The sequence below is a fragment of the Phyllobates terribilis genome, unplaced genomic scaffold (assembly GCF_046119375.1).
Source record: "Phyllobates terribilis strain yellow unplaced genomic scaffold, ASM4611937v1 Scaffold_12__6_contigs__length_324123572, whole genome shotgun sequence".
In the NCBI taxonomy this organism is placed as follows: Eukaryota; Metazoa; Chordata; class Amphibia; order Anura; family Dendrobatidae; genus Phyllobates; species Phyllobates terribilis.
In genome coordinates this window covers 298139359-298211447 of record NW_027362772.1, presented here as the reverse complement: position 1 = coordinate 298211447, position 72089 = coordinate 298139359, and the positions used below count along the sequence as shown (strand labels likewise).

The 72089-nt window shown below is 46.1% G+C and overlaps 1 protein-coding gene across 1 annotated transcript; it reads right to left on the bottom strand.

Annotated features, from left to right (window-relative positions):
* Positions 1-22095: 22095 nt before the first annotated feature.
* On the bottom strand, positions 22096-57020 carry LOC141171702 (indolethylamine N-methyltransferase-like). Its single transcript, XM_073655356.1, has 3 exons — positions 56791-57020; positions 23721-23928; positions 22096-22822 (listed from the first exon to the last, which is right to left on the bottom strand). The coding sequence occupies exons 1-3, from the start codon at positions 56939-56941 to the stop codon at positions 22384-22386; spliced, it is 798 nt and encodes a 265-aa protein (XP_073511457.1). The 5' UTR covers positions 56942-57020; the 3' UTR covers positions 22096-22383.
* Between the last annotated feature and the right edge of the window lie 15069 nt (positions 57021-72089).

The following is a 72089-nucleotide window of genomic DNA, read 5'->3' as shown; positions in this document are numbered from 1 at the left end:
GAGGAGTTGTATGCGGAAGGGCTAACATCTGCAAGGTCCAGACGGTCGGCAGCACCAAGGCGGCAGGCATGTGAGGGTGGGGGAGATGGTTTTACCAGGGCGCATGGTAGCAGCCAAACTAGTGAGGAAGGTGCAGGAGCCCAGGAAGAAGTGGAGGACGAACTGATGGAAGACTCATCAGATGAGGGAGACCTTGATCACATTTCTGTTGTGCGAGGTTGGGGGGAGAGGACAGAGGAAGGAAGCATGATTGTTACCTCGCCACCAACACAACAGGGACTTGGTGCTCCTGGATGCGCAACACACATGAGTGCCTTCTTGCTGCACTACCTGCAACATGACCCTCGAATTGTGAGAATTAGAAATAATCCTGACTACTGGGTTGCCACACTGTTAGATCCCCGGTACAAAAGTAAATTTGCAGAAATTATTCCTGCCATAGAAAGGGATGCACGCATGCAGGAGTATCAGCAGAGACTGTTGCAGAATCTTACATGTGCTTTTCCACAAAATACCAGTGGTGCACGTAGTGAATCTCACAGTTCCAACTTGCCAACCGTGGGACCGTCAAGTGTTCAGCACTCAAACCGTAACAGAACCACAGTATCTGCTGGTAACATCAATTTTGCGGAATCATTTCACCACTTTTTTAGCCCATCCTTTGCAAGGCCACAGGAGACAAGAAGTCTGACACATAGTCAACGCCTAGAGACGATGGTACAGGAGTATCTCCAAGTAAACATTGAAGCCACGACTGTGTCACTGGACCCTTGCTCTTTTTGGGCTTCCAATCTGGATAAATGGCCGGAGCTAGCCACTTACGCCTTGGAGATCTTGTCATGCCCCGCAGCCAGCGTTCTGTCTGAACGTGTGTTCAGCGCTGCTGGTGGTGTGCTGACAGATAAGCGCACGCGGCTCTCCACTGATAATGTAGACAGACTCACGTTCATAAAGATGAACAAATCATGGATCCGAAACGACTTTTCTACCCCTGTGTTATCCTGGGGAGAGTAAAAGCTTGATGATTGGTTAAAATCACCCTACCAACCGTTTTAAGCTTTCAAATTACTAATCATGTTTATCTGTATCTTGGCTGGAAAATAATTTGGGCTTTGTAGCAGTGTGCAGCACTGATTCTATTAGGCCATCTATAATAAGCTCCACCAGATTTAAAATTACTAATCATGTTTATCTGTATCTTGACAGGAAAATAATTTGGGCTTTGTAGCAGTGTGCAGCACTGATCCTATTAGGCCATCTATACTAAAGCTTCACCAGATTTAAAATTAATAATAATTTTTAGCTGCATCTAGCCCGGAAAATAATTTTGGGGCTCCGAGATGCGCAAGACACATAAGTGCCTTCTTGCTGCACTACCTGCAGCATGACCCTCATATTGTCAGAATTCGAAGTAATCATGACTACTGGGTTGCCACACTCTTAGATCCCCCAAACTTTTCGATCAACCTTTTCATTTTAATAAAGACCAAAAAAATGGTCATTTTTGAAATTATAAGCATTAGCAGGTTGTTAGAAACTGAAATCAAACAGTTTTCAACTCAAAACTTTATTCTAGGTGATGTTACATTTTCACATAGGACCCCTTGTTCGAAAGGAGCTTCTGAACTCTCTCGTCCATTGAATTTGTCAGGTTTTGGATGGTTTCTGCTTCAATTGTTTTGCATGAGGACAGAATACCCTCCCAGAGCTGTTGCTTAGATGTGAACTGCCTCCCGCCATCATAGACACTCCTTTTAATGATGCTCCAAAGGTTCTGAATGGGGTAGAGTTCAGGGGAGCATGGGGGTCACACCATAAGTTTGTCCCCTTTTATGCCCATATCAGCCAGAGATGCAGATGTTTTATGTGCAGCATGAGATGGTGCATTATCATGCAGAAAAATGATCTTGCTGTGAAATCCACGGTTCTTCTTCTTGAACCATGGCAGGAAGTGCTGTTTGCGAAATTCCACATACATTATGGAGTTCATCTTTAGCGCCTTCAGGGATCCTAAAGGGGCCGACAATCTCTCTCCCCATGATTCCAGCCCAAAACATTACTCCACCTCCTCCTTGTTGGCGCTGTAGCCGTGTTTGCGTGGGGTGTCCATCAACCAGCCATCCTCCACTCCATCCATCTGGACCATCGAGTGCTGCACGGCACTCATCCGTGAACAAAACAGTTTTGAAATCAGTCTTCATGTAATGTTTGGCCCACTGGAGCCGTTTCTGCTTGTGTGAAGTGGATAGAGGAGGTCGACAGGATGGCGTATGCACAGCTGAAAACCTCTGAAGGACCCTGCATCTTGTTGTTCGGGGGACGTTGGAGGCACAAGCAGCTTCAAAAACTTGTCTGTTGCTATGACAAGGCTTTTTTGCCGCTGCTCTTTCAACCTGACGTAATTGCCTGTAGGAAAGAGTCCTCAATTTGCCCTTATCAGCACGCACACGTGTGTACTGTGAATCAGCTACATACTTCTTGATTGCCAAGACACTTCATCCTGATCATCGCACAATGTTGATTGTAGTCATGCCTTGACCTAAACACTCCACAATTTGTTGCTTCTCAGCAGCCGACACATCCTTTTTCTTTCCCATTTTGGCAGAAAATGTAGGCTGCTTAATAATGTGAGACAGCCTTCTTAAGTAGTCTTGCCTTTCATTGGACACACCTGCCAAACTAATTAGCACAGGTGTCTGCAATTGCTTACAGTGATATAAAGAGCCCTGACACACATCACCATCAATGAGTTTAACTGACAAACAAACAAATTCTTCCCTTATCACTCCTAAACACTTTTTGCATAATAATTTGGAACACAGTGTACATGTGCTTTTCCACAAAACACCAGTGGTTCACGTAGTGAATCTTACAGTTCTAACTTGCCAACCGTGGTCTGTATGGAGTTGTTCAATAAAGGGCCCAAAATTAAGATAACATAGATGGGAGAGGTCTCTATGAATAGGAATTCCTAAGTATTTGATACCCTGTGAGGGCCAGGCAAAGGGAAAGTTGGACTGGATGGAATCCTATATGGATTTGGGGAGGGAGACATCGAGGGCCTCAGACTTCGCTGCATTGATTTTAAAATTTGACCATGTAACAAAGTGATCTATTTCAGCCATAACAGCATGGATGGATATATGTGATTGAGTGATATATACTAGGACATCATCAGCAAATAGAGAGCACGTGTACTCGGTGCCTCCCACCTCAATCCACCTAATATTGGGGTTATGGCGAATTGATGAGAGCACGTGCTCCGTCACTAGGATGTATAAGAGAGGGGACAGAGAACATCCCTGTCTTGTCCCATTGGTGATTGTGAAAGGTGATGAAAATGTTCTGACGCGCCCCCTGGGCCTTGGGACACCCGGAGCCGGACCCTTTTTGGTGGATGCTGGTGGTTGTAGACTCCGTGGCGGCGACCCGGTTCCGTGGCTCAGGGCCGTCAAACCAGTGGCGGAACTATTTATGTGGTTTTGATGTTTAAATGTCCGACTACGCCACCCGTGGATTGCGGTCAGAGTGAACCGCCGCTCCAGGGCAGACCGCTGAGGCTGGTGTTGTGGGTGCAGCAGAGCGTAGCATAACTCCCCAAGGGAGGAGTATAGCCTCAGGGCAGTGTATGCGGAGGATGGGGGTGATGGTGCAGGGCAGCAGCAGTAACGACACGGAGTCAGTGATGCAGTCCAGGGCCTTTACTCACAGTTCTTATTATCCAGACCACGTCTGCAGGTAACGGCTGCCCACGTCGTACTGTGCTCACCAGGTGAGGGGCTCAGACAACTCCCAGATAACTTTGGAGTGCTTCACAGGACCCCCTTTGTGTGTCCTTTGTCTGGCCTTTCTTACCAACCCTTCTGTCCGGCTGCCTCGGGCCTCCTCTTGGTAAACTTGGCGCCAGTTTCCCTGACCCTATGTGGTGCCTTCCTAGCAGGTACAGCGAGGGGCTGCGCCACATAAAATGTCACAGCCTCCTGTTTCTAGCTGAGGGTCGTTTCCTGCCTCCACTAGTTTCGGGGACCGGTCTCCCCCTTTGGCCTGACCCCTCCACGCAGGTGGATTCGGGCGTGCGGTGGCGACTCGCCCGTCCGCACCCCTGGGATCCCTTCATTCCTCGTTCCTGGAGCCTTCTCCGCTCCTCCTCCTTCCTTCTCCCTCTTCCAGGCCTGGGCCTCTGTTACTAGGCCCGCCTCCGGAGCAGAGCTCATGCAGAGCCCCTGCTCCCTGCCACTTCTGCTCAGACTTCTCTGCACTGAACTAAGATGGTGCCCACCTTTTATACTCCCTTCTCAATGCACCCAGGAACTGCTTCCTCCCTGCTCCTGCACTACAGGGTTCCCCTTCCTCAGTGTTCCCTCCCCCCACTCCAGCCAGGGACAGGGACTGTCGTGCCCATCTCAGGGGCATATTGGTCGCCCTGCCCCACGGCAATGTGGTGTAATGCATGCAGGTGTCGGGTCCTGATCCACACTCCATCCTTACCTGAGAGTGAGATATCACACCTCTGGTTGAGGTGCAATACCTCTGTAGCAACCGAGCCCTCAGGGTGCTACAGTTCCATTTATCTTCAGCCTAGGTGACGTATTGCGATACAGGGCCGTGATTTTGGCTATAAAAGGGTCCCCTAGACCCCTACCCCAAGCTTTTTAAGAGAATCATATATGGCGTGCCAGGAGACTCTATGGAATGCTTTCTCAGCATCCAACGAGAGTATCTAATTACAAATTTTTAACTGCATCTAGCCCAGGAAATACTTTGTGCCTAGTAGCAGTGTCTGCTAGTCAGCGGATTATCCCGGCTGTTAAGCAAGCTACACCACCTGTAGTTTGGACACTTAATTTTTTCAAAGGAAATGCTTCGGGACCACGGGATACTCAGTGAAGAGCATCAGGAGGCAACCCAAGGCATAGGGGCTGGGACTGGCAGTAGGATGCCTTGCGGTGGACAGCCGAGCTCGATCCTTATAAAAGCTTTTTAACTGCAGCAGCTTTAGTGGACGCTACTGGAGCTGGAATTACGCGGCTGCTGGCATGAGACTTGCCCTCCAATAGATCCTTGTAAATGGATTTAAAGTGTATTCATTCAAATTAGAGAGACAATTTAAATTAAAAAGCTTAGAGCTGCCTCCACCAAAGGGGGGCTCGCTTGACCCACCAGCGGACAGGCACCAGTATTGGGAGAGGGGGGCTGGCCGTTATGGTTCACCGCGGCTCTGGCACAAACCCGGCGACACGGAGGTGGCACGGGCAGGTGCGGACTGAACGTGTCGGCTTCTCACTTTTTGGATTTTAGAAGGGCATGACATGCCTATATCTGTGTCTCCCCCTCCTTTTACTCCTCCACCTCTTTTCTTTTCTCATGACTATATGTACTTGTCACTTTTCCATGTGTTAGTTGTGTCTTCTGAGCAGTTTGTCAGCTTTTGGACACCTTTGAAGGTGTTTTCTATGTGTTTCTATGTGTTTTTGTTTGCCTGCCATTGGTTTTAACGGTGTTCGAAGGTGTACGACGAACAGTTCGACGAACAGTTCGGCGAACACACGGGTGTTCGACGAACCGAACCGAACTCTAACACTACGGGGGTGGCTCAACACTAACCATCGGTTCAGCTTGGGTGGCCTGAGGACCAGGGAAGGAGGAGGAGGAGGACAAGGAGAGCATGGTCAGTCATCATCTTGGTGAGGACACGGAATTCTTGCCCGTTACCAGTCTGGCACGCATGGCTGACTTTATGTTACGCTGCCTTAACCATGACCCTCGCGTTGTCAAAATGTTGGGTGACAGTCATTACTGGTTGGTGACACTTTTAGAACCCCGCTGCAAGGAGAACTTTCACTCTCTTATTCCTGAGGTGGAGAGATCTACTAAAATGGGGCAGTACCAGAAGGCCCTTGCTGCAGAACTCTTAAAAAAATTCCCATCTGAACACGCTAGCGGCAGAGGTCACAGTTCGTTGCCCAACCAAGGCGTACAGGCAAGAGAGATGCAATTCCAATCCAGCAGAGGCAGGGGAACACTGTCAATGTTCTGGGACAGTTTTCTTAGACCCGCCCAGCTTACAGGCCCTGAGGCGCAGGGTATTCCACAATGAGTGGAAAGTTTCAAAAGATGGTGAGGGAGTACCTTGCCGACCGTACCAGCATCCTCCGTGCCTTTTAATTATTGAGTATCCAAGCTGGACACTTGGAATGAACTCGCTCTGTACGCCTTGGAGGTCCTGGCCTGCCCTGCCGCTAGCGTGTTATCGGAGCGTGTTTCTAGTGCCTCTGGGGGAATTATAACTGATAAGCGCACTCGCCTGTTAACTGACAATGCTGACAAGCTGACCCTTATCAAAATGAACAAGGGCTGGATTGGGCCAGATTTCTCAACACCACCAAATGACAGTAGAGTAACATAAAGTCAAATCCACTGTGTTATTTCGGGAGGTGTATTCCCATGCACCACTTCACACCCACACATGGATATACGCTTCCTCATTTCGGCTGTTTTTTGCTCTTCTCCTTATCCTCAGCCTCCACCACCACTATACCACCAGGGTGACCGTGGTCCCTGTTGCCAGCATTGCAAGTTGCTCCATCCTAATTTATGGCAGCTTTTGCTTGGAAGGTTTAGGCAAAGACTATGGGAGACTCACTCCCCAATAATGTTTATAATGTTTTAAATATGCTGTACTGCATGGCTCTTGTAAGGGGAATTGCAATTTCCTCCGTCCTAATTTTTGGCAGCCTTTGCTTGGAAGGCAAAGGCAAAGACTATGGGAGACCCACTCCCCAATAATGGGAATAATGTTTTTAATATGCTGTACTGCATGGCTCTTGTAAGGGGCATTGCAAGTTCCTCCATCCTAATTTTTGGCACCTTTTGCTTGGAAGGCATAGGCAAAGACTATTGTAGACCCTCTCCCCAATAATGGGAATAATGTTTTTAATATGCTGTACTGCATGGCTCTTGTAAGGGACATTGCAAGTTCCTCCATCCTAATTTTTGGCAGATTTTGCTTGGAAGGCATAGGCAAAGACTATGGGAGACCCACTCCCCAATACTGGGAATAATGGTTTTAGTATGCTGTACTGCATGGCTCTTGTAAGGGGCATTAAAATTGTCTTGTTAAGCTACTGTGACCTCCACGTCTCTTCCATGGGGCATTGATATTGTCTTTTTATTCCACTGTAACCTCCACCACTCTTCCAAGGGGCATTAAAACCGTCTTGTTGGGCTACTGTGACCTCCATGTCTCTTCCATGGGGCATTAAAACCGTCTTGTTAAACCACTCTGAACCCCACAGCTCTTCCAAGGGGCATTGAAATGTTGTTTTTAATTACCTCTAACCTCCACGACTCTTCCAACGGGCATTGCATTTCCTCCTAATTTTTGTCAGCTTTTCCTTTTCAATGCATAGGCGAACACTAAGGGAGACCCACTCCCCAATAATGGGTAGAAGGTTTTTAGTACATTGTAATCCACGTCTGTTTCAAGGGGCATTTCAGTTCCTCATAATTTTTGGAAAGCCTTCAATTCACTGCTTAGGCCAACAGTGTACAGGAGAGCCAGTTGCTACAAATGGAAAAAATGGTTTAGTTAAGGCCCTCTGACCTCCATGTCACTTCCAAGTGGCATTGGAGTGCCTCGAAATTTTTGGTAGGCATTGCACTCACTGTATGCCCTATAACTGTGTAGCCAAACTGCTCCTTTTGGCAGAGAAAAATATCCTACAAGACATGTGTGTTTGACTGGCCTGATATTGATGTGAATGGTCCCTGTTCCTCCTGCTCTTTCTCCTTTGCCATCACCTCATCCATCATTCATCACCTGAAGCTTTGTTTTAATGGGAGTCATAGAACTGGGATAGTAGCAGGAAAACATCCAGCAATCCTCGGCGGAGGTAGGGTATGCGCCAAAACGCTGACCACCTCAGGCCTAGCCGTTACTAAAGACATGCGCTTGCATTCCAAGGAACAGAAAGCTAAGGAGATGGATGGCCTCATGGTCATGAATAATTTACTTGTTGTGTAGGAGGCCGACCACTGCTGCTGTCTACCTTCTGAACTTTGTGTTGAAGCCTGATTGACCCAGGACCCGCAATCCTATTTGTCTGGAGGACGTGTTGCATCCCAGTGTCCAACTGAGTCTCGGCTTCCACAATATTAACCCAGTGTGAAGGCGTCAGTGAGATGGACTATCCCTGGCCACATACACTTGTCCACGTGTTTGTGGTAAGGCTGTCCTTCCCACTAAATGCACTGGGGAGGGCACAGGTAATGTTTTGGTATGCGTGCTTGTGTATAAGGTGCACCAGGACAAATAGGGGTGGCTGGGGACCGTTTATGGACACCCGGCCATCCTCAGGCGGCTGGGGACCGTGTGTGAGCACCCGGCCGTGGGGTGGCTGGGGACCGAGTATCGACACCCGGCCACCCCCAGGCGGCTGGGGACCAAGCGTGGACACCCGGCCGCCGGGCGGCTGGGGACTGAGTATGGATACCAGACCGCCGATGCAGTCATAACGTGGTGGCCAGATTCCACCTCCACATGCCTTACAGGCCCGATTTCAAGTGCAAGCAAGCAAGCAGTATGGTATTGCAGCCTGGGGGTGGGTGGGTGGCAGGCTGCATACTTGCGCTTGCATTGCAAGGAATGGGAGAGGTACAATTGAACACTGCCCTGGGACAACGACTTGAACGGGGATATTTGCAATTCTGCAACGACAGGTGCAGGGCGGGAGGCATCTTCGCATGTGCCATTAACAGGGGGTTGGCATGCATACATTACAGCGGAATAGGCTGTCCTTCCCACTAAATGCACTGGGGAGGGCACAGGTGATGTTTTGGTATGCGCGCTTGTGTATAAGGCGCACCGGGACAAATAGGTGCAGCTGGGGACCGAGTATGGACACCTGGCTGCCCCCTGGCGGCTGAAGACCGAGTGTGGAAACCCGGCCGCCGGGCGGCTGGGAACTGAGTATGGATATCAGGCCGCCGACGCAGCCATGACATGGTGGCCGGCGTCTGCCTCCACAAGCCTAAAAGGCCTAATTTTAAGTGCAAGCAAGCTAGCAGTATGGTATTGCAGCCTGGGGGTGGGTGGGTGGCAGGCTGCACACTTACGCTTGTATTCCAAGAAAACAAAGCAGATGCTAACTTCTATCATCATCATCATGCTCCTCACCTTGGCACTCTCAACTCCCCTGATGGAGAAGCCAGGGCCCACCGGAAAAGTCTGGTTGTCTGGTGGGCTCGTCCAATGCTGCCCTAAAGCAGGCCAGGCTAAGAAAAGTGTGGGGAAGGTTACCGGGACAAATAGTGGCGGCTGGGGACTGAGTATGGAGACCTCGCTGCTGAAGCAGCCATGAGGTAGTGGCCAGCTTCGGCCTCCTCCAAATTAAAAGGCCCAATTTCAAGTGCAAGCTAGCAGTATAGTATTGCAGCCTGCGGGTGAGTGTGTGGTTGGCTGCATATTTGCGCTTGCATTGCAAGGAATGGGGGAGGTACAATTGAACACTGCCCTGGGACAAGGACTTGCAAGGGGATAGTTGCATGTCTGCATCTTCTGATGCGGCAAGGATCACTTCTGATGGGCACACTATTGGGCAGTGACCTGGGTGTCAGAGATGCTTCCAGGGGTCTTCCCCATGTTGTTCCCATGTCTTTTCAGCACTGTATGCATGTGTCACACAGCACATGGCCAGATAAGGTTTGTAAAATGTTAAAATGACATTTCCCAGTGAATGCATTTGTCACGGTTGAAAGCAATACAAAAGTGCAAAAACGCATAAAAAATGCTACTTATAAACATAGTCCAAGGTGTGGAGGAGTATTTTTGTTTTTGGGTATTTATTTTACCTTATACACAAGTGTTTACCCTGGAAAGGATGTTCCTTAACATATTTCACAAGAAAACAGTTTCAGTTTAGTTTTTGAACGTTTTATTGTGAGCCCGTAAAAGTGGCTTATTACCTCTGACCACGTTGTTGACAGCAGTGACCTGGGAGTCAGAAATGCTTCCTGGGGCGATCCCCATGCTGTCCCCATGTCATTTGAGCACTGTCACTATAGTTTTGGGCACTTTTTAGGCTTTCTACAGACTGCCGGTGGTGCCGCAGCAAAAATGCTTGGGTCTCCCATAGACTAACATTGGGCTCGTTGCTCGGGTCTAGCATCCGAGTATCACGGTGAGCTCGGCCCGAGCTTCGAGCACCCGAGCATTTTAGTGCTCGCTCAACACTATTTCTCATACATCGATTAATGCAATTGGCTAGATGGCTTTATATATACTCAAGCCCCTCAGTGGAAGACACACCCCCTGAAGAAGCTTAACAGCGAAACGGCGTAGGGGTTCTGAGAGGTAAATGCTGTTAATATGGTCAGTTTGTAGCAATTTTCAATAGGCATATTAACTATCCCATGGCACTTGGCATATTTGTAAACAGTTGTTTTCGGTTTAATTAATGGAATGGGGCACTGTAGGTATTTCCTCTCTAAATTTAAGCACTTAGCACTAGTGTTGAGCCACCCCCGTAGTGTTCGAGTTCGGTTCGGTTCGTCGAACACCCGTGTGTTCGCCGAACTGTTCGTCGAACTGTTCGTCGAACACCTTCGAACACCATTAAAACCAATGGCAGGCAAACAAAAACACATAGAAACACATAGAAAACACCTTCAAAGGTGTCCAAAAGCTGACAAACTGCTCAGAAGACACAACTAACACATGGAAAAGTGACAAGTACATATAGTCATGCGAAAAGAAAAGAGGTGGAGGAGTAAAAGGAGGGGGAGACACAGATATAGGCATGTCATGCCCTTCTAAAATCCAAAAAGTGAGAAGCCGAGACGGCCAGTCCGCTCCTGCCCGTGCCACCTCCGTGTCGCCGGGTTTGTGCCAGAGCCGCGGTGAACCCTGACGGCCAGCCCCCCTCTCCCAATACTGGTGCCTGTCCGCTGGTGGGTCGAGAGAGCCCCCCTGTGGTGGAGGCAGCTCTAAGCTTTTTAATTTAAATTGTCCCTCTAATTTGAATGAATACACTTTAAATCCATTTACAAGGATCTATTGGAGGGCAAGTCTCATGCCAGCAGCCGCGTAATTCCAGCTCCAGTAGCGTCCACTAAAGCTGCTGCAGTTAAAAAGCTTTTATAAGGATCGAGCTCGGCTGTCCACCGCAAGGCATCCTAGTGCCAGTCCCAGCCCCTATGCCTTGGGGTGCCTCCTGATGCTCTTCACTAAGTATCCCGTGGTCCCGAAGCATTTCCTTTGAAAAAATTAAGTGTCCAAACTACAGGTGGTGTAGCTTGCTTAACAGCCGGGATAATCCGCTGACTAGCAGACACTGCTGCTAGGCACAAAGTATTTCCTGGGCTAGATGCAGTTAAAAATTTGTAAGTAGATACTCTCGTTGGATGCTGAGAAAGAATTCCATAGAGTCTCCTGGCACGCCATATATGATTCTCTTAAAAAGCTTGGGGTAGGGGTCTAGGGGACCCTTTTATAGCCAAAATCACGGCCCTGTATCACAATACGTCACCTAGGCTGAAGATAAATGGAACTGTAGCACCGAGGGCTCGGTTGCTACAGACGTATTGCACCTCACCCAGAGGTGTGATATCTCACTCTCAGATAAGGATGGAGTGTGGATCAGGACCCGACACCTGCATGCATTACACCACATTGCCGTGGGGCAGGGCGACCAATATGCCCCTGAGATGGGCACGACAGTCCCTGTCCCTGGCTGGAGTGGGGGGAGGGAACACTGAGGAAGGGGAACCCTGCAGTGCAGGAGCAGGGAGGAAGCAGTTCCTGGGTGCATTGAGAAGGGAGTATAAAAGGTGGGCACCATCTTAGTTCAGTGCAGAGAAGTCTGAGCAGAAGTGGCAGGGAGCAGGGGCTCTGCATGAGCTCTGCTCCGGAGGCGGGCCTAGTAACAGAGGCCCAGGCCTGCAAGAGGGAGAAGGAAGGAAGAGGAGCGGAGAAGGCTCCAGGAACGAGGAATGAAGGGATCCCAGGGGTGCGGACGGGCGAGTCGCCACCGCACGCCCGAATCCACCTGCGTGGAGGGGTCAGGCCAAAGGGGGAGACCGGTCCCCGAACTAGTGGAGGCAGGAAACGACCCTCAGCTAGAAACCGGAGGCTCTGACATTTTATGTGGCGCAGCCCCTTGCTCCACCCGCTAGGAAGGCACCACATAGGGTCAGGGAAACTGGCGCCAAGTTTACCAAGAGGAGGCCCGAGGCAGCCGGACAGAAGTGTTGGTAAGAAAGGCCAGACAAAGGACACACAAAGGGGGTCCTGTGAAGCGCTCCAAAGTTATCTGGGAGTTGTCTGAGCCCCTCACCTGGTGAGCACAGTACGACGTGGGCAGCCGTTACCTGCAGACGTGGTCTGGATAATAAGAACTGTGAGTAAAGGCCCTGAACTGCATCACTGACTCCGTGTCGTTACTGCTGCTGCCCTGCACCATCACCCCCATCCTCCGCATACACTGCCCTGAGGCTATACTCCTCCCGTGGGGAGTTATGCTACGCTCTGCTGCACCCACAACACCAGCCTTAGCGGTCTGCCCTGTAGCGGCGGTTCACTCTGACCGCAATCCACGGGTGGCGTAGTCGGACATTTAAACATCAAAACCACATAAATAGTTCCGCCACTGGTTTGACCGCCCTGAGCCACGGAACCGGATCGCCGCCACGAAGACTACAACCACCAGCATCCACCAAAAAGGGTCCGGCTCCGGGTGTCCCAAGGCCCAGGGGGTGCGTCAGAACATTTTCATCACCTTTCACAATCACCAATGGGACAAGGCAGGGATGTCCTCTGTCCCCTCTCTTATACATCCTAGTGACGGAGCACCTGCTCTCATCAATTCGCCATAACCCCAATATTAGGTGGATTGAGGTGGGAGGCACCGAGTACAAGTGCTCTCTATTTGCTGATGATGTCCTAGTATATATCACTCAATCACATATATCCATCCCTGCTGTTATGGCTGAAATAGATCACTTTGTTACATGGTAAAATTTTAAAATCAATGCAGCGAAGTCTGAGGCCCTCGATGTCTCCCTCCCTAAATCCATATAGGATTCCATCCAGTCCAACTTTCCCTTTGCCTGGCCCTCACAGGGTATCAAATACTTAGGAATTCCTATTCATAGAGACCTCTCCCATCTATGTTATCTTAATTTTGGGCCCTTTATTGAACAATTCCATACAGACCACGGTTGGCAAGTTAGAACTGTAAGATTCACTACGTGAACCACTGGTGTTTTGTGGAAAAGCACATGTACACCGCGTTCCAAATTATTATGCAAAAAGTGTTTAGGAGTGATAAGGGAAGAATTTGTTTGTTTGTCAGTTAAACTCATTGATGGTGATGTGTGTCAGGGCTCTTTATATCACTGTAAGCAATTGCAGACACCTGTGCTAATTAGTTTGGCAGGTGTGTCCAATGAAAGGCAAGACTACTTAAGAAGGCTCTCTCACATTATTAAGCAGCCTACATTTTCTGCCAAAATGGGAAAGAAAAAGGATGTGTCGGCTGCTGAGAAGCAACAAATTGTGGAGTGTTTAGGTCAAGGCATGACTACAATCAACATTGTGCGATGATCAGGATGAAGTGTCTTGGCAATCAAGAAGTATGTAGCTGATTCACAGTACACACGTGTGCGTGCTGATAAGGGCAAATTGAGGACTCTTTCCTACAGGCAATTACGTCAGGTTGAAAGAGCAGCGGCAAAAAAGCCTTGTCATAGCAGCAGACAAGTTTTTGAAGCTGCTTGTGCCTCCAACGTCCCCCGAACAACAAGATGCAGGGTCCTTCAGAGGTTTTCAGCTGTGCATACGCCATCCTGTCGACCTCCTCTATCCACTTCACACAAGCAGAAACGGCTCCAGTGGGCCAAACATTACATGAAGACTGATTTCAAAACTGTTTTGTTCACGGATGAGTGCCGTGCAGCGCTCGATGGTCCAGATGAATGGAGTGGAGGATGGCTGGTTGATGGACACCCCACGCAAACACGGCTACAGCGCCAACAAGGAGGAGGTGGAGTAATGTTTTGGGCTGGAATCATGGGGAGAGAGATTGTCGGCCCCTTTAGGATCCCTGAAGGCGCTAAAGATGAACTCCATAATGTATGTGGATTTTCTCAAACAGCACTTCCTGCCATGGTTCAAGAAGAAGAACCGTGTATTTCACAGCAAGATCATTTTTCTGCATGATAATGCACCATCTCATGCTGCACATAAAACATCTGCATCTCTGGCTGATATGGGCATAAAAGGGGACAAACTTATGGTGTGACCCCCATGCTCCCCTGACCTCTACCCCATTCAGAACCTTTGGAGCATCATTAAAAGGAGTGTCTATGATGGCGGGAGGCAGTTCACATCTAAGCAACAGCTCTGGGAGGGTATTCTGTCCTCATGCAAAACAATTGAAGCAGAAACCATGCAAAACCTGACAAATTCAATGGACGAGAGAGTTCAGAAGCTCCTTTCGAACAAGGGGTCCTATGTGAAAATGTAACATCACCTAGAATAAAGTTTTGAGCTGAAAACTGTTTGATTTCAGTTTCTAACAACCTGCTAATGCTTATAATTTCAAAAATGACCATTTTTTTGGTCTTTATTAAAATGAAAAGGTTGATCGAAAAGTTTGGGGGATCTAAGAGTGTGGCAACCCAGTAGTCATGATTACTTCGAATTCTGACAATATGAGGGTCATGCTGCAGGTAGTGCAGCAAGAAGGCACTTATGTGTCTTGCGCATCTCGGAGCCCCAAAATTATTTTCCGGGCTAGATGCAGCTAAAAATTATTTTTAATTTTAAATCTGGTGAAGCTTATTATAGATGGCCTAATAGGATCAGTGCTGCACACTGCTACAAAGCCCAAATTATTTTCCAGTCAAGATACAGATAAACATGATTAGTAATTTGAAAGCTTAAAACGGTTGGTAGGGTGATTTTAACCAATCATCAAGCTTTTACTCTCCCCAGGATGACACAGGGGTAGAAAAGTCGTCTCGGATCCATAATTTGTTCATCTTTATGAACGTGAGTCTGTCTACATTATCAGTGGAGAGCCGCGTGCGCTTATCTGTCAGCACACCACCAGCAGCGCTGAACACACGTTCAGACAGAACGCTGGCTGCGGGGCATGACAAGATCTCCAAGGCGTAAGTGGCTAGCTCCGGCCATTTATCCAGATTGGAAGCCCAAAAAGAGCAAGGGTCCAGTGACACAGTCGTGGCTTCAATGTTTACTTGGAGATACTCCTGTACCATCGTCTCTAGGCGTTGACTATGTGTCAGACTTCTTGTCTCCTGTGGCCTTGCAAAGGATGGGCTAAAAAAGTGGTGAAATGATTCCGCAAAATTGATGTTACCAGCAGATACTGTGGTTCTGTTACGGTTTGAGTGCTGAACACTTGACGGTCCCACGGTTGGCAAGTTGGAACTGTGAGATTCACTACGTGCACCACTGGTATTTTGTGGAAAAGCACATGTAAGATTCTGCAACAGTCTCTGCTGATACTCCTGCATGCGTGCATCCCTTTCTATGGCAGGAATAATTTCTGCAAATTTACTTTTGTACCGGGGATCTAACAGTGTGGCAACCCAGTAGTCAGGATTATTTCTAATTCTCACAATTCGAGGGTCATGTTGCAGGTAGTGCAGCAAGAAGGCACTCATGTGTGTTGCGCATCCAGGAGCACCAAGTCCCTGTTGTGTTGGTGGCGAGGTAACAATCATGCTTCCTTCCTCTGTCCTCTCCCCCCAACCTCGCACAACAGAAATGTGATCAAGGTCTCCCTCATCTGATGAGTCTTCCATCAGTTCGTCCTCCACTTCTTCCTGGGCTCCTGCACCTTCCTCACTAGTTTGGCTGCTACCATGCGCCCTGGTAAAACCATCTCCCCCACCCTCACATGCCTGCCGCCTTGGTGCTGCCGACCTTCTGGACCTTGCAGATGTTAGCCCTTCCGCATACAACTCCTCCTCCTCAACTTCCTCCACCTCCTCTTGTGCCACCACCTGACTCCGAATTCTGTTTAACATGTGCTCCAGCATGTAAATCACCGGAATAGTCATGCTGATAATGGCATCGTCAGCACTAAACATCTTCGTCGCCATTTCAAAACTGTGCAGAAGGGTGCATAGGTCCCTGATCTGAGACCACTCCTCCAGCGTGATTTGCCCCACCTCTGAATCTCGTTGGCCCAGGCTATACGTCAGAACGTATTGCACCAGGGCTTGTCGGTGCTGCCACAGTCGCTGCAACATGTGCAGAGTTGAATTCCACCGGGTAGGCACATCGCATTTTAGCCGGTGAAGTGGCAGGCCCAACGACTTCTGTAGAGATGTAAGTCGCTGAGCTGTGGGATGCGAACGGCGGAAGTGAGCACACAGCGACCGTGCCCTCTGCAGAAGGCCATCTAGTCTGGGATAGTGGGCTAAAAATTGCTGGACAACCAGGTTCAACACGTGAGCCATACAAGGCACGTGTGTGACATTGCCCCGGCGAAGGGCCGCACCCAGGTTTGCAGCATTGTCGCACACGGCCTTCCCTGGTTTCAGGTCCAGTGGAGACAACCATTCATGAAATTGGTTCTCCAGAGCTGACCACAACTCCTCAGCTGTGTGACTCACATTTCCCAGACATTTCAATGTAAAAACCGCCTGATGACGTTGAGCCCTACTGCCAGCATAGTAAGGAGGTGTGCAGGATCCCTTCTGCGCAGTTAGAAAGCTTGTGGCATGACCAGACAGGCTTTGGGTGCAGGTGGAAGACCGAGAGGAGGTTGAGGAGGCAGAAGCAGTGGAGGAAAAATGACATAAAGAGGATTGACGCACAACTCGTGGGGACGGCAAGACTTGGACAGCAGCCCCTTGTCCTGCTGTCACCATAGTTACCCAGTGCCCAGTCAGCGACATGTAACGCCCCTGTCCATGCCTACTCGTCCAAGTGTCTGTGGTGAAATGCACCCTGTCACACACAGAGTTTCTCAAAGAAGCGGTGATGTTCTGTGCGACATGCTGGTGGAGCGCAGGCACACCTTTCTTTGAGAAGTAGTGCCGACTGGGCATCTGGTACTGGGGCACTGCGACGGACATAAGGTCTCGAAAATCCTCTGTGTCCACCAGGCGGAAAGGCAGCATTTCTGTAGCCAAGAGCTTGCAGATGGTGAAATTCAACCTCTTAGCTTTCTCATGGCTAGGAGGAAATGGTCTTTTACTTGTCCACATCTGAGGGACCGAGGGCTGGCTATTGTGCTTAGACGGGGTTGATAAGGGTGTCCCCGGCAAACTGCCGGTCTGTGAGGAAGATGCAGGCGGACATGTTAGGTTGCCTTGATCCAAAGGTGGTGCTATCGATGTCGGACAGCGCTCAAGACCAGCTGGTGTTACCACCTCCAAAGAAAATGATGACCTGCCAATCACGCTGGCTGTTGCGGGTAAAGAGGTGGCAGGTCTGCGCCCCAAAACAGGTGTGACTGCTGTCCCCCCAGTCACAGAGGATGAAGAGGCCGCGGATGCACAAGATATGGCAGACGGTGGTTGGCCCGGCCGGCTAGACCGCATTGTAGCACACTGAGCTTCCCACTGCAACTTATGTTTCATGTCCATGTGCCGGTTCATGCATGAAGTACTCAAACTATGTATTTTTTGGCCTCTACTTAGCTTTTGCTGACAAATGTTACAGATAACACGAGTTGGGTCATCTTTATCGATCTGAAAAAATGCCCAGGCTATGCAAGGCTTAGCACCCATGCGACCTGAAGAGCCACCACGACTTGTGGTGAGAGGCAGAGTTGTGTTTGAGGATGCAGTTGTTGACGTGCTTCCAGTACTACGTCTCTGTCCAGGAAGGCGCAACCTGACCTCGTCGTCACTAGCATCTTCCTCCACCTCCTCTGCTGACCTCATCTCTTGGCTGACTGTGGGTTGACAGTAAGTGGGATCTCCGACCTCATCATCATCACCCTGTGCGTTATCACACCCGTCGTCCTCAGAGCCAACCTGTTCCTGCCCTGACAAAAAACTAAAGTTGTCGCTCCAATCAGGTATTTGAGTCTTATCATCGTCTTCCTCATTGTCTCCACCAACAGGAGTTACAGTTTGGGAATGAGGGTCTACATTATGGTCAGAACCTTCTGCGTCTGGTCCTGGATCCGACTCATAAAGATTCTGGGCATCAGTGCAGATCATTTCCTCGTCTGGATTCACAGAAGCGCTGGAGTCGACCTCTGATTCCCAGGCTATAGTATGAGTAAACAGCTCTGCAGACTCAACCATCTGTTCTACCTCATACTCAGACGGGCAGCTGGAGATTTGGGAGCTGTGAGGAAGCAAGTGCGATTTGGGTGACACCTTTGAGGACTGGAGTATTTGTGATGTTGAAGTTGATGTGGAGGAGAGCCCACTTAAAGGAGCACTTGATATCCGTTGAAGCACCTGCTGTTTTTGTGCCTCATCTGGAATTTGTAGCGATTGGCGTGGCCGTAAGAAAGGGATCTTATCACATTGTCCGCTAAAAGAAGTAGACATTTTAGTTTGGCTGGAAGATGGTCTTTCTTCTGCACCTACCCCACGGACACAACCTTTTTTCCCCTTCCCAACACGCCTATTCCCCTTTCCACCAGCAGCAGGCCTTTTTCCACTCATTTTGGTGGTTAACTAATTCACAACTCTGGAGTTGTTTGCACAAAAAACAATGGATGGTAACCGAGCAGAGCTGAGTGGCCAAACTGTGGTATTAGGCCAAAACTATTGGCTGGGTTAGATGCAGAAAAAAAATATTTTTAATTTGCAACCTGATGGAGGTCAGTATAGATGGACTAATAGACCAAGTCCCACACACCGCTAGAAGCCCAAATATTTTTTCAGAGCTAGATGCAGAAATTTTTTTTATTCAATTTGCAACCTGATGGAGGTCAGTATAGATGGACTAATAGACCAAGTCCCACACACTGCTAGAAGCCCAAATATTTTTTCAGAGCTAGATGCAGAAAAAAATTATTTTTAATTTGCAACCTGATGGAGGTCAGTATAGATGGACTAATAGACCAAGTCCCACACACTGCTAGAAGCCCAAATATTTTTTCAGAGCTAGATGCAGAAAAAAATTATATTCAGTTTGCAACCTGATGGAGGTCAGTATAGATGGACTAATAGAATGATGCTATGCCCAAAAGATTTTACTTCACTAGGTGCAGTAAAAAAATTGGTATTCTATACACAGGTGGTATATCTTGCAACACAGATAGGCTACTCCACTGACTAACACACTCTGCAATAGGCCAAAAAGGATTAGCTTTGCTAGATTCAGCCAAATGCTGTGAAAAAAACTTGCACAGCACTGGCACAGACCTGCCTGGCAAAAACTGATAGGAACTGATGTAACCTAGTCCTGAAAAGGACTCCAATTACAATTAGTCTTTACTCCCACAATCTATCTATTTAAGAGCACAGACCTGCCTGATAAAAGTCGTAGGAAATGCTGTAACCTAGTCCTTAAAAGGACTGCAATCACAACTATTCCCTACTCCCAAGCTATCTGTATATTTGTGCGAAAATTGGCTTGAAATTAACAAGGTATAGCGCACACAGCAACAGCGGTGCCGTCTAACACGCAGCTGCAGCAGTGAGAAAATGGTGGCGACGGGGAAAATGGCTTGGTCTTATAGGGCAAGGACATGTGACATACACTGCTAATCACACATGCCCTTGCTTGTGTGAAAAAAAGCACTTCGCTCCGTGTGTGCGCTGCTGATAGGCTGACAGATTGCACCTCCCCACTGCAAATGCGGGAAAGAGAAAAAAAAATGGAGATCTTCATTGTTCCTGCAGAGATCCATCCCCTGCCCCTCCCCCCGCCCCGCTGTACACTCAAACTGCGTATTAACATTAATTTTCATCATTACTGAGAAAAAATCCAGTTATGATTTTGGTGCACGAACAGTTATCGAACATAACCTCGAACAGCCGAATTTTTCTCAAATTGTTCGTGTTCGCCGACCGGCTCGAACACCGCCCAAAACAGCTCGAATTTGAGATTGGCGAACAGTTCGAGTAGAACAACGCTCATCTCTACTTAGCACTTTATGATCATTGATTCAAATGTCGGATTCCCCATACTCTATTTTATTTCATTATTACATTGATCGACTGAGTATTGTACAATTTGCACTTTGCATTTGCACTTTGTCAAATCTGTTTACATATGTCTATAGTACTGGTCTAAATATACATCATGTGAACAAGGTGGTTTAGTTTTTTGCTATATAATCATGCTGAATGTGATATGACCTAGCTATATATTGCATTTCTCTTTCATTGATGTCTCCTGTCATTTCTCTATTTTCCTGTTTTTTGTTTTTTAATATGAATAACGAAAAAAAATATTAATTTTTAATTTAAACTAGAGTCTCTGTTATCCGATGGGTTTGAAATGAATAACCACATGGGGTAAAGTGTATGGCAGTCAGACTTGAGCCTAGAGAAGCAGAAAGAACATGTGCTTATGTAGCAGAGAGACTTAGGACAGAGAATTAAGGAACATCAGAAAGACTTTAGAAGGAGAACAAGAGACATCCTTCAGGACAGTAGATGGATTGCATGGCTTTACCCAAAGGGACACAGATTTGAATTCTATTTGATTCTAGTCTAAGGGTATCGGCCCTGACTGGAAAGATTCGTATCTTCTCCATTAACCATCAGAGAGACATGGATGCATTTTGGGGAGACCAGGAGAGCATGAAGAAGTCACGGATGGATATGTTGTTTTGGGGTTGCTAGGAGGGACCCACTGGTCACCTAGAACACATGGAGACATTTGGAGTTGCCAGGAGGGACCCACCGGTCACCTGACCCCATGGAAACTCTCAGAGATGCCAGAGTGTGGCCCTTGGGTCTCCTGGCATTGTACCTCGATGGACTCCTATTTTTCTAAGCTTGCCGCTACCTTCTCTCTGTGGGCCCGACAGAAGCGGGGGCCACTGGGTGAGGTAGTCGGCCCTGGAAGTCTCCAAAGGCGCAGCTGTTCTATCCCAGGCAGTAGGAGAAGGAAGGGTGAGGTTGTGTAATTCTGTACCATCTAGGGTATTTGCTGGGACTGTCCTGTGTGTTTATTGTCCGCTTTGTGGTTCAATAAAGTATTGCCACGCTGTTTTACCCTCACCCTGTGTTGTCTGAGTACCGTTATGCCCATAGAAGACCCCGGGTCTTCACACTCATCATGAGATGTTTCTTGTGTGGCACCCTGGTAATGAGACACCTTTTTATAGGCCATTAGTTGAACCAGCTAATATTATTTTTCACTTAGTGTAAGGAATGCTTTCTCAATTACTGATAGATTTCAGCTGGTGTCATGACTTTCCATTGCTTTTTGCGCCTCTCTTTCTTTATGCGTTCAATATTTTTTCCTGTTTCATTTTTCATTATCCTTGTGAATTGTGACATACCAAACCTGGCATGCCAATGTGAGTAGACTTTTAAGCCTTGCAATAGTCCTGAGGGAAATTAAGGTATCCCAGTAAAAAGAATATTTACCCCCCAAAGAAACAAAACCAAACAGTCTAGTCTTGACCTTGATTGCACATGCTTGACCGTTCCCATTGATCATTAAGATCAACCAACACCATTATTTTTTTTAAATGTTTACAAACAACAAACGATAGCAAAAATTCAGGATTTCAAAGAGAAAAGAAAAAGAACAACAAATGTGCTGTGAGAAAAGAGATCAGCATTGCTAAAAGCTGTAGAAGGAAGAAAAAAAGTGCTGGGAGGGGGCCAAATATATAAAAGCCCAGGAGCCGTCTATAGGTTAATATGGCCTTGCTTATATGCAGTTACTTTCACATGGTACATCCAACTAAATACAATTATTACTCATAAATCAAATTCTTTAAAACTTTAGAAGCTGAATCATTAAGTGACAAATATTTTTACCTAAGTAAAGGACACAAACATTTAATTATGTTATAATTCGATTTATTTCATTATTCATATAAAGCTGATGGAAAACAGAACATCAATTAAAATTAGTGAACAAGCTGTTAGCCAGAATATTGCATTACACATAATCTTTTGACTATTACCTTATACACACGTTGTATGCACTTAGAATATTAGGCTTCCACGCCCCTCATGGATTGTCATCTGTATTTTGCACCTCTGTGACATCTTTGGAACATCGGTGCCTGTCTGAATCCCGCAGTGAATTGGTGTTTTAATCATATTAATTATATGTCTCCTGGTATACATCCTAAACAGCACCTCTTATACTAAAGGCTAAGCAGTTATATTTTTATACATTTATAGGCTTGTGTAGGTATTTTATGATTATTTAACCTTAAAGCTTTACATAGAAACTCTTGGCATTAAGACCTAATTTATAAGTTTCTCCTTCTCTTTGTGAGCTGCAATGAATAGCATGCCCTTGTAGTCCATGAGGTCACTCACATTCGTTCTCTTCTTAACCGTACAGTTATCAATAACAAAACCTTCTTCAAGTAGAAATTTTCTGGCAAAATCCTCATCATATTTGAGAATATGGAACTTGTCTTTCCCAATTGTAATATATGTTGCATCTAAAATCCCCACAATTATGAGGTGTCCTCCAGGTTTCAGCAACTTTGTGACCTTCCTAAGATAATTTTTGAATGCATCTTGATTTTTGCTTAGAAATTCTAGGAGCGAACCAATGATGATGCAATCTGCTGGTGGGAGATCTATAGGCTCTACGATATTTTCTTTCTCGAAGTCACATTTCACAACATGTCGAAGGGCTGTTCTCACTTTTTCACCTTTGTCCTCAAATTGGTCACTGAAATAAATGGAAACATGAAGAATGTGATTGTATCACAGCCAATTTTGAAGAGAAAAGCATTAGGGCCCATGGTTAGCACTAGACTATTGGTTTTCAGTCTTTTGGAAAGGCTTAAATGTAACCAAGATTGATGCATTGTGTTTTAGTTTTGAAAGCTATATTCATACTATGTTTGTGTGATTATGTGCGATGCATGTCCTGTGGGCTCCAGTAGTATACATATACTAAAAGTAACCATAAAACTTCATTCACCCAATAGGAGTCAAAACAATGTAATAATCTTTTTCATCAAAACTTTGCTATTTGCATACAAAATAGTGGAAACTGCACAGATGGTGCCCAGTCCTCGACTTTGGGCAGAGGGGGAGGGTATGTAGGAAAGCCAGATGGGACAGAGTCTGAGTGAAACTCTTTGCTTTCATTGGAAAACGACTGTGATTTTTGTTATTACGTATGTGCCAGGAAAAGGCTGTTTACATTTAAAGAGCTGTGCAATTCAATAAACCTCACTTTGTCTGGACACAAGAATCCATTGCCTCTGTGAAGTCTAATGCCTAACTGAGAGCACGAATCCCTACAATTGATATACTGTTTTTTTTAATTGTGGTCAATGAGTGATTTACAGTATGTCACTATAAGGAAAATCAGAGGCATAGAGGTAAATGCAGAGCTGTACTTATGGGATTCTCCCGATAATACCTCTGACCCAAATGTGATGTGATCATGGCCTTTCTGTGTCCTTTCAGAAGAACCCAATGATTAAGAATTTTAATCTGAGTGGATAATAGTAGACCTTTTTACTGACAGCTGAAATTTCATTTGCAATAGAATAACATTTTAAATTATGGTTAGTTTAAGATATCTAATATTTAACATGTTTCCATATATATTTCACCTTTTTCCTTCTATGTCTGCATGATGTTTTGCAGCATGGTCCCACTCAAATGCTCCTGTACGTTCGTCCACCCATCTTTTCAGCTCCATGATACATCTGTCATTGGCCTTCAGGACGATGATGTGTTTGAAAAATTCACAGGCTGCATAGAGGTGATGAATTGTGGAACCAACACTGAGATCAATCAAAATGTTTCCTTGAATGTGACCTACAGAAAAAATGTCTGAATATTGTTATATGCATACAAGAGAAAAAAGTGATGATTCATTATTATCTACATTATATTCAATACATCCACTATATATCTCCTAAACAGACTATCCATTATCTGAACACCCCATTTTATAAATGAGGTTTACCTCTTGTAAAATAAAACACCCGCAGCCCATCAGTGGCCAGTATTGGGTTGCCGTGCTGACACTTCCTTTAGACAAATGTTGGATAAATGCAACAAGAGAGAACACAGCAGCCCAATAATGATTGAATGCAGACCTCATGTGACATAACAAATGTCATGGGAGACCAAGTTCTGACATTGCTGGAAGGCGCCAGTCTGGGAGTAGAGTATATGGTGTTTTTATTTTAAAAGGGGACTACTTCATTTAATAGCAGTTGTGGATGGCCCCTTTAAGACTAAAGGGGAAGATTTAAACATAATTTTCAAAATACATACATCTCTAACCCCTTCCCTCCCATGCATATACACTACATATCCATTTACTGCACAGGTGGAAGATCAGTAAAGTAATGAGACCTGCCATACATTTACTGCACTTACATGGCACGGGCTCAGGATCTATAACATACAGCATAGTTCTTCTGCTGAATGGGCAATGGGCAAGCAAAATGGGTGGATCAAATACTTAAGAGCTAGATTAAGCAGTTAGATTTTCTTACTTTGGCGCAAATTAACTACAAAAATCACATTGGAGAATTTACTTTTAAAATTTACATTTTTTTCATCAAGATTGGGTCTAGTTGTACTCTAAATACATCCATGTTACAAGCTTTTTTCTTGTCCCATATACTGTTTTTAAACAAATTATTTTCCGTATCTAATAAGCTGCACATTCCAGCATTTTTTTCAATTCCCAATTCTTCTCATGTATCAATCCTTAAACCTCTGGTTCTCAGTAGCTGCTCCAAGAAGTCTTCTGGGACCCCAATCTCATCAACTGGTCCAGATGCAGAGTTTACAGCCAATGAAATCATAGAGTCCAAAGATCCAGAAGCAATTGTACAAATGTTAGTGTCATCAAGAATTTTGTATCCGAAGAAAGATGCATGTCTCCACAGTTGCTGTCATCGCCTAGACTTCCACTTGCTGCTAGTCCTCCCTTTCTTTGCCATTTGCAGCCTGTCCTGACCTCCTGTTTGTATAGTTCAGTGAAAGTATCCACCTGCCTGTATCTATTTTACAATGTTCTGGCTTGGTTCCATTAATGTCTATAGCCTACGCAGACTTAAGTGTTGGTAATGTAGACCACTCTGGGATAGACATCTGCAGATTCGTTTTTGGAAAGTCCATACATCTTCCCAGAAGTAACAGTGAATAACTTATAAACTTTTAGACCTCCCTCAATAGTTTAGCTTAATATCATATTTGTAACACCCTATGAGCACACATTACTTATAGCAGGATGTGTTTTTTAATTTTCCTTGGTCCCCTAAAATGTCATGAATATCAGGAGGGTTCCAGGAACCTATTCTTCTTGGGGAGCTGCACCATCTGCCTACTTTGGCTTAACTTCAAAGCTTCAATAATTGCAGTTCTTCATCCTCATCTTCCTTCTGTGATTCCCGCCGGTACAATCTTTGCAGTTTTGATGTCATTACAGATGGATATCTAAATCTTTCATGCAGTAGAGGCTCATGAGATTGTCCAGCTGATGTTTCACTTCATCCGATGAGTCTTTAGTAGTGTTGAGCGAGCACTAAAATGCTCGGGTGCTCGAAGCTCGGGCCGAGCACGCCGTGATACTCGGGTGCTCGACCCGAGCAACGAACCCAATGTTAGTCTATGGGAGACTCGAGCATTTTTGCGGTGGCACCCCCGGCAGTCTTTTAAAAGCCTAACAAGTGCCCAAAACGATAGTGACAGTGCTCAAATGACATGGGGACAGCATGGGGATCGGCCCAGGAAGCATTTCTGACCCCCAGGTCACTGCTATCAACAACGTGGTCAGAGGTATTAAGCCACTTTTACAGGCTCACAATAAAACATTCAAAAACGAAAGTGAAACTTTTTTCCTGTGAAATATGTTAAGGAACATCCTTTCCAGGGTAAAGACTTGTGTATAAGTTAAAATAAATGACCAAAAACAAAAATACTCCTCCACACCTTCGGCTATGTTCACAAGTAGCATTTTTTATGCGTTTTTGCACTTTTGTATTGCTTTCAACTATGACAAATGCATTCACTGTGAAATGTCATTTTAACATTTTACAACCTTATCTGGCCATGTGCTGCGTGACACATGCATAAAGTGCTGAAAAGACAAGGAAACAGCATGGGGAAGACCCCTGGAAGCATCTCTGACTCCCAGGTCACTGTCTAAAAGTGTGCCCATCAGAAGTGATCCTTACCGCATCAGAAGATGCAGACTTGCAACTATCCCCATGCAAGTTCTAGTCCCAGGGCAGTGTTCAATTGTACCTCCCCATTCCTTGCAATACAAGCTCAAGTATGCAGCCTGCCACCCACCCACCCCCAGGCTGCAATACCATACTGCTTGCTTGCTTGAACTTGAAATTGGGCCTTTTAGGCATGTGGAGGCGGAATCTGGCCACCATGTCATGGCTGTGTTGGCGGCCTGGAATCCATACTCGGTCCCCAGCCGCCCGGCGGCCGGGTGTCCATACTCGGTCCCCAGCCGCCCCGTGGCCGGGTGTCCACACACGGTCCCCAGCCGCCTGGGGGCAGCCGGGTGTCCATAAACGGTCCCCAGCCGCCCCTATTTCTCCTTGGAACATCCCCCCACACACTTTTCTTAGCCCGGCCTGCTTTAGGCAGAATTGGACGAGCCCACCAGAGAACCAGACTCTTCCGGTGGGCCCTGACTTCTCCATCGGTGGAGTTGAGAGTGCCAAGGTGAGGAGCATGATGATGATGACAGAAGTTAGCATCTGCTATGTTTTCTTTTAATGCAAGTGTAAGTGTGCAGCCTGCCACCCACCCACGCCCAGACTGTAATTCCATACTGCTAGCTTGCACTTGAAATGGGGCCTTTTAGTTTGGAGGAGGCCGAAGCTGGCCACTACCTCATGGCTGCTTCGGCAGCGAGGTATCCATACTCAGTCTCCAGCCACCCATATTTGTCCTGGTGTGCCTTATAGATAAGATTAAGCGCGTATACCAAAACATTACCTGTGCCCTCCCCAGTGCATTTAGTGGGAAGGAGAGCCTATTCCGCTGTAGTGTGTGCATGCCAAACCCCTGTTTACGGTACATGCGAAGATGCCTCCCACCTTGCACCTGTCGTTGCAGACTTGCAACTATCCACATTCAAGTCCTTGTCCCAGGGCAGTGTTCAATTGTACCTCTCCCATTCCTTGCAATGCAAGCGCAAGTATGCAACCTGCCACCCACCCACCCCCAGGCTGCAATACCATACTGCTTGCTTGCTTGCACTTTAAATTGGGCCTTTTAGGCATGTGGAGGTGGAATCTGGCCACCACGCCATGGCTGTGTCGACGGCCTGGTATCCATACTCAGTCCCCAGCCGCCTGGTGGCTGGGTGTCCCCGCTTGCTCCCCAGCCTCCAGGGGGTGGCCGGGTGTCCATACTCGGTCCCCAGCCACCCCTATTTGTCCCGGTAACCTTTCCCACACTTTTCTTAGCCTGGCCTGCTTTAGGGCAGCATTGGCCGAGCCCACCGGACTATCAGACTCCTCCGGTGGGCCCTGGCTTCTCCATCAGGGGAGTTGAGAGTGCCAAGGTGAGGAGCATGATGAGGATGATAGAAGTTAGCATCTGCTTTGTTTTGTTGTAATGCAAGCGCATGTATGCAGTAGCGGCTAGGCCTGAGGTGGTCAGCGTTTTGGCGCATACCCTACCTCCTCTGATGATTGCTGGATGTTTTCCTGCTAGTATCCAAGTTCTATGACTCCCGTTAAAACAAAGCTTCAGGTGATAAATGATGGATGAGGTAGTGGCAAAGGAGAAAGAGCAGGAGGAACAGGGACCATTCACATCAATATCAGGCCAGTCAACCAGATATGTCTTGTAGGATATGTTTCTGTAACAAAAGGAGCGGTTCGGCTACACAGTTATAGGGCATACAGTGAGTGCAATGCCTACCAAAAATTTCGAGCCACTCCAATGCCCCTTGGAAATGACATGGAGGTCAGAGGGCGTTAACTAAACCTTTTTTTCCATTTATAGCAACTGGGTCTCCCGTGCACTGTTGGCCTAAGCAGTGAATGGAAGGCTTTCCAAAAATTATGAGGAACTGCAATGCCCCTTACAAGAGCCATGTGTGGCACCCCAGGGGTCTGGTCACCACAGTAATAGAGATATTATGTCAGAGAGCAAGTGGGAGGTTTACTGGTCAGGATCCCTTAAACATGCAACATCCTCCTGCCCCAATCCTGGGAGGGGAGAATTCTGCCCTTATAAACTGTATCTGGGGCGGGGTTAAGTGAGTCAGAGAACAGTCAGAGTCAGAGTGAGAGCAAGGGAAAGTAACAGCAAGGAGCTCTGTAGGAGCTAGGAGCTAAAGACCAGGGGCTGGAAGCTGAGCAGAGCTCACCCTGGCAGAAGACAATAGGAACCGGACACAGGAGTCCGAAGCTGTGAGGACTTACATATCCAGCAGCAGAAACCAGCCGGCAGGGGATTTCAGGTCCTCTGGCCATAGAAGCCCGGAGGCTCAGTCACAAGCAAGGGACCAGCACCGCAGTCGTGGAGCGGAGGCTAACAGAAGGTCCCACGTCACCAGCCATACGGGTGAGCACTACACGGTACACTCAGGGACGTAGGCTACTTCTACCCGCTTACAACAAGGTAGCCAGGAAGAGTGCAGACAGACGGGAGGCCTACAACTCCACCTGGCCAGGGGAACTCCTGCTTGCTCACAGACTGACCAGGCCTCTTATGCTAGCCAGTACACCCGGGAGGGTCTACCTTATAATCATCAGTAAAGACCCTGAACTGCACTGCAAAGACTCTGAGTCATTCCTGCTGCGCTCGTGCACCATCACCCCCATCATCCACACTCACTGCCCTGAGGCTATACTCCTCCCGAGGGGAGTTATCCCATTCTATGCTGCGCACACAACACCAGCCTCAGCGGTCTGCCTCGCAGCGGTGGTACTCCCTGACCGCAATCCTCGGGTGGCGCAGTCGGACAATTAACCTCAAAACCTAAGAAAGACTGCCACTGGTTTGACCAGCCTGAGCCACGGGACCGGGTCACCGCCACGGAGACTACAGACCCCAGAGACCCAGCACCGGGTATCCCACACACGTGTACACACGGCCCAGGGGGCGAGTCACATGCAGTACAGCATATTACAAACATAAGTCCCATTATTGGGGAGAGGGTGTCCCATGGTATTTGCTTACGCTTTCCAAGCAAAAGTTGCCAAAAATTAGGACGGAGCAACTTGCAATGCCCCTTACAAGAGCCATGTAGTACAGCATATTACAAACATAAGTCCCATTATTGGGGAGTGGGTGTCCCATAGTATTTGCTTATGCTTTCCAAGAAAAAGCTGCCAAAAATTAGGACGGAGCAACTTGCAATGCCCCTTACAAGAGCCATGCAGTACAGCATATTACAAACATAAGTCCCATTATGGGGGAGTGGGTGTCCCATAGTATTTGCTTATGCTTTCCAAGCAAAAGCTGCCAAAAATTTGGACGGAGCAACTTGCAATGCCCCTTACAAGAGCCATGCAGTACAGCATATTACAAACATAAGTCCCATTATTGTGGAGTGGGTGTCCCATGGTATTTGCTTATGCTTTCCAAGCAAAAGCTTCCAAAATTTAGGACGGAGCAACTTGCAATGCCCCTTACAAGAGCCATGCAGTACAGCATATTACAAACATAAGTCGCATTATTGGGGAGTGGGTGTCCCATAGTATTTGCTTATGCTTTCCAAGCAAAAGCTGCCAAAAATTAGGACGGAGCAACTTGCAATGCCCCTTACAAGAGCCATGCAGTACAGCATATTACAAACATAAGTCCCATTATTGGGGAGTGGGTGTCCCATAGTATTTGCTTATGGTTTCCAAGCAAAAGCTGCCAAAAATTAGGACGGATCAACTTGCAATGCCCCTTACAAGAGCCATGCAGTACAGCATATTACAAGCATAAGTCCCATTATTGGGGAGTGGGTGTCCCATGGTATTTGCTTATGCTTTCCAAGCAAAGGCTGCCAAAAATTAGGACGGAGCAACTTGCAATGCCCCTTAAAAGAGCCATGCAGTACAGCATATTACAAACATAAGTCCCATTATTGGGGAGTGGGTGTCCCATAGTATTTGCTTATGCTTTCCAAGCAAAAGCTGCCAAAAATTAGGACGGAGCAACTTGCAATGCCCCTTACAAGAGCCATGCAGTACAGCATATTACAAACATAAGTCCCATTATTGGGGAGTGGGTGTCCCATAGTATTTGCTTATGCCTTGCAAGCAAAAGCTGCCAAAAATAAGGACGGAGGAACTTGCAATGCTGGTACCCTGGTGGTATAGTGGTGGTGGAGGCTGAGGATAAGGAGAAGAAGATTAAACAGCCGAAACGAGGAAGCATATACCCATGTGTGGGTGTGAAGCGGTGCATATGAATACACCTCCCGAAATAACACAGTGGATTTGACTTTATGTTACTCTGCTGTCTTTTGGTGGTGATGAGAAGTCTGGCCCATCACATCCCCCTTGTTCATTTTGATAAGGGTCAGCTTGTCAGCATTGTCAGTTGACAGGCGAGTGCGCTTATCAGTTATAATTCCCCTAGTGGCACTAAAAACACGCTCCGATAACACGCTAGCGGCAGGGCAGGCCAGGACCTCCAAGGCGTACAGAGCGAGTTCATTCCAAGTGTCCAGCTTGGATACCCAATAATTAAAAGGCACAGAGGAATCACGGAGGACGCTGGTACGATCGGCAAGGTACTCCCTCACCATCTTTTGAAACTTTCCACTCCTTGTGAGAGTACCCCGCGCCTCAGGGCCTGTAAGCTGGGCGGGTGTCAGAAAACTGTCCCAGAACGTTGACAGTGTTCCCCTGCCTCTGCTGGATTGGAGTTGCATCATTCTCGTCTGTACGCCTTGGTTGGGCAACGAACTGTGACCTCTGCCGCTAGCGTGTTCAGATGGGAATTTTTTTAAGAGTTCTGCAGCAAGGGCCTTCTGGTATTGCCCCATTTTTGTAGACCTCTCCACCTCACGAATAAGACAGTGAAAGTTCTCCTTGTAGGGGGGGTCTACAAGTGTCACCAACCAGTAATGACTGTCACCCAACATTTTGACAACGCGAGGGTCACGGTTAAGGCAGCGTAACATAAAGTCAGCCATGCGTGCCAGACTGGTAACGGGCAAGATTTCCGTGTCCTCACCAAGATGACGACTGACCATGCTCTCCTCCTCCTCCTCTTCCTCCTCCCCCCTGTCCTCAGGCCACCCACGCTGAACCGACGGCATGACACTTGTACAGGTACTACCGTCTACAACGCATGATAGCAGCTCCTGTTCTTCCTCCTCCTCCTCCTCCTCCTCCTCTCCCTCATTGTCCCCCAATGCACGTTGGGATGAGATGAGGCTGGGCTTTGTGTAATCGCCCGCTCCGGCTTCTTGATCCATCTCATCATACTCTGGCTGCAATGCCTCCTCTTTAATTCTCTGCAGAGAGCGTTGCAAAAGACAGACAAGTGGGATGCTGACACTAATGATGGCGTCATCGCCACTCACCATCTTGGTGGCCTCCTCAAAGTTTGTCAGGATGGTACATATGTCAGACATCCAGGTCCACTCCTGAGGTCTTATGTGTGGAGTCTGACCTGAATATGGACGGCCTTGTTGCAGCTGGTACTCCACAACTGCTCTCTTCTGCTCACAAATCCTTTGCAACATGTGGAGGGTAGAGTTCCAACGTGTGGGGACATCACACACCAGTCGGTGTGCCGGAAGCTGCAAACGCTGCTGCAACACAGCAAGGGCGGCGGAAGCTGTAGCCGATTTGCGAAAATGAGCTGACAGGCAGCGTACTTTCACGAGCAGATCTGGCAACTCGGGGTACGATTTAAGAAACCGCTGAACCACGAGGTTAAGCACATATGCCAGGCATGGTACGTGTGTGATCTCACCTCGCCTCAGAGCCGCCACCAGGTTACGGCCATTGTCACACACGACCATGCCGGGATATAGGTTCAGCGGTCTCAGCCACAGATCTGCCTGCTCTTTCACAGCTGTCCTCAACTCACAAGCAGTGTGAGGTTTATCACCTAAGCTTATGAGTTTCAGCACAGCCTGTTGCCGCTTGGCGGAGGCAGTACTGCAATGCTTCCAGCTTGTAACTGATGTGGTGATATCTGAGATGGAGGCTGAACATGAGGAGAAGGAGGAGGAGGAGGATGCGCAGGAACTGTACACTGTGGGGGCAAATCTGACTGACATAGGGCCCGCAATCCTCAGTGTGGGGAGGATGTGTTCCGTCCCAAGGTCCGACTGGGTCCCAGCTTCCACTATGTTTACCCAGTGTGCCGTCAGAGAGATGTTCCATCCCTGGCCACAAGCACTTGTCCACGTGTCCGTTGTCAGATGGACTCTTCCAGTAACTGCGTTGTTGAGGGCACGGCAAATGCTTTGGGACACGTGCTTGTGTAGTGCGGGGATGGCACACCGGGCAAAATAGTGTCGGCTGGGGACCGAGTACCGAGGGACGGCCACCGCCATAAGCTTGCGGAAGGATTCCGTCTCCACCAGTCTAAAAGGCAGCATTTCCAATGCAAGCAGTCGTGAAATGTGCAAATTTAGGACTGTGGACTGTGGGGCGTTAGCTGCGAATTTCTGCTTTCGTTCAAAGGTCTGGGATATGGACAATTGAGCGCTGCGGTGGGACGTGGATGTGGACGGTCATGCTGTTTCTTGAGAAACTGCCATAACAAGTGAAGACTGAGAGGAGGGGGCATCTTTACATGCAGTATGGACAGGGGATTGCCTTGCACACACAACAGGGGGTTCTATTGCACGCACAACAGTGGAAGAAGCAGTGGTGACACCCGCTGACACTGGTCGTGGACCCTGGGTTTCACCCCACAAAGTCGGGTGCTTTGCTGCCATGTGCCTGATCATGCTGTTGGTGGTCAGGCTGGTAGTTTTGTCACCCCTGCTGATGCTGGCATGGCAGGTGGAACATATGGCCTTTTTGGGGTTATCAGCAGAGTCTTTAAAAAAATTCCAGACTCTGGAAGACCTACCGCTTGTACTGGCAACGTCCCTCGTGTTGGTTTTATGGGGAACGGTTGCCTGCCTTCTGTCTGCGGCCACCACACTGCTTCTTCCTGCCTGTTGGGGTACTCTGCCTCCCTCCCCATGTGTGCTGCTGGCCTCACTCTGCATGTCCTCCTTCCACGTTGGGTCAGTTACTAGATCATCCATCACCTCCTCCTCTTCCACTTGTGCACCACGATCCTCCTCCTCTCTTCCTGGCAATTGTGTCTCGTCATCATCCACCTCTTGTGACAGATTGCCAACGTCGACTTCCTGTGGCCGTGGCTGTTCAAATATTTGGGCATCTCAACATGGGATCTCCTCTTCCACCACTTCAAGCGTATCAGGCGAGGGGCCCAAATATGGAAATGGACCAATTAACAGCCCTTCAGAGTGTCCAAGTGTGGGATCACTTGCTGTCTGACGACACTCGGCATGGTGGGAGGAAGGAGCATCAGGGTGAGGAGGACTATGCGGTCGAGACTCACGGCTACTAAGAGTTGACCGTGTGGAAGACAGACCGGAGGTGGTGGTGCCCAGGTAACTGGAAGTATTGTCTGCTATCCAATTAATAACCTGTTAAGATAAGATAAGATAAGATAAGATATACTTTATTTATCCCGGAGGAAATTGCGGTATCACAGCAGCAGAACACAGATCTCGAACATGACACATATGATAACATAACATTTGGAATGCTTTAGACATTGCTTTTCAGACATTTGTTAAACACCCCCATAGCTGTTGGAACAAACGATCTCCTGTATTTTTCCTTTTTACACCTTAGTTGTATTAGGCGATTGCTGAATGTGCTCTTCTGTTTCGCAAACAGTTCATAAAGCGGGTGTGTGTTGTTGCCCATTATAGCTCTGCTCTTCTTCTTAATCCTATCCTCTACCACCTCTTCAAAAGTCCCAAGCTGTAGGCCCACCGTCGCGCTAGCCTTCTTTATAAGTTTGTTGAGCTTGTTGGCGTCAGCAACACGCACACTGTTACCCCAGCAAATTATTGCCGCAAAGGTGGCACTAGCCACAATGGATTGGTAGAACACCTCAAGCATTTTGCCACACACATTAAAAGACCTTAACTTCCTTAGGAAGTACAATCTACTCATCCCCTTCTTGTAGACCTTCTCCATGTGGCACTTCCAGTCTAGCTTGCTATCCAGGTAAACCCCCAAATATTTGAAACTGTCCACCATCTCCACATCCTGACCGTCAATGGTAACAGGTAGGCATACCTTCTTGCACCTTCCATAGCTCATCACCAACTCCCTGGTTTTCTTAACATTTAGTTCTAGATGGTTAGCCTGGCACCATACTACAAAGTCCACAACCACCCTTCTATATTGCTATTCATCCTGGTCCTTCCCAATACCGCCAACTATCACAGAGTCATCCGAGTACTTCTGGAGGTGACAACGGTCTGATTTATACTGAAAGTCAGCTGTGTACAATGTAAAGAGGAATGGCGACAGCACTGTTCCCTGCGGGGCTCCGACACTGCTCTGTACACTATCTGATGTAGCCGTCCCCCACCTAACAAACTGTGGTCTATCCGACAGGTAGTCAATTATCCAATTCACAAGTCCCTCATCCACTGCCATTTTAATCAACTTTCCACGCAGTAAGAGTGGCTGTAATGTGTTGAACGCACTAGAGAAATCAAAGAACAAAGCACGCACTGTGGTTCCATCATTGTCCAAAAAGGAATGTACTGTTTGTAGCAGAGACGCTACAGCATCGTCCACCCCCAGTCCCTGCCGGTACGCAAACTGAAGAGCATCAGTATGCGCCATCACCCTCGGACACAAATGAGCAAGTGCTATTCTCTCCAAGGACTTCATCGCATGCGATGTTAAGGCCACCGGTCTATAGTCCCCCGGGGAAGTCGGGAAGGTAGTCTTGGGAACCAGCACCAGGCAGGAAGTCTTCCATAGCACTGGTACTCTCTTTGATTGTAAGCTCTGGTTAAAGAGATGCTGGAAGACAGTACACAACTCATTTGCACACACTCTGAGGACACGTGGACTGAGACCGTCAGGCCCTGCTGCTTTGCCAATGGCCAGCTTACTAAACTGGTCCCTCACGTCATTTTTGGAGACCGAGAAATTATCTATTTCACCCCTTGTTAATTTAGCTAGTTGTTCCCCGGCCTCCTCCCCCTTCCCTGCTGCTACCGCACCTTTATTGCTGAATCTATTGAAGAATTCATTCATTTCATTAGCCATTCTAAGTCCACCACCCCCCTGCTCCAACCTTGCCTTAAACCCAGTCACTAGCTTCATTCCAGCCCACACCTCTCTGGAGCTTTTTTGTGCAAATTGATTTTCTAATTTAACTCTGAATGCCTCACGGGCAATCTTAATTTTCCCCTTTAGGTCTCGCTGTATAGTTTTCAATGCCTCCTTGTCCTTCCTTTTAAAAGCCAGTTTTTTCATGTTTAGCAAATGTTTCAACTCTTTTGTAATCCATGGCTTATTGTTTGCATAACACCGAATCTCTTGAACAGGTACTGCTATGTCCATACAGAAGTTGATGTAATCAGTAACTCTGCCAGTAATCTCATTAACATCACAATTCTCTTTCATGGTACACAACACCTCCCAGTCTGTACAATCAAAGCAGTCTTGTAACGCCTCCTCTGCTGCTGGACACCACTTCCTTATCTTTTTAATTGTCACTGGTTGTTTCCGGACATCTGGTTGGTAAGCAGGAGACAATAGTATGAGGTTGTGGTCAGATTTCCCCAGGGGGGGTAATGCAGCCGATGAATAAGCATTCTTAACATTAGCAAAGAGGAGATCCAGTGTGTTGTTGTCCCGTGTAGGACATTTGACATATTGATAGAACTTTGGTATTGCAGATGAGATCTTTACTCGATTGAAATCCCCAGAAATTACAGTTAGAGAGTTTGGGTGTTTAGTCTGAAGCCGGGCCATCACCCCTGACAACACATCCCCAGCAGCCTCTGGGTTCGCAGATGGTGGTATATACATCACAACTACAATAACAAGAGTGAATTCTCTAGGCAGATAGTAAGGCCTGAGGCCCACTGCTAACAGTTGAATATTTGGACAGCAATGTTTCTCCTTAACAGTTACATGCCCCTGATTGCACCATCTGTTGTTAATGTAGAGTATCACTCCTCCACCTTTTTTCTTGCCGCATCTAATTCTCTCTCTATCAGCCCGAACCATTTTAAACCCTGGTACCGAGACACATGAATCTGGGACCTCCACATGCAGCCAGGTTTCTGTAAAGCACATGAGACTGCATTCCCTAAACTCCTTCTGGGTCTTACTCAGAGCCAGCAGTTCATCAGACTTATTTCCCAGCGATCGTACGTTACCCATGATAATGGATGGGACCACTGGTTTAAACCTTCTCCTCCAGGACTTGATCTTCTTGCCTGCTCTGCAGCCTCTGAAAGGTCTCCTAATTTCCCGTGGAACATTCAGTATTGCCACTGCTGGAGAAGACTTTATCCTGCGCAGTTCCAGAAGACGAATCCTAGAATACACTGCTCGTTTAGCAACAGACCTAGGGTCCACCATCCCGTCATTGCTTCCACCCGTCACACCAGTCCTCTCCATGGCAAATCGTATGCAGTGACCTCCACCGCTCACATATGGCTGTATCCCTGTCACAGGCTGTGGGTAGCAGCAAGAATCCTTCAGTAGCATTAGCTGAGATGGTCCGTATTGCGTGCCCCAGAGTGTCTGTACCTGCAGGAGACTTGTAAGTGGTGGAAGAAGAGCCAGGTGCAGATCTCGTGCTGTGTGCCCAGCAGCAGTTGATAGTGTGGGAAGTGTTGTATCTTCCATCCCCAATAGACGAGTATACAGGAACGTTGCAATCCAGAGAAGGTAATAAAATAATAAAATAAAATAACTGTAACAAAACTGTAACTGAAATAAAGTAGAAGCTTCTGCTGCTGCAATGGGCTGCCAGTAGTCCAGCGCCGTATTGTCTCCACAATCTAGCAGAGAGGCAGACAGGCATGTCCACACCCTCCGGAGTCAGAAAGTGAACTGTTCACACTGATCAGTTCTCAATACTGGCGTTGTTCTGTGCGTCCCTAGTAATTCGGTCAAGAAGTGGGAGCGAGAAGATGTTGCTGTTGGTTGTGGCACATTTTCACCTTGGCCACGGCCCCGTCCTCTGCAAGAACCATCACCAGAACGTCCACTTCCACGTCCCTTGCGACGAGCCTTGCCCATTGTAAATGAAGTAAAATAGCTTACACTTGCACTATCAATGGAAAAAGGGTAATAAAGAGTAGATTAGAACCGTGGAAGAGGAAAACCACAGTTATTGTTTACTGGGGTATACCACACTTTTTTAAATAGAGATATTTGCGGCTGAACAGTGAGCGACACACTCAAACTGCTTTTTTTTTAGATACCAAAGGCCCAAAACTGGATAGTACAGCGATTTGACCCGTGGAACTGCGAAACCACACTGGAATGTTGGGCCTACACAAGACTATTTTCAACAGATATATTTTTGTGTCACAACTGTCAGGAGACACTACTGTTTTTCTTTGCGGAAAAAACTACCAAAAGCTGAATAATAGAGATTTTTTACCGTGGGATGGCAAAACCACAGTTATTGTTTACTGGGGTATACCACACTTTTTTAAATAGAGATATTTGCGGCTGAACAGTGAGCGACACACTCAAACTGTTTTTTTTTTTTAGATACAAATGGCCCAAAATGGATAATACAGAGGTTTGAACCGTGGAAGTTCAAAACAACACTTCTGTTTCTCTAGCCTACACCAGACTATTTTCAACATTTATATTTGTGTCTGAAAAATCAGAGACACGCATTTTTTTGGGGGCGGGGAGGGGGAACACACCAAAAGGTTAATAAGATGGGTATTTGTACAGTTTGAAGGAGGAAAAAAAAAGGAGGATTTAGATGGAAAAAAAAGGATTTTTCCTGGCCCCCGACACCTGGTGCTAAGTCCAGCAATTTCAGCAACAGGAGCACACAGGACTGTAATGCAGCGTTTGCTGGTATAACCACTGTGTCTCCTATACAGCCTGCCTGCCTGGTATCTGGGATGGATATTAGTCCTGAAAAGGACTGTTTGTTTGTTCTGGCAGCCTTTACAGACCCTACACTAACTATTTCGCAGTTTATATCTCTCCCTAAATCAGCAGCGCTGTCCTTACACTGTCTAATCCGGAGCGACTGTGTCCAAGATGGCGGCGCCCCGTTTTAAATACTCGAGGTGACGCTGTGCGGCCAGCCAATCACTGTAATGCCCACAACCAACGTGGCTGCAGCATTACAGTGACTGGCTGGCAATCCCTGCATGTTCATTGGCTCTGTAAAGAGAGCCAAACATGCAGGGCGGAGACCCGAGCTCCCGCCCGAGTAACCCGGAAATGCTCGGTGCTCGCCGAACATCCCGAGTAGCGTGATGCTCGGGCGAGTACCGAGCAGTGTCGAGCATGTTCGCTCAACACTAGTCTTTAGTCTTTCTCGAAAAGTTCAAGAAAGCTTTTTGAGAAATTCCAATTACGCCACCTTGGTCTTGGTTCGAGTTACACGGGAAGCCATTACGATCAGCAGCTCAATTTTGATTTTTAATAGTCTGAAGCCTGGGGGTATATTAAGCAATGATTCAGGTTTGGCATTTACTTTAAGGGTTCAGTTGGTTCAGTTCCCTCATTTCCTGAGTTAACGCTTCCATCTTAATACTTCCCGATATGTAAGAAAAAAAGTCTGGTATGATTCTACGATGTAAAGTAATCTTTCTCGTGACATGTCATCTTGTGATGAATGTACTTACTTACTCCAGTTGGGAACGAAAGGTTGAGAATTATACGGGGGGGGATTGCCACACCCCCTCCCTGCCCATGATCTACCCACCTTGGTGTAAAGTTTTTTCACATAAACACTTTGATGTATCGGCCCTTAATTATTTATGCATTTTAACCCCATAACGCTCAATGACGGACACTGCACGGCATGAGCGGGTGTAAGTAACCGCCGCTCCTTGCCATGCAGCGTCCGACATATGTTTGAACTGGCACAGCGCGTAAACAGTCATTGACAGTTCAGTGCCGACAGCTGTCTGTGACAGCTGAGCGGCACGAGAAGGGGTGCAGGGACCCATGCCGTTGGTCCCTGCAACCAGATGGCTGCGATCGGTCAGTCAATCTGACTGACCGATCACAGCATGACGGAGCAGGAGACGCTGAAATTTCAGTGTCTGCTGCTCTAACAGTGCCGGAGCTCACCGCTGCCAGTGACTGAGCTCCACCACAAAACAGCCAGGAGCGGTGTCAGTGCTGCCCCTGGCTGTTAAGCCTCTGAACACTGCGATCGAGCGCGATCGCAGTGTTCAGGAGGCAGGCAGAGGGCTGGAAGCTCCCTCTGCCTTCAGGTCGATGCCCCTGTGATGTCATCGCAGGTGCCCGACCGTTGTCATTGTGACCTGGGGTCGTCAAAACGACCCCCAGGTCACCAAGCTACGGAAAACTCCTGAAACCAATGCACAGCATGGTCTTAGGAGCTTTCATTATACAGTAGGTATAATGTACTGCAATGCTAGTGCATTGCAATACATTATACCTATGAAAAAAATGAAAGTCCCATAGTGGGACAAAGTAAAAAAAATGTAAAGAAAAAATAGTAAAAATGTAAAAAAAAATGTAAAAAAAAATAAAATATATAACACTAATAAATAAATATAATTAGGTAAAAAAAATAAAAATAAACAAACAAGTACACATATTTGGTATCACCGCTAGTGTTGAGCCACCCCCGTAGTGTTCGAGTTCGGTTCGGTTCGTCGAACACCCGTCTGTTCGTCGAACACCTTCGAACACCATTAAAACCAATGGCAGGCAAACAAAAACACATAGAGACACATTGAAAACACCTTCAAAGGTGTCCAAAAGCTGACAAACTGCTCAGAAGACATAACTAACACATGGAAAAGTGACAAGTACATATAGTCATGCGAAAAGAAAAGAGGTGGAGGAGTAAAAAGAGGGGGAGACACAGATATAAGCATGTCATGCCCTTCTAAAATCCAAAAAGTGAGAAGCCGACAAGGCCAGTCCGTTCCTGCCCGTGCCACCTCCGTGTCGCCGGGTTTGTGCCAGAGCCGCGGTGGACCCTGATAGCCAGCCCCCCTCTCCCAATACTGGTGCCTGTCCGCTGGTGGGTCGAGCGAGCCCCCCTGTGGTGGAGGCAGCTCTAAGCTTTTTAATTTAAATTGTCTCTCTAATTTGAATGAATACACTTTAAATCCTTTTACAAGGATCTATTGGAGGGCAAGTCTCATGCCAGCAGCCGCGTAATTCCAGCTCCAGTAGCGTCCACTAAAGCTGCTGCAGTTAAAAAGCTTTTATAAGGATCGAGCTTGGCTGTCCACCGGAAGGCATCCTAGCGCCAGTCCCAGCCCCTATGCCTTTATGGTGCCTCCTGATGCTCTTCACTGAGTATCCCGGGGTCCCGAAGCATTTCCTTTGAAAAAATTAAGTGTCCAAACTACAGGTGGTGTAGCTTGCTTAACAGCTGGGATAATCCGCTGACTAGCAGACACTGCTACTAGGCACAAAGTATTTCGTGGGCTAGATGCAGTTAAAAATTTGTAATTAGATACTCTCGTTGGATGCTGAGAAAGCATTCCATAGAATCTCCTGGCACGCCATATATTATTCTCTTAAAAAGCTTTGGGTAGGGGTCTAGGGGACCCTTTTATAGCCAAAATCATGGCCCTGCATCGCAATACGTCACCTAGGCTGAAGATAAATGGAACTGTAGCACCCTGAGGGCTGGGTTGCTTCAGAGGTATTGCACCTCACCCAGAGGTGTGATATCTCACTCTCAGGTAAGGATGGAGTGTGGATCAGGACCCGACACCTGCATGCATTACACCACATTGCCGTGGGGCAGGGCGACCAATATGCCCCTGAGATGGGCACGACAGTCCCTGTCCCTGGCTGGAGTGGGGGGAGGGAACACTGAGGAAGGGGAACCCTGTAGTGCAGGAACAGGGAGGAAGCAGTTCCTGGGTGCATTGAGAAGGGAGTATAAAAGGTGGGCACCATCTTAGTTCAGTGCAGAGAAGTCTGAGCAGAAGTGACAGGGAGCAGGGGCTCTGCATGAGCTCTGCTCCGGAGGCGGGCCTAGTAACAGAGGCCCAGGCCTGCAAGAGGGAGAAGGAAGGAAGAGGAGCGGAGAAGGCTCCAGGAACGAGGAACGAAGGGATCCCAGGGGTGCGGACGGGCGAGTCACCACCGCACGCCCGAATCCACCTGCGTGGAGGGGTCAGGCCAAAGGGGGAGACCGGTCCCCGAAACTAGTGGAGGCGGGAAACGACCCTCAGCTAGAAACCGGAGGCTGTGACATTTTATGTGGCGCAGCCCCTCGCTACACCCGCTAGGAAGGCACCACATAGGGTCAGGGAAACTGGCGCCAAGTTTACCAAGAGGAGGCCCGAGGCAGCCGGACAGAAGGGTTGGTAAGAAAGGCCAGACAAAGGACACACAAAGGGGGTCCTGTGTAGCGCTCCAAAGTTATCTGGGAGTTGTCTGAGCCCCTCACCTGGTGAGCACAGTACGACATGGGCAGCCGTTACCTGGATAATAAGAACTGTGAGTAAAGGCCCTGGACTGCGTCACTGACTCCGTGTCGTTACTGCTGCTGCCCTGCACCATCACCCCCATCCTCCGCATAAACTGCCCTGAGGCTACACTCCTCCCGTAGGGAGTTATGCTACGCTCTGGTGCACCCACAACACCAGCCTCAGCGGTCTGCCCTGCAGCGGCGGTTCACTCTGACCGCAATCCATGGATGGCGTAGTCAGACGTTTAAACATCAAAACCACATAAATAGTTCCGCCACTGGTTTGACCGCCCTGACCCACGGAACCGGGTCGCCGCCACGGAGACTACAACCACCAGCATCCACCAAAAAGGGTCCGGCTCCGGGTGTCCCAAGGCCCAGGGGGCGCGTCAGAACATTTTCATCACCTTTCATAATCACCAATGGGACAAGGCAGGAATGTCCTCTGTCCCCTCTCTTATACATCCTAGTGACGGAGCACCTGCTCTCATCAATTCGCCATAACCCCAATATTAGGTGGATTGAGGTGGGAGGCACCGAGTACAAGTGCTCTCTATTTGCTGATGATGTACTAGTATATATCACTCAATCACATATATCCATCCCTGCTGTTATGGCTGAAATAGATCACTTTGTTACATGGTCAAATTTAAAAATCAATGCAGCGAAGTCTGAGGCCCTCGATGTCTCCCTCCCCAAATCTATACAGGATTCCATCCAGTCCAACTTTCCCTTTGCCTGGCCCTCACAGGGTATCAAATACTTAGGAATTCCTATTCATAGAGACCCCTCCCATCTATATTATCTTAATTTTGGGCCCTTTATTGAACAACTCCATACAGACCACGGTTGGCAAGTTAGAACTGTAAGATTCACTACGTGAACCACTGGTCTTTTGTGGAAAAGCACATGTACACTGTGTTCCAAATTATTATGCAAAAAGTGTTTAGGAGTGATAAGGGAAGAATTTGTTTGTTTGTCAGTTAAACTGATTGATGGTGATGTGTGTCAGGGCTCTTTATATCACTGTAAGCAATTGCAGACATCTGTGCTAATTAGTTTGGCAGGTGTGTCCAATGAAAGGCAAGACTACTTAAGAAGGCTGTCCCACATTATTAAGCAGCTAAAATGGGAAAGAAAAAAGATGTGTCGGCTGCTGTGAAGCAACAAATTGTGGAGTGTTTAGGTGAAGGTATGACTACAATCAACATTGTGCCATGATCAGGATGAAGTGTCTTGGCAATCAAGAAGTATGTAGCTGATTCACGGTACACACGTGAGCGTGCTGATAAGGGCAAATTGAGGACTTTTTCCTACAGGCAATTACGTCTGGTTAAAAGAGCAGCTGCAAAAAAGCCTTGTCATAGCAGCAGACAAGTTTTTGAAGCTGTTGGTGCCTCCAACGTCCCCCGAACAACAAGATGCAGTGTCCTTCAGAGGTTTGCAGCTGTGCGTACGCCATCCTGTCGACCTCCTCTATCCACTGCACAGAAGCAGAAATGGCTCCAGTGGGCCAAACAATACATGAAGACTGATTTCAAAACTGTTTTGTTCACGGATGAGTGCCGTGCAACGCTCGATGGTCCAGATGGAGGGAGTGGAGGATGGCTGGTTGATGGACACCCCACGCAAACATGGCTACAGCGCCAACAAGGAGGAGGTGGAGTAATGTTTTGGGCTGTAATCATGGGGGGAGAGATTGTCGGCCCCTTTAGGATCCCTGAAGGGGTAAAGATGAACTCCATAATGTATGTGGAGTTTCTCAAACAGCACTTCCTGCCATGGTTCAAGAAGAAGAACCGTGTATTCCACAGCAAGATCATTTTCATGCATGACAATGCACCATCTTATGCTGCACATAACACATCTGCAGCTCTGGCTGATATGGGCATAAAGTGGACAAACTTATGGTGTGACCCCCATGCTCCCCTGACCTCTACCCCATTCAGAACCTCTGGAGCATCATCAAAAGGAGAGTCTATGATGGCGGGAGGCAGTTCACATCTAAGCAACAGCTCTGGGAGGGTATTCTGTCCTCATGCAAAACAATTGAAGCAGAAACCATCCAAAATATGACAAATTCAATGGACGAGAGAGTTCAGAAGCTCCTTTCGAACAAGGGGTCCTAGGTGCAAATGTAACATCACCTAGAATAAAATTTTGAGTAGAAAACTGTTTGATTTCAGTTTCTAATAACCTGCTAATGCTTATAATTTCAAAAATGACCATTTTTTTGTTCTTTATTAAAATGAAAAGGTTGATCGAAGAGTGTGGGGGATCTAAGAGTGTGGCAACACAGTAGTCAGGATTACTTCGAATTCTGACAATTTGAGGGTCATGTTGCAGGTAGTGCAGCAAGAAGGCACTTATGTGTCTTGCGCATCTCGGAGCCCCAAAATTATTTTCCGGGCAAGATGCAGCTAAAAATTATTATTAATTTTAAATCTGGTGGAGCTTAGTATAGATGGCCTAATAGAATCAGTACTGCACACTGCTACAAAGCCCAAATTATTTTTCAGCCAAGATACAGATAAACATGATTAGTAATTTTAAATCTGGTGGAGCTTAGTATAGATGGCCTAATAGAATCAGTGCTGCACACTGCTACAAAGGCCAAATTATTTTCCAGCCAAGATACTGATAAACATGATTAGTAATTTTAAATCTGGTGGAGCTTAGTATACATGGCCTAATAGAATCAGTACTGCACACTGCTACAAAGCCCAAATTATTTTCCAGCCAATATACAGATAAACATGATTAGTAATTTGAAAGCTTAAAACGGTTGGTGAGGTGATTTTAACCAATCATCAACCTTTTACCCTCCCCAGGGTGACACAGGGGTAGAAAAGTCATTTCGGATCCATGATTTGTTCATCTTTATGAACGTGAGTCTGTCTACATTATCAGTGGAGAGCCGCGTACACTTATCTGTCAGCACACCACCAACAGCGCTGAACACACGTTCAGACAGAACACTGGCTGCGGGGCATGACAAGATATCCAAGGCATAAGAGGCTAGCTCCGGCCATTTATCCAGATTGGAAGCCCAAAAAGAGCAAGGGTCCAGTGACACAGTCATGGCTTCAATGTTTACTTTGAGATACTCCTGTACCATCGTCGCTAGGCGTTGACTATGTGTCAGACTTCTTGTCTCCTGTGGCCTTGCAAAAGATGGGCTAAAAAAGTGGTGAAATGATTCCGCAAAATTGATGTTACCAGCAGATACTGTGTTTCTGTTATGGTTTGAGTGCTGAACACTCGACGGTCCCACGGTTGGCAAGATGGAACTGTGAGATTCACTACGTGCACCACTGGTGTTTTGTGGAAAAGCACATGTAAGATTCTGCAACAGTCTCTGCTGATACTCCTGCATGCATGCATCCCTTTCTATGGCAGGAATAATTACTGCAAATTTACTTTTGTACCGGGGATCTAACAGTGTGGCAACCAAGTAGTCAGGATTATTTCTAATTCTCACAATTCGAGGGTCATGTTGCAGGTAGTGTAGCAAGAAAGCACTCATGTGTCTTGCGCATCCAGGAGCACCAAGTCCCTGTTGTGTTGGTGGCGAGGTAACAATCATGCTTCCTTCCTCTGTACTCTCCCCCCAACCTCGCACAACAGAAATGTGATCAATGTCTCCCTCATCTGATAAGTCTTCCATCAGTTCGTCCTCCACTTCTTCCTGGGCTCCTTCACCTTCCTCACTAGTTTGGCTGCTACCATGCGCCCTGGTAAAACCATCTCCCCCACCCTCACATGCCTGCCGCCTTGGTGCTGCCGACCGTCTGGACCTTGCAGATGTTAGCCCTTCCGCATACAACTCCTCCTCCTCTACTTCCTCCACCTCCTCTTGTGCCACCACCTGACTCCGAATTCTGTTTAACATGTGCTCCAGCATGTAAATCACCGGAATAGTCATGCTGATAATGGCATCGTCAGCACTAAACATCTTCGTCGCCATTTCAAAACTGTGCAGAAGGGTGCATAGGTCCCTGATCTGAGACCACACCTCCAGCATGATTTGCCCCACCTCTGGATCTCGTTGGCCCAGGCTATACGTCAGAACGTATTGCACCAGGGCTTGTCGGTGCTGCCACAGTCGCTGCAACATGTGCAGAGTTGGATTCCACCGGGTAGGCACATCGCATTTTAGCCGGTGAAGTGGCAGGCCCAACGACTTCTGTAGAGATGTAAGTCGCTGAGCTGCGGGATGCGAACGGCGGAAGTGAGCACACAGTGACCGTGCCCTCTGCAGAAGGCCCTCTAGTCCGGGATAGTGGGCTAAAAATTGGCTAAAACCAGGTTCAACACATGAGCCATACAAGGCACGTGTGTGACATTGCCCCGGCGAAGGGCCGCACCCATGTTTGCAGCATTGTCGCACACAGCCTTCCCTGGTTTCAGGTCCAGTGGAGACAACCATTCATGAAATTGGTTCTCCAGAGCTGACCACAACTCCTCAGCTGTGTGACTCACATTTCCCAGACATTTCAAAGTAAAAACCGCCTGATGACGTTGAGCCCTACTGCCAGCATAGTAAGGAGGTGTGCAGGATCCCTTCTGCACAGTTAGAAAGCTTGTGGCATGACCAGACAGGCTTTGGGTGCAGGTGGAGGACCGAGAGGAGGTTGAGGAGGCAGAAGCAGTGGAGGAACTTTGAGATAAAGAGGATTGATGCACAACTCGTGGGGACGGCAAGACTTGGACAGCAGCCCCTTGTCCTGCTGTCACCATAGTTACCCAGTGCCCAGTCAGCGACATGTAACGCCCCTGTCCATGCCTACTCATCCAAGTGTCTGTGGTGAAATGCACCCTGTCACACACAGAGTTTCTCAAAGAAGCGGTGATGTTGTATGTGACATGCACACCTTTCTTTGAGAAGTAGTGCCGACTGGGCATCTGGTACTGGGGCACTGCGACGGACATAAGGTCTTGAAAATCCTCTGTGTCCACCAGGCGGAAAGGCACCATTTCTGTAGCCAAGAGCTTGCAGAAGGTGAAATTCAACCTCTTAGCTTTCTCATGGCTAGGAGGAAATGGTCTTTTACTTGTCCACATCTGAGGGACCGAGGGCTGGCTGTTGTGCTTAGACGGGGTTGATATGGGTGTCCCTGGCAAACTGCCGGTCTGTGAGGAAGATGCAGGCGGACATGTTAGGTTGCCTTGATCCAAAGGTGGTGCTATCGATGTCGGACAGCGCTCAACACCAGCTGGTGTTACCACCTCCAAATAAAATGATGACCTGCCAATCACTTTGGCTGTTGCAGGTCAAGAGGTGGCAGGTCTGCGTCCCAAAACAGGTGTGACTGCTGTCCCCCCAGTCACAGAGCATGAAGAGGCCGCGGATGCACAAGATGTGACAGACGGTGGTTGGCCCGGCCGGCTAGGCCGCATTGTAGCACAGTGAGCTTCCCTCTGCAACTTATGCTTCATGTCCATCTGCCGGTTCATGCATGAAGTACTCAAACTATGTATATTTTGGCCTCTACTTAGCTTTTGCTGACAAATGTTACAGATAACACGAGTTGGGTCATCTTTATCGATCTGAAAAAAGGCCCAGGCTATGCAAGGCTTAGCACCCATGCGACCTGAAGAGCCACCACGACTTGTGATCAGAGCAGAGTTGTGTTTGAGGATGCAGTTGTTGACGTGCTTCCAGTACTACGTCTCTGTCCAGGAAGGCGCAACCTGACCTCATCGTCACTAGCATTCTCCTCCACCTCCTCTGCTGACCTCATCTCTTGGCTGACTGTGGGTTGACAGTAAGTGGGATCTCCAACCTCATCATCATCACCCTGTGTGTTATCACACCCGTCGTCCTCAGAGCCAAACTGTTCCTGCCCTGACAAAAAACTAAAGTTGTCGCTCCAATCAGGTATTTGAGTCTCATCATTGTCTTCCTCATTGTCTCCACCAACAGGAGCTACAGTTTGGGAATGAGGGTCTACATTATGGTCAGAACCTGCTGCGTCTGGTCCTGTATCTGAATCATAAAGATTCTGGGCATCAGTGCAGATCATTTACTCGTCTGGATTCACAGAAGCGCTGGAGCCGACCTCTGATTCCCAGGCTATAGTATGAGTAAACATCTCTGCAGACTCAACCATCTGTTCTACGTCATACTCAGACGGGCAGCTGGAGATTTGGGAGCTGTGAGGAAGCAAGCGCGATTGGGGTGACACCTCTGAGGACTGGAGTATTTGTGATGTTGAAGTTGATGTGGCTCATCTGGAATTTGTAGCGATTGGCGTGGCCGTAAGAAATGGATCTTATCATATTGTCCGCTAAAAGAAGTAGACATTTTAGTTTGGCTGGAAGATGGTCTTTCTTCTGCAGATGTTACTGTTGCTTTAACACCTACCCCACGGACACAACCTTTTTTCCCCTTCCCAACACGCCCATTCCCCTTTCCACCAGCAGCAGGCCTTTTTCCACTCATTTTGGTGGTTAACTAATTCACAACTCTGGAGTTGTTTGCACAAAAAAACAATGGATGGGAACCGAGCAGAGCTGAGAGGCCAAACTGTGGTATTAGGCCAAAACTATTGGCTGGGTTAGATGCAAAAAAAAATTATATTCAATTTGAAACCTGATGGAGGTCAGTATAGATGGACTAATAGACCAAGTCCCACACAATGCTAGAAGTCCAAATATTTTTTCAGAGCTAGATGCAGAAAAAAATTATATTCAATTTGCAACCTGATGGAGGTCAGTATAGATGGACTAATAGACCAAGTCCCACACACTGCTAGAAGCCCAAATATTTTTTCAGAGCTAGATGCAGATAAAAATTATTTTTAATTTGCAACCTGATGGAGGTCAGTATAGATGGACTAATAGACCAAGTCCCACACACTGCTAGAAGCCCAAATATGTTTTCAGAGCTAGATGCAGAAAAAAAATATATTCAATTTGCAACCTGGTGGAGGTCAGTATAGATGGACTAATAGAACAAGTCCCACACACTGCTAGAAGCCCAAATATTTTTTCAGAGCTAGATGCAGAAAAAAATTATATTCAATTTGCAACCTGATGGATGTCAGTATAGATGGACTAATATAATGATGCTATGCCCGAAAGGTTTTACTTCACTAGGTGCAGTAAAAAAATTGGTTTTCTATACACAGGTGGTGTAGCTTGCAACACAGATAGGCTACTCCACTAACTAACACACTCTGCAATAGGCCAAAAAGGTTTAGCTTTGCTAGATTTAGCCAAATGCTGTTAAAAAAATCTTGCTCAGCACTGGCACAGACCTGCCTGGCAAAAACTGATAGGAACTGATCTATCTTAGTCCTGAAAAGGACTGCAATTACAATTAATATTTACTCCCAACCTGTCTATTTAAGAGCACAGACCTGCCTGATAAAAGTCGTAGGAAATGCTGTAACCTAGTCCTTAAAAGGACTGCAATCACAACTCTTCCCTATTCCCAAGCTATCTATAGATTTGTGCGAAAATTGGCTTGAAATTAACAAGGTATAGCGCACACAGCAACAGCGGTGCCGTCTAACATGCAGCTGCAGCAGTGAGAGAATGGAGGCGACGGGGAAAATGGCTGGGTCTTATAGGGCAAGGACATGTGACATACACTGCCAATGACACATGCCCTTGCTTGTGTGAAAAAAAGCACTTCGATCCTTGTGTGCGCTGCTGATAGGCTGATAGATTGCACCTCCCCACTGTAAATGCGGTAAAGAGAATAAAAATGGAGATCTTCATTATTCCTGCAGAGATCCATCCCCTGCCCCTCCCCCCGCCCCGCTGTACACTCAAACTGCGTATTAACATTAATTTTCAGCATTACTGAGAAAAAAATCCAGTTATGATTTTGGTGCACGAACAGTTATCGAACATAACCTCGAACAGCCGAATTTTTTTGAAATCGTTCGTGTTCGCCGAACGGCTCGAACACCGCCCAAAACAGCTCGAATTTGAGATTGGCGAACAGTTCGAGTCGAACAACGCTCATCTCTAATCACCGCGTCTGGAACAACCCAATCTATAAACATGTCACACTAGTTAACCCTTTCAGTGAACAGCGTAAAAACAAAACAAAAAAAAAACACTTGAGAAACTATGACTTTTCATCATACAGCTGGAAAAAAATTGAATGAAACGCGATCAAAAAGACGGATGAAAATAAAAATGGTACTGCTGAAAACGTCATCTTGTCCCTTAAAAATCAAGCCACCGTACAGCTCCATCAGCTGAAAATGTAAAAAGTTACAGCGCTCAGAATAAAGCGATGCAAAGATAATTATTTTTTCTATAAAAGTTTTATGTAAAAGCGCAAAAACATAAAAAATTACATAAATGTGGTACCGCTGTAAACATACTGACCTGAAGAATAAAGCTGCCTTATTAATTTTACCATACAAGTAACAGCAACAAAAAAATTCCTGAATTGTTAGTTCTTGCTCATTCTGCCTCCCAAAAATCAGAATAGAAATCGATCAAAAAATTGTAATTTGCACAAAAATGGTACCAATAAAAACGTCAACTCGTCCCGCTAAAAACAAGCCGTGACATGACTCTGTCAGACGAAATATGGAAAAATTATAGCTCTCTAAATATTCGTTTTTGCAAAGAAAGTATTTTTTAGTGTGTGACAGCTGTCAATCATAAAAACCTGATATGAATCTGGTATCGATGTAATTGCACCGACCCGAAGAATAAAGTTGCCTAATCACTTTTATACTGCATGAGGAATGGCGTAAAATATAAATAAAACCAATTCTTCACCTGCTTCTGATTTGTTTATTCTGCCTCCCAAAGATCGCAGTATGGCTCGGCGCATATTTATCCTGCGCTCTGCACTGAGCGCTTACACCGGGGTTTCTGTGTAAATCTCTGAAATAAGTGATTCAGATGGAAACCCCTGACAGAAGATTCCCTGTAATGAGGCAGATGGAGGCACTGAGGACACCTTCTGACCTATGATTTGGCGGTGTCCATTTTTTTAGGCATAAATAAAAGTGCTGTTAGCCACAGTTTTGTGCACCTCTGAAAAGAAGCATAACGCTGAACAGAGGCCATACGGAGTCCAGAGTAACTCTGCCTCATCTCATTATAGTGAATGGATCCCTCAGGGGTTTCATCTGAATCTCACCATTCGGAGATTTAGATGGAAACTCCAAAGAAAGTGCTCAGAGTAGATAAATGTGATCTAAAATGTTATGTTAAATGTTCCCAATAAAAGCTTCACATAAAAGCCCCCACTCAGTTCTGTCATGTGTTAATGGAAATATAGGGGACTTCCACGTTACTGGTAGTACAAAGGCTTTGGAAAAGCTAAATGGCTCCTTGCCCCCCAAAAGAAATTCAGCAAATTCTGCGCTTCCAAATCCCCCCTCCCTTCTGAGCACCGCAATGTGTCTAAACCACATTTAGTGTCCACATGTTTGACAGGGGTATACTTCCCAAAATGGGGTCACTTGAGGTGGGATTCAGGTCTTCTAGCATTTAGGGGCTCTGTATATGGAGTCCGCAAACTATTCTAGGAAAATCTTCGCTCCAGGAGGCAAATAGCGCTCTGTACCTCCAGAGTGTCGCGGTATGGCTAAGCAGTACTGTACAGTCACATATGAGATATTTCCACATTCAGCAGAAATTATGGGACAAATTTTGGTGCCATTTTTATCCATTATTCCAGTGTAAAAATGTAAAATGTAAAACAAAATTTTTGCGGTAAAAATTTAATAATTTTATGCCCAATGGTATAAAATTCAGTGACACACCCTTGGCGTCAGTATGATCACTGCACCCCTAGATGAATTAATTGAGAGGTGTAGTTTGTAAAATGGGGTTATTTATGGGGTAATATGCTGTTCTGGCACCTCAAGGGATCTCCTAGTGGGTCATGGCACCCTCAAACCATAACAGTAAAATCTGTAGTATAATATGGTGCTCCTTCCTTTCTGACCTTTGCACTGTGCCTCAAAAGTAGTTGCCAATTACATGTAGGGTATGGGCATACTCAAGAGAAATTACACAACAAAATAAGAGGTCAATTTTCTCCTGTTACCCTTGTGAAAATGAAAAATTTGGGGTTAAAAGAAAATTTTTGTGATTTTTTTTATTTTCACGGCTCTACGTTATAAACTTCTGTGAAGCACTTGGGGGTTCAAAGTGCTCACCACACATCTAGATAAGTTCATTGAGGGGTCTAATTTCCAAAATGGGGTCAATTGCGGGGGGTTTCTGCTGTTTAGGCACATCAGGGTCTCCCCAAACGCAATATGACGTTCGCTGATTATTCCAGCAAATTTTGAATTGAAAAAGTCAAATGGCACTCCTTCACTTCCGTACCCTGCCGTGCGCCCAAACAGTGGTTTTCCGCCACATATAGGGTATCGGCGTGCTCAGGAGAAATTGCACAACAACTTTTGGGGTCCATTTTCTCCTGTTACCCTTGTGAAAATAAAAAATTTGGGTCTAAAAAAAATGTTTCAGATTTTTTTTTTCATGTCTCTATGTTGTAAACTTTTGTGAAGCACCAGGGGGTTCAAAGTGCTCATCACACATCTAGATAAGTTCATTAAGGGGTCTAATTTCCAAAATGTGGTCACTAGTGTGGGGGGGTTTCCACTGTTTAGGCACATCAGGGGTTCTCTAAATGTGACATGGCGTTCGCTGATTATTCTAGCAAATTTTGAATTCAAAAAGTCAAATGGCGCTCTTTCCCTTTCGAACCCTGCCGTGTTCCCAAACAGTAGTTTTACGCCACATATAGGGTATCGGCATGCTCAGAAGAAATTGCACAACAACTAATGGGGTCAATTTCTCCTATTTCCCTTGTTAAAATGAAAAATGTGGGGCTAAAAGAAAATTTTTGCAATTTTTTTTTCACGTCTCTATGTTTTAAACTTCTGTGAAACACCTGGGGGTTTAAAGTGCTCATCCCAAATCAAGATAAGTTCATAGAGGGGTCTAATTTCCAAAATAGGGTCACTTGTGGGGGGTTTCTGCTGTTTAGGCACATCAGAGGCTCCCCAAACGCAATATGACGTTCGCTGATTATTCCAGCAAATTTTGAATTCAAAATGTCAAATGGTGCTCCTTCCCTTCTGACCCCTGCTGTGCGCTCAAACAGTGGTTTTCGGCCACATATAGGGTATCGGCGTACTAAGGAGAAATTGCACAACAATTTTTGGGGTCCATTTTCTCCTGTTACCCTTGTGAAAATAAAAAAATTGGGGCTAAAAGAAAATTTTTGTGATTTTTTTTCATGTCTCTATGTTATAAATTTCTGTGAAGCACCTGGGGGTTCAAAGTGCTCATCACACATCTAGATAAGTTTATTGAGGGGTCTAATTTCCAAAATAGGGTCACTTGTGGGGGGTTTCTGCTGTTTAGGCACATCAGGGGCTCCCCAAATGCCACATGGCGTTCGCTGATTATTCCAGCAAATTTTGAATTCAAAAAGTCAAATGGCGCTCCTTCCCTTCTGAACCCTGCCGTGCGCCCAAACAGTGGTTTTCCGCCACATATTTGGCGTCAGCATGCTCAGGAGAAATGGTGCAATACATCTTGGGGTCCATTTTTATCTGTTACCCTTGTGAAAATAAAAAAAAATGGTATAAATTTAATTTTTTGTGAATAAAAGTTAAATGTTAATTTTTTTCTTCTTCGTTGCGTCAGTTCCTGTGAAGCACCTCAAGGGTTAATAAACTTCTTGAATGTGACTTTGAGCTCCTTAAGGGGTCTTTGGAATTGTGTCACTTTTGGGTATTTTCTGTCATATAGACACCTCAAAGTTACTTCAAATGTGATGTGGTCCCTAAAAAAATGGTTTTGAAAATTTTGTTGGAAAAATTAGAAATTGATGGTCAACTTTTAACCCTTATAACTTCCTAACAAAAAAAAATTTGGTTCCAAAATTGTGCTGATGTAAAGTAGACATGTGGGTAATGTTATTTATTAACTATTTTGTGTGACATATCTCTCTGATTTCAGGGCATAACGAATTCAAAGTTTGAAAATTGCAAAATTAAAAAAAAAATTGCCAAATTTCTGTTTATCTTACAAATAACCGCAAGTCATATCGAATAAATTTTACCACTATCATGAAGCACAATATGTCACGAAAAAACTATCTCAGAATCAGGGGGATCCGTTAACGCGTTCCAGGGTAATTACCTCATAAAGTGACATTGGTCAGAATTTTAAAAAATTGGCCCCGTCATTAACGTACAAAGTGGCTCGGTCCTTAAGGGATTAAACTAAAAAAACTAAAACTTTCATTTGGCTTCTACATTTTTCATTTTAAGATCTAATAGCATTTAGGCATTTTTGTACTTTATTACTGGTCTTAAAAGGTCTTCAAACCTCTTAAAGGCTTTGGAGACTTCCCTGCCAAAGGATAATCACATTGCATATGAATTGTGCCCATATTATTCATTCATTATTCATTAAAATGGTGTAAGTTGTCCATAAAGACCTTTGTGTCTTCTCTCCTTCCCAGAAACAAGTTTGCATTTGTAGGTGCACATTGAATTTTCTTGGCAGTGCCCCATGGCTGGTGGTAAATCCAATCATCAAAAAGGAAATTAAGGAGATAACTGCTTTCTTAAGAGCTTGTTGTTATAAACTCCTACATTCTGAGTTATGCCCCCTCTCTCCTATATGGACGGTCACCTCAAAGCTTGATTTATAGATTATGAAGTGTTATCCGTGTGATTGGTAATTATTATTTGCAGCGAAACCTTTCTAAGGACCCAGTGGCCAGTGTGAAAGGTGCAACATTTAAAACTTTCATTATTAATACAGTTCATAGTATAAGAAAAAAATTGTCAAAAAGAGAAAAGCAGATACATTTAACACAGAAACCTTATTGAAATAATAGGTCAACTTATCTTCTGATGGCACATTCCCTTTAACAACAATTAAGAAATGCTCTTCTTTTGTCATTCCCTACATATCAGCTTGTCAGAGGGTATCCTACAATTAGCAGATCACAAAGCATCTCCCTACTAGTACCCCAAGTAACGACGAGCACCGTACATGTACTGCACTTGTTGGGAGCGAGTGTATTCAAAGTGATGGATTTATATAGTGTGACCAAGCTGTCAAGTACTTTTCAAAGTGATGCTAAAATTGCTTGGAAAGCGCTTGACAACCCGCATGCGAAAATGCATGTGAAGAACGCTTCACATCCTCTTGTGCCTGGCAGGAAAAACGCATGTACAATCCACATGTACAATCCGCATGCGTTTTTTCTGCCAGGGAGATGCAGAAACGCTCAAAAAAAATCCGGAGCATTTCTGCATCGTGGGCACATAGCCTTAAATTAATTGTATGGCTTAATATTGAGCACACGTAGCCATCTATACACAGCAGGAGGCCGCACTGCGCCATCTATACACAGCAGGAGGCCGCACTGCGCCATCTATACACAGCAGGAGGCCGCACTGCGCCATCTATACACAGCAGGAGGCCGCACGTAGCCATCTATACACAGCAGGAGGCCGCACGTAGCCATCTATACACAGCGGGAGGCCGTACGTAGTCATCTACACACAGCGGGAGGCCGCACGTAGCCATCTATACACAGCGGGAGGCTGCACGGCGCCATCTAAACACAGCAGGAGGCCGCACGTAGCCATCTATACACAGCAGGAGGCCGCACATAGCCATCTATATACAGCAGGGGGCCGCACGTAGCCATCTATACACAGTGGGAGGCTGTCCGCAGCCATCTATATACAGCAGGAGGCCGCACGTAGCCATCTATACACACCAGGAGGCCGCACGGTGACATCAATACACAGCAGGAGGCCACACGTAGCCATCTATACACAGCAGGAGGCTGCACGTAGCCATCTATACACAGCAGGAGGCCGCACGGTGCCATCAATACACAGCAGGAGGCCACACATAGCCATCTATACACAGCGGGAGGCCGCACGTAGCCATCTATACACAGCGGGAGGCTGCACGTAGCCATCTATGCACAGCGGGAGGCTGCACATAGCCATCTATAAACAGCGGGAGACCGCATGTAGCCATCTATACACAGCGGGAGGCCGCAAGTAGCCATCTATACACAGCAGGAGGCCTCACGTAGCCATCTATAAACAGCGGGAGGCCGCACGTAGCCATTTATACACAGCAGGAGGCCGCACGTAGCCATCTATACACAGCAGGAAGCTTCACGTAGCCATCTATACACAGCAGGAGGCCGCACATAGCCATCTATACACAGCGGGAGGCCACATGCAGTCACGCACACACACAAACATATACAGACATATACATACAAGCATAAACACATTAGAAACACAAAAAAAATATAAACAGACATCACACAATGATATCTGCCTGCACACACACACTCACTCACTCAATCACTCACACACACACACTCACACACACTCACACACACTCACTCACACACACACACACACTCTCACACACACTCACCATCCCCCGGCTCCCGTCGTCCAGCTCCTCTCCGGTGGTAAGTAGCAGTGCAGGGCGTGCACTGCGTGATGTCAAACTAGCAGACACGGCCATGCACAGGGCCGTGTCTCCTAGCTGTGATGCGGCCGGGGCAGCACACAGGGAAGTTAACAGGTGCAGTGCTGGCCCGGCCAAAGAAGAAGTAGCGGCCATGCGCCACTCCTGGGGGAGCGGTCCGGGGGCCCCCTGCCTCTGACTGCCGGTATGTGCCGCGGTGCCGCACATATTATAATGAGGGCAATCTGGCCATAGACTCCCCGGAGCCCCGGGCGGTAGCCCAGATTGCCCTCATTATAATCCGCCTATTCACCTACTATTGTAATTTTATATTTTTTCATCCTCAATATATTTTCCAGGCTTCGTGAAATTACAGAGGGGAAAATAATTCCATTACCAATTCCGGAGACCCTACACTTTCATCATATTCAATGACCAGAGTTTCGCTATGATCCCTTGGTATGGTGATTGCTCTTTCTTTTCACCCAAACTACTAAAAAAATTTTTTTTCCAAACTTGCATTATTTAACAATGTTTAAAACTAATTAAATGTAGAAAGATTAATAAAATACATACCCTCTGTGAACGTTTTTGTAAGATTTTCAAGGGGAAATATTATGGAATCGTCTCCAAAAACCATTCCAGATTTATTTGAAAAATAATCTTCTAGATTTTGTCTGGCATCAAAACCATCTTCATGGTAGATCTTGTAGTTACAGGAATCCATTGTGTAATCTTGTGTCACGGATGAGTTGTTTCTCTCTACACTGGCTCTTGAGGTCTTTATATAATTTGCAAAGCTTGTGAGTAAGAATTAATTATCAGGTGATGATGAGTCCTCATCTTAACATATAGAGTCATGGGATTATATATTCACATGTAAACTGTATGATCTTTCTATAAACAAGTCGATGTTAAGGTGCAAACAATGTTTTTTTCCGCCAGACAAAGCCGTGAAATTTTTCAAACGAAGACGCTTGAGGAAACTAGGGTGTTTTTTTCCCTGAAGTGTATTTTTTTGTATTTTTTGGTCATTTTCTGAGTACTTTATCCAATGTTTTGTGGGCGTCTTTTTTACTGTCTTTTTCCTGATTTTTTTTTTTTTAACTTCTTCCAACAATGAGGAAACCAATAGCAATTTTGTAAACAAAAATTATGGCAAAATACTGAAAAATAAGCCCGACATCTTCTGAGTGTCTCAAGAACCTTGCTTTTGACTTGTATTGTACTTGTAGATGCTTCCACTCAGATGCATTGAGGATCCAGAGGTATAGATTGAATTGAGATTTTTAATTTTAAAAACCGATTAAAAGGTTGCTAGATAAAATATAACACATTTAAAAAAATTAACATAATGTAAACACAACGCATTTTGGCTGACTAGCCTTCATCTGGTGTGTTTTGACTTGTACTGTAAGAATGGAGCATCTTCAAGGCAGAAAATACCTAGAGAATGATCTGCTTGCTTCTTTTAATCACTGAACTGCTTGCTCACACCCAACATGCACCGAACATCTCATTAATATATTTGAATAAAGAACAATTTTTGGCAAATTCAGCCTTTGATTTAGACACTTAAGGTACAATCAATTTTTATAAGGGCTATGTCTGCTACAAGGTGCTGAGCTTGGTTTGATCAGTCATTTTGTGCTGACAAACTCTCTTTAATATTTATAACTAAAGTGTCACAATTCCTCCTCTCTGTGTGGTGAGTGGCACCTCATCCATACAATCTGGGGCAGGGGTGTGCTGAGCTGTCACTATCATGATAGACAGCTCAACCATTCAATCTGAAGCTGGGGTGTGCTGAACTGTCTGTGTGGTGAGTGACAATCTAGTCGCCCAATCAGGGCTGGCTTTCTTATAGGTGTCTCCTGTTCGGAATGATTCCCAGACTATTTAGCTGGCTGTCTGCCGCTTATCTCTGCCAGTTGTAGCTCTGCTCAGTTTGGTGTGTTTTTGTTCTGTGCTTTGAGTTCTAGTATTTTGATCTTTGTTGACTGACCTTGGATTTGCCTTTGACCATCCTTTTGCTTAACTCCTTTGCCTTGATCCTCTACCTTCTTGGAATTGTGACCCAAGACTGTGACTTGACTACGCCTTTGATTCACCCCTCTGTTTATGATGTACCCTCCTGGCTTTTGACCTCGGACTCCATGACTTCCCCATTTTACAGCATGTTCATAAGTAGTGGCTAGCGTCACATTAAAACTGGTCATACATTTGTCTTTTTCATCAGTATGGATACAGTGCACATGCTCTGTGACCACGTGGCAAATCTGAAGCAGATGATTCAGGATCTGGCTAAGGAATGCCAGAATCTTGAATTTTTGCAATATCAGCTGCAGGGTCAGATTAGTTGTATGATATCTTCCTGTAGTCCTCCACTTGTGGCAATAGCTGCGATGTTGGTTCCTTCTTATGTACAGTTGATCTCTCCCGAACCGGTAACGGACTTCCCTGATACATTTTCAGGAGAGAAAAAACAGTTAAGGGTGTTCAGGGAGAGCTGTAGGCTATATTTTACCCTGTGACCTCAGAGGACGAGTTCCAGCAGATGGGGATAATCATGTCTCTACTGTGAGGGGACCCTCAGACCTGGGCATTTTCTTTGAACCAACAAACCCCAGAAAGGTTTTTTGTTGACTGTTATGGATCTGGGTGGTGGAACCTCTGTGCTGCGGTGCAAGGAGGGACCAGAGGGGCGTAACTAGGTATCAACTCGGACTGACCAAGGTCGCACGGCGGCTCAATCGACTCTGTGAACCAGGGAAGGACCGAGCAGAGGGACCAGGTGCTACTCTGGGCCTGTCCTTGTATGAGAGCAGGTGACTCTCATGGGTAACTGGCAGAAGCCTCCGGGTAGGCACGGCAGGTAACTGGTAGGAGCCTCCAGGTAGGCTGACTGATAGGCACGGCAGGTAACTGGTAGGAGCCTCCAGGTAGGCTGGCTGATAGGCATGGCAGGTAACTGGTACGTTCTCCGGGTAGGCAGGCAAGCCAGGCCCATAGACAGGTTGGCGGGTTTGGATCGTAGGCAGACCGTCGGGCTGGAGAGTACACTTGGCTGGCAGAGACAGGTAGTCAGGCTGGCGGACAGGACTGGTAGTCAGGCTGGCGGACTGGACTGGTAGTCAGGCTGGAAGACTGGACTGGTAGTCAGGCTGGTGGACTGGACTGGTAGTCTGGCTGGCGGACTGGAATGGTAGTCAGGCTGGCGGACTGGACTGGTAGTCAGGCTGGCGGACTGGACTGGTAGTCAGACAGGCAGCGGGACCTGAGTACTGAGGCAGAGTTTTGGACACAAAGCTACAACCTTGCACGGGCACCTCCATTTTGGAGGAGGTGCCTTTTATATGAGAAGTCCTCCGGCAATTGGCCGGGGACTCCTTAGGACAGCGCGCGTGGCCCATTTAAGAGGGAGGGAGTGCACGCGCGCCCTAAGCACAGTGCCCGGGAAGCTGCGCACGCCGGCAGCAGCAGCACGAGAGCCGGAAGACGCCGGGAGCGCGGCGGTAAGGGAGACAGCGTCTCTGCCTGTCAGGAGGCAGAGACGCTGATACTACAGTAGCCCCCCCTTTACGCCCCCTCTTTTTTAGGCCAGAAATAATTTTTTTAAGGAGAAGCGGGGCGTGCATGATCTCCCTGGGTTCCCAAGTTCTCTCCTCTGGGCCAAACCCCTTCCAGTCCACCAGAAAAAAGGTTTTTCCTCTTACCCTCTTGGTTGCCAGAATGTTCTCTACCTCATAGACGTCCTCAGTGGAGACCGGAGCTGGGGAGGTACCTGGATTGTCGGAAAAAGAATTAAGCACAATTAGTTTGAGGAGAGATACGTGGAAGGAGCTGGGAATCCGTAAGGTGGCCAGGAGTTTTAACTTGTATGCTACTGGGTTGATTTGCTTCAGGACTTCAAATGGACTGATGAACCGTGGACCCAACTTATAGGAGGGTATTTTGAGACGAACATGTTTGGAAGAGAGCCAAACCTTGACTCCCGGCGGGAATTGAGGTGGGTCCAGGCGTCTCTTATCAGCATGTTTCTTCATCTGCTCAGAGGATTGAAGAAGTGCGGATCTAGTGTCCTCCCAAATGGTGGAAAATTCGCTGACCAGAGACTCCGCGGCAGGGTTGTCCACTGAAGTGGAGACGGGGAACGGAATCCGAGTATGTTGAATGTAGACCACAAAGAACGGGGACTTGGAAGAAGATTTGCTCTCATGGTTGTTATAGGAGAACTCGGCCCATGGTAGGAGCTCTACCCAATCGGTATGGTGAGTGTTGACGAAGTGCCAGAGATAGCTGGTAAGGATCTGGTTGATACATTCCACTTGGCCATTGGACTGCGGATGGTAAGCAGAGGAGAAATCCAGGGTGACATCCAGCAGCTTACACGTAGCTCTCCAGAAACGCAAAGTAAACTGGACCCTGCGATCGGACACAATGTGGAGGGGTAGGCCGTGGAGACGAAAGATGTGATGGATGAAGTCCTTAGCCAGCACAGATGCAGACGGGAGACCAGGCAGAGGATGAAGTTGGCCATTTCAGAAAAGCGGTCAGCAACCACCCAAATGACAGTAAAACCGGCAGAAACAGGGAGATCAGTAATAAAGTCGATAGCAGGTAAGGGAAGAGGCTGGAGACGGCCGGCTGGAAGATGTCTCGGAACCTTGTTGCGGGCACAGGATGAACAGGCCGTGACGAAGTCTATCACATCCTTGGGCAGGGTAGGCCATCAGTAATGCTGGGTAATGAGCAGGAAGGTCTTTTTCTGGCCAGCATGGCCGGCTAGTTTAGATGAATGACCCCAGTGAAGAACCTTCTTACGATCTGGAACCGCTACAAACGTCTTACCGGTTGGGAGACAAGACAGGTCCAAGGGAGCCACATTCATGACTTTGGAGGGATCGATGATATGCATAGGCTCCTCCTCTTGATCGGAAGACAGGAAGGATCGGGACAAGGCGTCGGCTTTAACGTTCTTGTCCGCAGGGCGGTAATGTAGGGTAAAGTTGAAGAGGGCGAAGAACAAAGACCACCGGGCCTGACGCGGATTGAGTCTTTGAGCATTCTGTAGATATGCCAGGTTTTTGTGGTCAGTGTAGATGACCACCGGGTGCAGAGCCCACTCAAGCAGGTAAAGCCACTCCTCCAGTGCCAATTTGATGGCTAGCAGTTCTCGGTCCCCTATAGAGTAGTTGCGCTCGGATGAGGAGAAGAGCTTGGAGAAGAAGCCGCAGGTTACCATTCTCCCGGATGGAGTTTTCTGGGTGAGAACCGATCCAGCTCCGGAAGAGGAAGCATCAACCTCCAGAAAGAACTATTTGTTGCAATCCAGATGGTGCAGCACTGGGGCAGAAGAGAAGGCTTGTTTTAAGGAGAGGAAGACCTCCTCTGCTTCGGACGGCCATTCCTTAGGATTTGCTCCCTTATGGATGAGCGCAGAGATGGGAGCAGTCCGGGAAGAGAAATGTCGGATGAAGAGATGGTAATAGTTGGCGAAGTCCAGGAATCGCTGGCCCCAACCCCTCCGGGTGGGGCCACTTTAAGATGGCAGAGACCTTCTCGGGGTCCATCCGTAGACCTGTCTTATAGATAATATAGCCCAGAAATGGAAGAGAGTTCTGCTCGAAGAGGCATTTCTCAAATTTTGTGTATAGGTGATTCTGACTGAGCCTAAGCAGGACCTGACGAACATCCCTCCGGTGTGAGGGAAGATCCGGAGAGAAGACCAAGATATCATCCAGGTACACCACCACACAAGAATATAAGAGGTCATGGAAGATGTCGTTAACTAAATCTTGGAAGATGGCTGGAGCATTACAGAGGCCGAAGGCCATCTCACGGTATTCATAGTGGCCGTCCCGGGTACTGAATGCCGTCTTCCACTCGTCTCCTTGGCGGATCCGGACCAAGTTATACGCCCCATGAAGATCGAGCTTGGTGAAGATCTTCACGCCTTTAAGGCGGTCGAACAGCTCAGAGATGAGCGCCAGGGGGTATTTGTTTTTGATAGTAATCTGGTTGAGTCCTCTATAATTGATACAGGGGCGTAGTGAACCGTCTTTCTTTTTTACGAAGAAGAATCCGGCTCCAGCCGGGGAGGTAGATTTCTTGATGAATCTCCTAGCCAGATTTTCTTCGATGTACTCCCACATGGCCCGGGTTTCGGCCAACGACAACAAGTAAATACTCCCATGGGATGGAGTTGCACCGGGTACCAGGTCGATAGGGCAATCACGTGGCCTATTAGGTGGCAGTGTCTCTGCTTCCTTCTTGTCGAAGACATCTGCATAGGACCAGTAAGGTGCTGATAGACAAGGTAAATTAGCGGGAGTAGACGGAGGTCGAGCCGGGCGAACAGTGACCAGGCAGGTCTCATGGCAATCCTGCCCCCAATGGAGCACCTCACCGGATTGCCAATTCAGAACGAGCTCATGTCTCTGTAGCCAGGGTAGACCTAGCAAAAGGGAGTGAGAGAGTCCGGAAAGCACATGGAAGGAGATACTCTCTGAGTGCAGGATTCCAACCTGAAGGGTTACGGGCTCAGTGATGAGCAAGATGGTCACAGGAAGGAGTCTTCCATCTACGGAAGCGACTGCCAATGGTTCAGCCAGAGGTTTGGTATGAATCTGATACTTCTCTACAAGGGACTGGGAAATAAGATTCTCAGCTCCTCCGGAATCCAGATGGGCAGTTTCAAAGAAGCAATTCTCTCCACAGGAAATAGAGATGGCTAAAGTCAAGACTGGAGAGGATTTACTCTTGCCTAGGACGACCTCTCCAAGCTGTCCTAGTTACTGGAGTTTCCCGGCTTCACCCGACAGGAACGGATCAGTTGTAGAGTTGAGCCACCCCCATAGTGTTCGAGTTCGGTTCGGTTCGTCGAACACCCGTATGTTCACCGAACTGTTCGTCGAACACCGTCAAACACCGTTAAAACCAATGGCAGGCAAACAAAAACACATAGAAACACATAGAAAACACATAGAAAACACTTCAAAGGTGTCCAAAAGCTGACAAACTGCTCAGAAGACACAACTAACACATGGAAAAGAGAAAAGTACATATAGTCATGCAAAAAGAAAAGAGGTTGAGGAGTAAAAGGAGGGGGGAGACACAGCTATAGGCATGTCATGCCCTTCTAAAACCAAAAAAGTGCGAAGCTGAAACGGCCAGTCCATTCCTGCCTGTGCGACCTCCGTGTTGCCAGGTTTGTGCCAGAGCTGCGATGGACCCTGACGGCCAGCACTCCTCTCCCAATACTGGTGCCTGTCCGCTGGTGGGTCGAGCGAGCCCCCCTGCGGTGGAGGCAGGTCTAAGCTTTTTAATTTAAATTGTCTCTCTAATTTGAATGAATACACTTTAAATCCTTTTAAAAGGATCTATTGGAGGGCAAGTCTGATGCCAGCAGGTGCGGGAATTACAGCTCCAGTAGCGTCCACTAAAGCTGCTGCAGTTAAAAAGCTTTTATAAGGATCGAGCTTGGTGGTCCACTTCAAGGCGTCCTACCGCCAGTTCCAGCCCCTGTGGCTTGGGCTGTCTCCCGAGGGCCCGAACCATTTCTTTTGAAAAAATTAAGTGTCCAAACTACAGGTGCTACTAGGCACAAAGTATTTCCTGGGCTAGATGCAGTTAAAAATTTGTAATTAGATACTCTCATTGGATGCTGAGAAAGCATTCCATAGAGTCTCCTGGCACGCCATATATTATTCTCTTAAAAAGCTTGGGGTAGGGGTCTAGGGGACCCTTTTATAGCCAAAATCACGGCCCTGTATCGCAATACATCACCTAGGCTGAAGATAAATGGAACATTTTCATCACCTTTCATAATCACCAATGGGACAAGGCAGGGATGTCCTCTGTCCCCTCTCTTATACATCCTAGTGACGGAGCACCTGCTCTCATCAATTCGCCATAACCCCAATATTAGGTGGATTGAGGTGGGAGGCACCGAGTACAAGTGCTCTGTATTTGCTGATGATGTCCTAGTGTATATCACTCAATCACATATATCCATCCCTGCTGTTATGGCTGAAATAGATCACTTTGTTACATGGTCAAATTTTAAAATCAATGCAGCAAAGTCTGAGGCCCTCGATGTCTCTCTCCCCAAATCCATACAGGATTCCATCCAGTCCAACTTTCCCTTTGCCTGGCCCTCACAGGGTATCAAATACTTAGGAATTCCTATTCATAGAGACCTCTCCCGTCTATGTTATCTTAATTTTGGGCCCTTTATTGAACAACTCCATACAGACCACGGTTGACAAGTTAGAACTGTAAGATTCACTACGTGAACCACTGGTGTTTTGTGGAAAAGCACATGTACACTGTGTTCCAAATTATTATGCAAAAAGTGTTTAGAAGTGATAAGGTAAGATATTTTTTGTTTGTCAGTTAAACTCATTGATGGTGATGTGTGTCAGGGCTCTTTATATCACTGTAAGCAATTGCAGACACCTGTGCTAATTAGTTTGGCAGGTGTGTCCAATGAAAGGCAAGACTACTTAAGAAGGCTGTCCCACATTATTAAGCAACCTACATTTTCTGCCAAAATGGGAAAGAAAAGGGATTTGTTAGCTGCTGAGAAGCAACAAATTGTGGAGTGTTTAGGTCAAGGCATGACTACAATCAACATTGCCAAGACACTTCATCCTGATCATCGCACAATCAAGAAGTATGTAGCTGATTCACAGTACACACGTGTGCGTGCTGATAAGGGAAAATTGAGGACTCTTTCCTACAGGCAATTACGTCAGGTTAAAAGAGCAGCGGCAAAAAAGCCTTGTCATAGCAGCAGAATGTATGTGGAGTTTCTCAAACAGCACTTCCTGCCATGGTTCAAGAAGAAGAACCGTGTATTCCGCTTAGTATAGATGGCCTAATAGAATCAGTTCTGCAAACTGCTACAAGGCCAAAATTATTTTACAGGCAAGATACAGATAAACATGATTAGTAATAATTTGAAATCTGGAGGAGCTTAGTATAGATAGCCTAATAGAATCAGTACTGCAAACTGCTACAAGGCCAAAATAATTTTACAGGCAAGATAGAGATAAACTTGATTAGTAATAATTTGAAATCTGGTGGAGTTTAGTATAGATGGCCTAATAGAATCAGTACTGCACACTGCTACTATGCCCAAAATTATTTTCCAGGCAAGATACAGATAAACATGATAATTAATTTGAAAGCTTAAAATGGTTGGTGAGGTGATTTTACCAAATCCTCCAGCTTTCACTCTCCCCAGGATGACACAGGGGTGGAAAAGTCCTTGCAGATCCATGATGTGTTCATCTTTATGAACGTGAGTCTGTCTACATTGTCAGTGGACAGCCGCGTGCGTTTATCTGTCAGCACACCACCAGCAGCGCTGAACACACGTTCAGAGAGAACAAAAATTATTATTAATTTGAAATCTGGTGGAGCTTAGAATAGGTGGCCTAATATAATCAGTACTGCAAACTGCTACAAGGCCCAAATTATTTTACAGGCAAGATACAGATAAACATGATTAGTAACAATTTGAAATCTGGTGGAGCTTAGAATAGATGGCCTAATAGAATCAGTACTGCAAACTGCTACAAGGCCAAAATTATTTTACAAGCAAGATACAGATAAACATGATTATTAATAACACTGGTGTACAAAAAAAAATAAAAATTCTGGCATGGACTTTAAGAACAGTTTTAAACTAATTTGAGGGTGCTGAATTCAAATCTGATCTTATAATTTCTCTATCACATCACGTTTTTACGCTATAGGTATATAGACTATTTTCAATAATTCCAAGAAAAATATAAGTAGTGTATGAAAAGTGTCGGTTTATACGGTTCACTAAGGTAAATTTAGTTTTCATTTAGTCTGCCTATAAATGTGAGAATATCTTTGTTTTCTTTGAACATGCATAATTCCCATTTGTTATGATAAGAAAGTAAAAAAACTGTTTTCAAACACCCTTGTTTTCTGTGCTACTGGGACAGTAGAGCTACAGCTGAGCATTGGGTGAAAACTAGTGTTGAGCGAACATGCTCGACACTGCTCGGTACTCGCCCAAGCATCACGATACTCGGGATGTTCGGCGAGCACCGAGCATTTCCGGGTTACTCGGGCGGGAGCTCGGGTCTCCGCCCTGCATGTTTGGCGCTCTTTACAGAGCCAATGAACAGGCAGGGATTGCCAGCCAGTCACTGTAATGCTGCAGCCATGTTGGTTGTGGGCATTACAGTGATTGGCTGGCCGCACAGCGTCACCTCGAGTATTTAAAACGGGGCGCCGCGATCTTGGACACAGTCGCTCCGGATTACACAGTGTATGGACAGCGCTGCTGATTTAGGGAGAGATATAAACTGCGAAATAGTTAGTGTAGGGTCTGTAAAGGCTGCCAGAACAAACAAACAGTCCTTTTCAGGACTAATATCCATCCCAGATACCAGGCAGGCAGACTGTATAGGAGACACAGTGGTTATACCAGCAAACGCTGCATTACAGTCCTGTGTGCTCCTGTTGCTGAAATTGCTGGACTTAGCATCGGGTGTCGGGGGCCAGGAAAAATCCTTTTTTTTTTCATCTAAATCCTCCTTTTTTTTTCCTCCTTCACACTGTACAAATACCCGTCTTATTAACCTTTTGGTGTGTCCCCTCCCCCCCCCAAAAAAAAAGCATGTCTCTGATTTTTCAGACACAAATATAACTGTTGAAAATAGTCTGGTGTAGGCTAGAGAAACAGAAGTGTTGTTTTGCACTTCCACGGTTCAAACCTCTGTATTATCCATTTTAGGCCATTTGTATCTAAAAAAAAACCAGTTTGAGTGTGTCGCTCACTGTTCAGCCGCAAATATCTCTATTTAAAAAAGTGTAGTATACCCCAGTAAACAATAACTGTGATTTGGCCATTCCACGGTAAAAAATCTCTATTATTCAGCTTTTGGTATTTTTTTCCGTAAAGGAAAACAGTAGTGTCTCCTGACTGTTGTGACACAAAAATATATCTGTTGAAAATAGTCTTGTGTAGGCCCGACATCCCAGTGTGGTTTCGCAGTTCCACGGGTCAAATCGCTGTACTATCCAGTTTTGGGCCTTTGGTATCTAAAAAAAAAGCAGTTTGAGTGTGTCGCTCACTGTTCAGCCACAAATATCTCTATTTAAAAAAGTGTGGTATACCCCAGTAAAGAATAACTGTGGTTTTGCCATCCCACGGTAAAAAATCTCTATTATTCAGCTTTTGGTAGTTTTTTCCGTAAAGAAAAACAGTAGTGTCTCCTGACTGTTGTGACACAAAAATATATCTGTTGAAAATAGTCTTGTGTAGGCCCGACATCCCAGTGTGGTTTCGCAGTTCCACGGGTCAAATCGCTGTACTATCCAGTTTTGGGCCTTTGGTATCTAAAAAAAAAACAGTTTGAGTGTGTCGCTCACTGTTCAGCCGCAAATATCTCTATTTAAAAAAGTGTGGTATACCCCAGTAAACAATAACTGTGGTTTTGCCATTCCACGGTAAAAAATCTCTATTATTCAGCTTTTGATAGTTTTTTTCCATAAAGAAAAACAGTAGTGTCTCCTGACTTTTGTGACACAAAAATATATCTGTTGAAAATAGTCTTGTGTAGGCCCGACATCCCAGTGTGGTTTTGCAGTTCCACGGGTCAAATCGCTGTACTATCCAGTTTTGGGCCTTTGGTATCTAAAAAAAAAGCAGTTTGAGTGTGTCGCTCACTGTTCAGCTGCAAATATCTCTATTTAAAAAAGTGTGGCATACCCCAGTAAACAATAACTGTGGTTTTGCCATTCCACGGTAAAAAATCTCTATTATTCAGCTTTTGGTAGTTTTTTCCGTAAAGAAAAACAGTAGTGTCTCCTGACTGTTGCCACACAAAAATATATCTGTTGAAAATAGTCTTGTGTAGGCCCGACATCCAAGTGTGGTTTCGCAGTTCCACGGGTCAAATCGCTGTACTATCCAGTTTTGGGCCTTTGGTATCTAAAAAAAAAGCAGTTTGAGTGTGTCGCTCACTGTTCAGCCGCAAATATCTCTATTTAAAAAAGTGTGGTATACCCCAGTAAACAATAACTGTGGTTTTGCCATCCCACAGTAAAAAATCACTATTATTCAGCTTTTGGTAGTTTTTTCCGTAAAGAAAAACAGTAGTGTCTCCTGACTGTTGTGACACAAAAATAAATCTGTTGAAAATAGTCTGGTGTAGGCCCGACATCCCAGTGTGGTTTCGCAGTTCCACGGGTCAAATCGCTGTACTATCCAGTTTTGGGCCTTTGGTATCTAAAAAAAAAAGCAGTTTGAGTGTGTCGCTCACTGTTCAGCCGCAAATATCTCTATTTAAAAAAGTGTGGCATACCCCAGTAAAAAATAACTGTGGTTTTGCCATTCCACGGTAAAAAATCTCTATTATTCAGCTTTTGGTAGTTTTTTCCGTAAAGAAAAACAGTAGTGTCTCCTGACTGTTGTGACACAAAAATATATCTGTTGAAAATAGTCTTGTGTAGGCCCAACATCCAAGTGTGGTTTCGCAGTTCCACAGGTCAAATCGCTGTACTATCCAGTTTTGGGCCTTTGGTATCTAAAAAAAAAGCATTTTGAGTGTGTCGCTCACTGTTCAGCCGCAAATATCTCTATTTAAAAAAGTGTGGTATACCCCAGTAAACAATAACTGTGGTTTTGCCATTCCACGGTAAAAAATCTCTATTATTCAGCTTTGGTAGTTTTTCCGTAAAGAAAAACAGTAGTGTCTCCTGACTGTTGTGACACAAAAATATATCTGTTGAAAATAGTCTTGTGTAGGCCCGACATCCCAGTGTGGTTTCGCAGTTCCACGGGTCAAATCGCTGTACTATCCAGTTTTGGGCCTTTGGTATCTAAAAAAAAAAGCAGTTTGAGTGTGTCGCTCACTGTTCAGCCGCAAATATCTCTATTTAAAAAAGTGTGGTATACCCCAGTAAACAATAACTGTGGTTTTGCCATTCCACGGTAAAAAATCTCTAATATTCAGCTTTTGGTACTTTTTCCGTAAAGAAAAACAGTAGTGTCTCCTGACTGTTGTGACACAAAAATATATCTGTTGAAAATAGTCTGGTGTAGGCCCGACATCCCAGTGTGGTTTCGCAGTTCCACGGGTCAAATCGCTGTACTATCCAGTTTTGGGCCTTTGGTATCTAAAAAAAAAGCAGTTTGAGTGTGTCGCTCACTGTTCAGCCGCAAATATCTCTATTTAAAAAAGTGTGGTATACCCCAGTAAACAATAACTGTGGTTTTGTTATTCCACGGTAAAAAATCTCTATTATTCAGCTTTTGGTAGTTTTTTCCGTAAAGAAAAACAGTAGTGTCTCCTGACTGTTGTGACACAAAAATATATCTGTTGAAAATAGTCTTGTGTAGGCCCAACATCCAAGTGTGGTTTCGCAGTTCCACGGGTCAAATCGCTGTACTATCCAGTTTTGGGCCTTTGGTATCTAAAAAAAAAGCAGTTTGAGTGTGTCGCTCACTGTTCAGCCGCAAATATCTCTATTTAAAAAAGTGTGGTATACCCCAGTAAACAATAACTGTGGTTTTGCCATCCCACAGTAAAAAATCTCTATTATTCAGCTTTTGGTAGTTTTTTCCGTAGAGAAAAACAGTAGTGTCTCCTGACTGTTGTGACACAAAAATAAATCTGTTGAAAATAGTCTGGTGTAGGCCCGACATCCCAGTGTGGTTTCGCAGTTCCACGGGTCAAATCGCTGTACTATCCAGTTTTGGGCCTTTGGTATCTAAAAAAAAAGCAGTTTGAGTGTGTCGCTCACTGTTCAGCCGCAAATATCTCTATTTAAAAAAGTGTGGCATAGCCCAGTAAACAATAACTGTGGTTTTGCCATTCCACGGTAAAAAATCTCTATTATTCAGCTTTTGGTAGTTTTTTCCGTAAAGAAAAACAGTAGTGTCTCCTGACTGTTGTGACACAAAAATATATCTGTTGAAAATAGTCTTGTGTAGGCCCAACATCCAAGTGTGGTTTCGCAGTTCCACAGGTCAAATCGCTGTAATATCCAGTTTTGGGCCTTTGGTATCTAAAAAAAAAGCAGTTTGAGTGTGTCGCTCACTGTTCAGCCGCAAATATCTCTATTTAAAAAAGTGTGGTATACCCCAGTAAACAATAACTGTGGTTTTGCCATTCCACGGTAAAAAATCTCTAATATTCAGCTTTTGGTACTTTTTCCGTAAAGAAAAACAGTAGTGTCTCCTGACTGTTGTGACACAAAAATATATCTGTTGAAAATAGTCTGGTGTAGGCCCGACATCCCAGTGTGGTTTCGCAGTTCCACGGGTCAAATCGCTGTACTATCCAGTTTTGGGCCTTTGGTATCTAAAAAAAAAGCAGTTTGAGTGTGTCGCTCACTGTTCAGCCGCAAATATCTCTATTTAAAAAAGTGTGGCATACCCCAGTAAACAATAACTGTGGTTTTGCCATTCCACGGTAAAAAATCTCTATTATTCAGCTTTTGGTAGTTTTTTCCGTAAAGAAAAACAGTAGTGTCTCCTGACTGTTGTGACACAAAAATATATCAGTTGAAAATAGTCTTGTGTAGGCCTGACATCCAAGTGTGGTTTCGCAGTTCCACGGGTCAAATCGCTGTACTATCCCGTTTTGGGCCTTTGGTATCTAAAAAAAAAGCAGTTTGAGTGTGTCGCTCACTGTTCAGCCGCAAATATCTCTATTTAAAAAAGTGTGGTATACCCCAGTAAACAATAACTGTGGTTTTGCCATCCCACGGTAAAAAATCTCTATTATTCAGCTTTTGGTAGTTTTTTCCGTAAAGAAAAACAGTAGTGTCTCCTGACTGTTGTGACACAAAAATAAATCTGTTGAAAATAGTCTGGTGTAGGCCTGACATCCAAGTGTGGTTTCGCAGTTCCACGGGTCAAATCGCTGTACTATCCAGTTTTGGGCCTTTGGTATCTAAAAAAAAAAGCAGTTTGAGTGTGTCGCTCACTGTTCAGCCGCAAATATCTCTATTTAAAAAAGTGTGGTATACCCCAGTAAACAATAACTGTGGTTTTGCCATCCCACGGTAAAAAATCTCTATTATTCAGCTTTTGGTAGTTTTTTCCGTAAAGAAAAACAGTAGTGTCTCCTGACTGTTGTGACACAAAAATAAATCTGTTGAAAATAGTCTGGTGTAGGCCCGACATCCCAGTGTGGTTTCGCAGTTCCACGGGTCAAATCGCTGTACTATCCAGTTTTGGGCCTTTGGTATCTAAAAAAAAAGCAGTTTGAGTGTGTCGCTCACTGTTCAGCCGCAAATATCTCTATTTAAAAAAGTTTGGCATACCCCAGTAAACAATAACTGTGGTTTTGCCATTCCACGGTAAAAAATCTCTATTATTCAGCATTTGGTAGTTTTTTCCGTAAAGAAAAACAGTAGTGTCTCCTGACTGTTGTGACACAAAAATATATCTGTTGAAAATAGTCTTGTGTAGGCCCGACATCCCAGTGTGGTTTCGCAGTTCCACGGGTCAAATCGCTGTACTATCCAGTTTTGGGCCTTTGGTATCTAAAAAAAAAGCAGTTTGAGTGTGTCGCTCACTGTTCAGCTGCAAATATCTCTATTTAAAAAAGTGTGGTATACCCCAGTAAACAATAACTGTAGTTTTGCCATCCCACGGTAAAAAATCTCTATTATTCAGCTTTTGGTAGTTTTTTCCGTAAAGAAAAACAGTAGTGTCTCCTGACTGTTGTGACACAAAAATAAATCTGTTGAAAATAGTCTTGTGTAGGACCGACATCCCAGTGTGGTTTCGCAGTTCCACGGGTCAAATCGCTGTACTATCCAGTTTTGGGCCTTTGGTATCTAAAAAAAAAGCAGTTTGAGTGTGTCGCTCACTG

What these genes read in the sequence shown, in the direction of transcription:
- LOC141171702 (XM_073655356.1), bottom strand. Translation starts at nt 56,941, where the DNA reads ATGGATTCCTGTAACTACAAGATCTACCATGAAGATGGTTTTGATGCC. An exon ending in TACAAAAACGTTCACAGAGG is followed by an intron (nt 23,929 to 56,790) that starts GTATGTATTTTA and finishes TTTTTTCTGTAG; the next exon opens with GTCACATTCAAGGAAACATT. An exon ending in GCAGACATAGAAGGAAAAAG is followed by an intron (nt 22,823 to 23,720) that starts GTGAAATATATA and finishes CATTTATTTCAG; the next exon opens with TGACCAATTTGAGGACAAAG.